At 34.9% G+C, this 57,992-nt stretch overlaps 4 protein-coding genes across 4 annotated transcripts; 1 reads left to right on the top strand and 3 right to left on the bottom strand.

The window, feature by feature from the left end:
- Positions 1 to 7,827: 7,827 nt before the first annotated feature.
- On the bottom strand, positions 7,828 to 14,476 carry LOC145563317 (putative potassium transporter 17). The gene is made up of 8 exons (XM_081623758.1): positions 14,135 to 14,476; positions 12,316 to 12,535; positions 11,435 to 11,671; positions 11,266 to 11,316; positions 10,831 to 11,091; positions 10,628 to 10,680; positions 10,072 to 10,441; positions 7,828 to 8,987 (listed from the first exon to the last, which is right to left on the bottom strand). The coding sequence occupies exons 1-8, from the start codon at positions 14,240 to 14,242 to the stop codon at positions 8,134 to 8,136; spliced, it is 2,154 nt and encodes a 717-aa protein (XP_081479884.1). The 5' UTR covers positions 14,243 to 14,476; the 3' UTR covers positions 7,828 to 8,133.
- A 3,852-nt stretch (positions 14,477 to 18,328) lies between these two features.
- On the top strand, positions 18,329 to 19,399 carry LOC145564658 (uncharacterized). The gene is made up of 2 exons (XM_081624909.1): positions 18,329 to 18,926; positions 19,212 to 19,399. Exons 1-2 carry the CDS (start codon positions 18,329 to 18,331, stop codon positions 19,397 to 19,399), a joined length of 786 nt encoding a protein of 261 aa, XP_081481035.1.
- Positions 19,400 to 22,636: 3,237 nt separating this feature from the next.
- LOC145563316 (putative potassium transporter 17) lies at positions 22,637 to 28,579 on the bottom strand. The gene is made up of 8 exons (XM_081623757.1): positions 28,392 to 28,579; positions 26,315 to 26,534; positions 25,724 to 25,963; positions 25,586 to 25,636; positions 25,128 to 25,388; positions 24,840 to 24,892; positions 24,313 to 24,682; positions 22,637 to 23,554 (listed from the first exon to the last, which is right to left on the bottom strand). Exons 1-8 carry the CDS (start codon positions 28,497 to 28,499, stop codon positions 22,677 to 22,679), a joined length of 2,181 nt encoding a protein of 726 aa, XP_081479883.1. The 5' UTR covers positions 28,500 to 28,579; the 3' UTR covers positions 22,637 to 22,676.
- A 5,879-nt stretch (positions 28,580 to 34,458) lies between these two features.
- On the bottom strand, positions 34,459 to 56,498 carry LOC145562074 (sodium/hydrogen exchanger 8-like). The gene is made up of 23 exons (XM_081622245.1): positions 56,092 to 56,498; positions 53,818 to 53,868; positions 53,629 to 53,720; positions 52,975 to 53,052; positions 52,630 to 52,787; positions 52,317 to 52,418; positions 52,112 to 52,229; positions 50,818 to 50,870; positions 50,659 to 50,724; positions 49,846 to 49,890; positions 49,006 to 49,061; positions 46,383 to 46,567; positions 45,538 to 45,585; positions 45,304 to 45,411; positions 43,733 to 43,970; positions 42,221 to 42,523; positions 41,344 to 41,441; positions 40,418 to 40,549; positions 40,122 to 40,340; positions 39,835 to 40,041; positions 37,808 to 38,072; positions 37,424 to 37,722; positions 34,459 to 35,091 (listed from the first exon to the last, which is right to left on the bottom strand). The coding sequence occupies exons 1-23, from the start codon at positions 56,342 to 56,344 to the stop codon at positions 34,780 to 34,782; spliced, it is 3,486 nt and encodes a 1,161-aa protein (XP_081478371.1). The 5' UTR covers positions 56,345 to 56,498; the 3' UTR covers positions 34,459 to 34,779.
- Between the last annotated feature and the right edge of the window lie 1,494 nt (positions 56,499 to 57,992).

The following is a 57,992-nucleotide window of genomic DNA, read 5'->3' as shown; positions in this document are numbered from 1 at the left end:
ACACTTTTATAAGGATAGTCCGCAGGTCCTAAAGATTGAAGGGTTCCATAATAATTGAGAAGTTCTTTTTTATGTTTCTTTAATCTTTAGGAACAAAAGATTGGGCCCAACAGCTTCAAAGTATCAAAGTAGATTCAATCTCTTAAATATGAAAATGGGGAAAATCCTCTCCGGCCGCACACACATTCAGAGGAATCAACTCACTCACTCACTGACGTGGCCTAGTTCGAGGAGTATGAACAATGACATTTAAATTTTTTATCATTTAGGTTAGTTGGTTAAATTTTTCAAAATAATAAACAAGCGATTAAAGACGGGATGATTTATAAAAGTATGGCTATTTGGAAACTTATTTACATTTTTGCGTCGCAATGAAATTTAATTACATTACTACTGTCCACGTAGGCTCTGATAAGTTTATTTTTGTTTTTTATTAGCGGTTTATGTACTAAAACCGCTACTTGCCCTTTATAAATTGCTACTCCATATCTTTACTTGAAGTATTAAAGACAAAGTAGCAGTTTTACACTAAAATCGCTAAAACCGCTACCTTAATTAAAAATTACTCCAAATGTAAACCCGAGCCTATATAAACTGTATTTTCGTAAATAAGTTTTATTCCAACGCAAAATCGTAATAAATTTTAAAATTCTATGTTTTTGTAAATCATCCTTAAAGACGTGAATTCAAAATTTACTTACATTATGTGCAATTTGATATGAGACTCTTTCACGTCAAGGTCCATGAAAATTCCAACAATATTTCCGAAAATGTGCTTTTCTTCTTAACGAGTATGACTGTATGAGTACTACTTGTCTACTCGTATTTTTCATTGGCTCTATTTCTATGTAATTCTTTTAATTAAGTGACTGACCATGGATTGTTAAATCACTTTTGCAGGTTGGTTAACTCTGTTCCGTGAGAACCATAAACAGGAGAATTTTTAAATGAATAATATTAATTTTATTTAATTAAAATAAAGCTGGAAAAGAGTAGCAATCGATCATATACAGTATTACAGTGGCGTCATATCCAAAAAAAAAAAAAAAAAAAAAATAATAATAATGACGCCACTCTTGCGGATTTACAGTCCAAGCACCCTTCATCTCCAGCTCCATCCTTGCCTGATATACCTATTGATCACCTTCATCTCGTAACGACTTCTGCTGTTGTTTTGGATCGGATTAAGAGCTTCCCTCGTGGCACATCATGTGGTAGGGATGGTTTGCGTGCTCAACATCTTATGGATTGCTTAAGTGGTGCAGCTGTGGCAGTCTCAGATGAGTTGGTTGACTCTATTACCGGGGTGGTTAATCTCTTTCTAGCTGGAAGATGTCCTATGGAATTAGGAGAGTACATTGCTAGTGCTCCTCTTACGCCACTTGTCAAGCCCGGTGGTGGTATCCGTCCTATTGCTGTGGGTACGGTTTGGAGGCGTCTCGTTTCGAAGGTGGGTGCTGTTATGGTTGGTCAGTCTTTAGGGAGTTACTTTGATGGCCTTCAATTTGGTGTTGGGGTTTCTTCAGGTGGTGAGGCAATTCTTCATGCGGTGAATCGGTTAATTGAGGATCGTGGTTCTGATGTGGGTCTATCTATGTTGTTGGTGGATTTTCAAAATGCCTTCAATCTGGTTGATCGTTCGGTCATGTTAAGTGAGGTACGTCGCCGTTGTCCAGGGATTTCGCGATGGGTTGAATTCTGCTATTCTAATCCAGCCAGGTTGTACTATGGGGACCAAACCTTATGGTCATCTCAAGGGGTGCAGCAGGGTGATCCCCTTGGTCCTTTGCTTTTTTCTTTGGTTTTACAACCTCTGGTGTGTAAAATTAGAGAGACTTTTGATGTATGTCTTCAGGCTTGGTATTTAGATGACGGCACGATTATTGGAGACACTTTGGTGGTGGGGCAAGTTCTGCAGTTGATTATGGAGGAAGGACCTCGTTCTGGGTTATGTCTTAACGTGGAAAAAACTGAAGTTTTCTGGCCTACGGAAGACCCTCGAAGCTGGCTGGTGGGTGTCTTTCCGCCTAATATTGCTCGACCTTTGCGTGGTGTTAGGTTGCTTGGAGGTCCCGCTAGTTCCAATTCTGGTTTCAGTGGTGAGCTTGTGATGCAGAGGGTGACCAAGACCATTGCCCTTATGGATAAAGTCGCTATGCTAGATGATCCTCAGTGTGAATTGTTGTTACTTAGGGCATGTACTGGAGTTTCAAAACTCTACTTTGCATTACGTACTTGTCCTCCTAGTACTTTTGAGGTAGCTCAGCGCACTTTTGATGGAGCTCTTCGATCTTCCTTGGAGCGTATTGTTACCGCTTCGGGGCCTGGGTTTGGTGATTGGCAGTGGCGGCTTGCCACCTTACCATTTGCGTTTGGAGGGCTTGGTGTTTATTCTGCAGGTGATGTTCGTCACTATGCTTTTCTTGCTTCTCGGTTGCAGTCTGCTGGGTTGCAGACACAACTTCTTCGGCATTCTGGCATTGTTGGTCTTGGACGAGCCTTTGAGGATGCGTTGTGTCTGTTTAATGGAACAGTGGAGTCTGACATTTTGAGTAATCCGAGTGAGGTCGCTTCCCCTAAACTCATGAAGAAATTGGCAGATATGTATTTCACAAAGATTACCGCTTCTGCAGAATCTGCTTATTCTTTAACTCCTCGACAATCAGCATTGTGGAAATCTCAGCAGGGTGATCACACCTCTGCTTGGCTTCGGGCGGTTCCTATTTCGGGGTTGGGTCAGACGATGAACGCCAAGACTTATCGATGTGTGTTGTCCTATCGGTTGGGTGTTCCATTGTTCTCTATCTCCACGTCGTGCTCTGCTTGTTCGAGGGTTTTTGCTGGAGATATTTTCGGTGATCACGCGGTGTCTTGTGCTGGTATTGTGGGTATTAAACATCGGCATAATGTTGTTCGGGATACCCTTGTTGATGTTTGTTATCGTTCTGGGATTTCAGCGAGAAAAGAGGTTGACATTGGGTTGGCTGGAGGGAACGACGAGGCCCTCAGACCTGCGGATGTGTTACTTTATTCATGGGATCGTGGTCGCGATGTCTGTGTTGATTTGACAGGGTCTTCTCCTTTGACACAGTCAGGGCTATCTGACTTTATTCCTGGGCGGGTTGTGGCTGATGCTGCTCATCGGAAGCGGGTTAAGTATGAAGCTCGATGTCAGGCTATTGGATATGGTTTCATACCCTTCTCCTTTTCTTCGCTTGGGGAATTAGAGAAGGAGGCTGTTGCGTTACTGAAGCGGATTCAGAGGTTCTCGACGACGCAAGACATTGGGGCTCGTGCTGCAGCTCATATCTTCACTAGGGTAGGTTTTGCTATAGCTAGAGGAGTGGGGGCCCAGATTGTATCTCGGCTTCCCACTAATTTATTGTAGGTTGTATGACTTTTGTTTTTGAGATATAATAATAATAATAATAATAATAATAATAATAATAATAAATAAAATAAAATCATGTTTAATACAAAATATATTATGACGCAAATTTAACAAGTTATCACATGGATATGTTTTTTCTTAAAAATAAAAAAAAAATAAAATAAAATTTACTTTCGTGTGGTTAAATCAATGACTTTCAGCTTTCTAAAAGTTTTAGAGATTATTATTATTATTATTATTATTATTATTACTATTATTATTATTATCTCAAAAACAAAAGCCATACAACCTACAATAAATTAGTGGGAAGCCGAGATACAATCTGGGCCCCCACTCCTCTAGCTATTGCAAATCCTACCCTAGTGAAGATATGAGCTGCAGCACGAGCCCCAATGTCTTGCGTCGTCGAGAACCTTTGAATCCGCTTCAGTAACGCAACAGCCTCTTTCTCTAATTCCCCAAGAGAAGAAAAGGAGAAGGGAATGAAACCATATCCAATCGCCTGACATCGAGCTTCATACTTAACCCGCTTCCGATGAGCTGCATCAGCCACAACCCGCCCAGGAATGAAGTCAGATAGCCCTGACTGTGTCAAAGGAGAAGACCCTGTCAAATCAACACAGACATCGCGACCACGATCCCATGAATAAAGTAACACATCCGCGGGTCTGAGGGCCTCGTCGTTCCCTCCGGCCAACCCAATGTCAACCTCTTTTCTCGCTGAAATCCCAGAACGAAAGCAAACATCAACAAGGGTATCCCGAACAACATTATGCCGATGTTTAATACCCACAATACCAGCACAAGACACTGCGTGATCACCGAAAATATCTCCAGCAAAAACCCTCGAACAAGCAGAGCACAACGTCGAGATAGAGAACAATGGTACACCCAACTGATAGGACAACACACAGCGATAAGTCTTGGCGTTCATCGTCTGACCCAACCCTGAAATAGGAACCGCTCGAAGCCAATCAGAGGCGTGATCACCTTGCTGTGATTTCCATAATGCTGATTGTCGAGGAGTTAAAGAATAAGCAGATTCTGCAGAAGCGGTAACCTTTGTGAAATATATATCTGCCAATTTCTTCATGAGTTTAGGGGCAGCGACCTCACTAGGATTACTCAAAATGTCAGACTCCACTGTTCCATTAAACAGACTCAACGCATCCTCAAAGGCTCGTCCAAGACCAACAATGCCAGCATGCCGAAGAAGTTGTATCTGCAACCCAGCAGACTGTAACCGAGAAGCAAGAAAAGCATAGTGATGAACATCACCTGCAGAATAAACACCAAGCCCTCCAAACGCAAATGGCTAGTCACACTATATGGTCAGCCACCATAGGATTACTCTGTTAGTGTTAGGCCCTGTTCATTTCACCTTAAAAAAAATAATATTAAGTAAATATTTTCAGTTCCGTAAAATTTATTTCAGTTCAGTAAAAATAATTTCAGTTCAGTAAAAATAATTTCAGTTCAGTAAAAATAAGTTCAGTTCAGTAAAATTCAGTTTTCTTAAAAGAGAATTATAATAGAAAATTAGTAAAAATAATTTTAGTTCAGTAAAATTAATTTAAATTCAGTAAAAATAATTTATGTTTAGCAAATATAATTTTGTTTTAGTAAAAATAATTTCAGTTCAACAAAAATAAGGTGAAGTGAACGGGACCTTATAGGGGTTACTTAGTAATTATTATCATTGTAGTTGATGACTTAGAGCAACTTCAATGATAAACTAATTGTCAAATTAGCTTGTCATGCCACATAAGCTTGTCATGCCACATAAGCTTTTAAGCAATTATTTTTCTAGCTAGCTTCAAACCCATTAACTAGCTCCAATGGTCAAGTTAATAGTTAGAAATTATTAAAAATTATAAGCAAGTCCTTATCGACAATCATTAGAGTTGTTCTCGTATGGTTATATATTGGCCAAAACATGGTAAGTTGAATTGAAATTAAAATTGTAAGGTGAGGTAGCAAATGAAAAAAATGAAAAAAAAAAAAAAAGGAAGTGAGGAAGTGGTATCCACACCAGACCTACAAAGATTTGGTGGGCACACGCCAATAGGCAAAGGGCATTCCCCTAGAAAGGTCAATAAAGGTTTCTTCATTCACTCACAAACTAATCATTGTCTCTATTAGACAAACCTTGTTTAATCACTGTCTCCCACAATTAATGGACCATATCATCTCTTCATTATTTTTTTACTTTTTTTTTTAAAAAAAAAATAAAATTTATTTATTTTATTATCTTTAACATTTGAAGGATAATGTAAATACAATTCCTAAATGGTATACATATGAGAATTTATGATGATAACATGCATCAAATTTGCATAATCAATGCTTAGTTATTTACAGACTTTTCCGATCCCTCTTAGCTTTTTTTTTTTTTTTTTTTTTTCTTTCTAGGTAGAGGGTTAGTGCATTTTAATCAAATGGAAAAAGTATAAGATCGAGCTACATATATAATTTTCCATATTCTAATTTAAGTTATAAAATTTTTATCGTATAAAGGTATATTCGTTTCGTCTTCTTTTAATGTGCCCAATTATGATAAACTATTGTCTTTATAAGAGTTGAGTGAGTGAAAAACAGAAGGTAAGAAAGTTGGATGAAATTGGCAAAAAAATATAGTTTAAGTGAGAGTGGTAAAAATTAAGGATTAAATATAAGTGGTAAGAGATGAAACAGTAAAATGAATTTATCAAAAAATAAACTGAATTAGATTTGAGCATATCAATAAAAACACCTTTAAAATAAAAAGTAGGACTTCATAAAACATTAAAGTATAATTAAATGGCCTAAATCTATTTGTAGTATTATTTTTTAATTTTATTATTATTATTATTATTTTTTTTTTTATGTTTGAGCGCATTGAAAAATACTAGTTTGATAAGCAAGGTGCACAACATATACTTGCTTTAATTTTTTGCTTTGTTTATAGATGTGAAAAAAAAGGACTAAGAAACAAAAGTTTGATAAGATCGATGTCTTTTTTTGCTCTTCAAAAACATCTAAAAGTAGTGATATTTAAATTATTAAGTAGACCAGCACATTATGCAATACTAAAAAGTAAATAAGTAATCCCTAGTTCTTATTTTGCAACTTGCATTTTGTGCAACTCTAATAATATCTTTAAGTATGTACTCCTTACTAATGTAAATTAGAACGTTTCTAACAAGATTTACGTTTACTTTTTGTTTTATATGCGAGTAGCAATAGAAGGTCAAAATTTTCATAGTTAATAAAATAATGGGTAGAGCAAAAAATAACAAAGGGTATATAACTACTATTTTATTCCCTATTAAGGGGAAACGAATTTTATTTTATTTTTTTTTTAAAAAAAAACCCGATAAAAGTAACCCTACTAGGTAATATATTGTAAGGAAAATAACATATACAACTTTTAGGAATTATATAACCATCTAATTATATTTACTAAATTAGATTCTGGTTTGTTCACCTTATTTTCACTTATTTCATGTGTAATAAGTTCAGATAAGTTCAATTTAGGAAAAATAAGTTCCGATAAGGTTACTCAAGTACAAATTACAACTAAATAAGTTTTTATAAGGTCTAATAAATTCAGATAAGTTCATGTAAGTTCAAATAAGATAAAATAAATTTAGATAAGAGAAAATCAAATGAATAGAACGCAATTCAATTGATAAAATTAGTGTTTAAGTTAATTCAAATCCACTTTTGACTCCTAGTGATACACAATCCTAAAAGAAACTAAAATCTACAATACTAAATGGACTCTTACCGGCCCATTGGGTAATTAGGCGTAAACAAAGATAACAAGAATAAAATTGTATGTAAAGTTGAAAGAAAATCAATGTTCATTTTCATGTACACTCCAAATGACCCCTAAATTGTCATTTTTTTTTTAAAAAAAAAAATACGTGTATAAATTTACATTGTCACTTAATTTTACCTTTCAAGTAGTGATGGAAAAGACTTGAAGAAATCACATGCTTAGGGATAAAATTATGTTCTTATGGAGATTATAAGTTATTTTCTATATTAAATTATACTTTATTCATTCCACTATCACAATTTATAACCGGTTACTAAATAGGCCATTAATAAATTGCATTTAAATACTATTATTAAGATATGTAAAGTCATATTTTATACGAAGTATGATACAAATTAAAATCTTTTCGAAGCAGTTTAGAAACGAGTCAACATCATGTCTGACAATTTCAAATTAGGTTAGGGTCGATCGATTAGATTAAATTTGGGTTTTAATTCTACTTCAAATCGTCATTTTGGGGTCAAAAATAGGTTGTATCAACCAAATTTGCCAGGCCTTATGGATTTCAATATGGATTATGTAACTAGAATAGATAGATCAATTACAATTCGCATATTTTGAAACAGACACTAAACAGAAACACAAGCTAAAATCAAGATAAAATAATCTGAATTCTGAACTAAGGCATGTCCGGGTATTTCATTTCCATACTGTTAATAATACAATACATGAATCATCAAGCAATGCACCATTATGCAAGCTTCCTTTTCTATATGTTGCATTTCGGTTTATAATCGGTTCAATCTAAAACCTAAGCTGATGGTGTGATTTCTATATCTCAGTAATCAATATATTCACATTCAGAATAGAGAAAGCAATAAAGAGCGCTGTAAGAACTCACCATATCTTTAAACTATATCCTGTCATTAGTTATGCAAATGCCCTCTAAAGTATCAATATTCTGTTGTCTTCCCCTGATTCAAGCCTCGTAAAGCATACCAACTTCCATGCGCTGGGGAAGTGGTACTCCTAATGTAGGCAGAGAGGACCGACAATTGCTGTGCATCACTTCATAAAATGCAAGCATAATTCTGTCAAACCAGCTACAATTCTTACCAACATGAAACCTTGTTTTCCCTCGAACATGCACAACACCAACACTCAAGGCTTCTGCCAAGTTGGAAAGCTCTTCTTGAATATCAGCTTGATCAGATGATAAAGGCCCCGAGCAATGTGTAATATATTGCTGTAAGCATGTTATAACTTGATTAACAAGGTTTCCACCTTCAAGATGTAGAGAATCTGCATAACCATACTGAATTACGCACCCATATATCCCTTGCAGGCCGAATTTACTGATAATAATCCTCTCTTGTGGTGCAACCTTTGGGACCAACAGATATCGAAGGGTCGTGAAGATTGTGACCTTGTGAAGAGATTTCATGTTTTTGATGTAATGTCCAAGGACAGGAGTTAAACCATCTTGAATGTTGGAGTAAAAGAAGCAAATTCCAGGCACCCTTTGGACAGCAGGATCAGACAACAGTACTCGGAGTCTATCAACATCTATCTTGTGCGTCAACTCATAGCCTATCTTTCTTTCCCGTCCATAGTACCAGCCAAACATAATGACTGCAAGGATGATAGAAATGGCAAAAGGGATCCACCCGCCTTCCGGAATTTTGGTCAATACAGCACTGACATATATGCCTTCCATTGTTATAAATGTAAAGCAGAAAAGGAACACTAATATTGGTGAGGTTCTCCAGATTACAATCATGACCAGAGTCAGAAGTATGGTAGTTATAAGCATGACCATGCTGACAACAACACCTGTCAACAATGATTAGTTATTAGTACAAGCAGCGGCGAATCAAACCACCGCAGTAATAAATTGTCAGTACAGCAAGAAAATTACTCCCACAGGTCTCATTGTTTTAAGACTCTTTTAACCCCACAAACATGGCAAGAAATAAGGGAATAACCCTTGATGAATGTTGTGTTGAATATTTTTCCTGCTAGCATTAGGAATTTGATTATATACCATTATCACAATTGGAAAGGAGACTGTGGACAATATATAATGTGTGACGATCAATTTTCCACGGAGGGAACACTTAGCAAACAGATCAACCACCCTAATATAGAGAAAGGTCATGCTATGTTCTATGTAGCTAATGAACAACAAAAGTGGTACACCTGATCAGTTTTTCTGGAGTATGTACATGCTAGTTTTCCCATTGAAGAATTGTAGTTGACCAAAATCATGGGTAAAAGCTTAGGCTAGCTTGGTTATTTTATTGAGATATATATGCTCCTATGCTTATAAAGTTCAATCATATTACTTCAAACTAAAAAGCCCCATTTCTTTTAGACAAATTATGCACAAAATTCTCAGACAGAATTCAGTCACTCCCTACTTTCTAACCTAGGAGAAATTAAGATAATATGAAATCCCAAAGTAGATGCAGGCATGCAGCCACCAAAGAAAATTTTTCTCTGGAATCAGAACCATCTGTATTCTGTATTTAGTATTCTACAATGCTTTGTGAACACAGAGTGGATTACACTCATTACAGTATATATTACACTCATGAATTGCAGCAGATTGTGATCACAATACTGCAGATGATACATGTGCAAAACTATCGATTTCAAAGACTAAAACATGCCTCAACAAGCCAATCAAGGGCTAAATATGCAGACTAGATAGTAAAATATAGTCATAATAATAAGCACACAAGGAAATTTACTTATGCAAGTATCAGAGCCGAATAAAGCTGAATTGCATTGTTTCTAAAGTCAAATTGAAAACATCCCTCTAAAAAGGATTCCTAGATTTTATATTATATTTTCCTTCAATAATTTCAGCTTCTAGAACAACATATAAAGCAAATCAATGTGTCAGTTATCTTACCAAAGGCATTTCCAATGTCTTTCCCGTCTCCAAAGACAAGTATGACAGCAACACAGAGAATCATGAGTATGTAATTGATTTCTGGGGAGTAAACCTCGCCTTCTTTGCTACAGGAAGTGTGCACCACTTTGACCCGAGGAAAATAATCCAGCACAACAGATTGCTTGACAAGTGAAAAGGTGGCTGAAATTAATGATTGACTAGCAACCACAGCTGCAAGCGTGGCAACAACAAACATAGGCCAATAGATTTGAGTTGGTATGAATTTATAGAATCCATCTTCATGATCATTGGGGTGTCTGATGAGATAAGCTGTCTGTCCTGCATATGTGAAAACAAGAGACGGGTATATCGTACACAGAAATGCAAGCTGGAAAGAAAAAATATGTCATTGATCTATGGAGGAAAGATTTTATAAAGGGGAAATTAAAGCCAACATCAATATAGAATGTTAAAAGAAAGAATAAAGGAACAGGCACATAAGATTATAAGAACTCAATAGGATAAATACTTTCTTTCTGTAAAAAGAAATAGATTGCTGGCAAGATTAACAAACCTGGATGGAACCTCTGCTAAAATGACCTAGATCAGCAAATAAGGCTTCAGAACCTGCACAAAATAATAATGTTTATGTAAATACACACGCATGTTGTTCTGTGTTATGTACAAAGTGTCGACCTTTGTCCATCTGAAAATGTGTTTCTGACAAAAAGATCAATCAATAGTAACATATGGGTGACTATAGGAATTGAGGTTCACCTGTAATGCAGAGAATTGTGCCTCCAAGAGACAGCCAACCTTCTTTCCCATTTTTCAAAAAGTACATGACTATGTAATGTGGTGATATAGCCTTGAATATGCCTGGATAGTGGCTTATGATGCTGTAAATCCCAACCAGAGGCGTAGTCAAGGTCCACAGACCCATTACAGGGGAGAATAGGAAGCTCACACGTGAAGTACCAAACTTTTGTAGCAGAAACAAAAGTATGATAATTGTAGCTGAAAGGGCTTCAACTGCAGCTGCATTAGTGATATAGAAAAGTTCAATACCACAGAAGATAATATCATCCTGAATCAGAACAATTTCAAAGACCCAAAGGAAATGAATCATGGTAATATACACCCGAAAATAGTTCCAGCTAAAGAATAAACAACAAAACAAGAATAAAGGCTTTTGTGAAAACCCAAACTTACATTTGCTTACTTTAGGAAAAGGAGCTCTGATGCCATCAATTGCAGACAACACTAAAAAGGAAACATAAAATCAATTTGAAACAATAAAAAAAAAAAATATGAAGAGGTAAATAATAAATAAAATAAGATAACAATACAAGAATATAAATAATATTGCTAGAAATGGAACCTGAGATTGCAGGAGTAAGTATGCCATCACCAATTAACATGCACATGCCCAGAATTGAGATAAAGAGTAATACCCTTCTAGCCACCACACTATTCTTAAAAATCTTGCCAAGCCTACTCTGCTTTTCCTGACCCTCATGAGTAGAATTTGTAACTCCAGAGAAATCCACATCTCTCACGGAAAGAAACCCAATTTTCATGTGCCTACTAAGTAACGAATACAGAGCAAATGTCCCACCTGCAGCAGGTCAAATATTACCAGAACAATCGTAGAAAGTAATATGTAAAATTGAAAGTTAGCAAATTGATTTTCAAACATAGTAAAAATTCAAACATCAGTTCCTTGAAAACATTTAACCAAGAAAGAAGCTTTATTCATACATTAATACAAAACATCCACCAGTCTGGATTGCACATTAGCACAGCACTAGTGCATTGATGTACAAGCTAGTTAGAATATTTATTCTCAGCAGATCAGTTTCAGAGATCTACTTTGTGACATACATGAAAAAACAGTACGACATTCTGCTCCAAACAAGCTGATATACATAGTACCAAATTTTCATATGAATCATATCCTAAGCTAACATCAAGGTCTTATCAACATGAAGCTGGACAAGGAAAGGTGCACTAAGAAAATCAACAAAACATTTTGGTTTCCCTTGTTCAAATAAGCTATATACCCCCATATCTTAAACTGGAAGCCAAGAACAATCTCTCCACATTTGAACTGGCCTAAGGCACAAGTGGCACTGAAGATACTACTCATAAGCAATAACTACAAAAGACCAAGAGCTAAACACATTAAAAGTATATGAGCTACAACAGCTTGAATTCATAGGAGATAAATTTTGCATCCAATAAACAAATGATGGCTATTACCTTCCCCTTGATCATCAGCTTTGAGTGCAATGCACGCATACTTGACAACCCCAATGAGGCTAAGAGTCCAAAACATAATACAATAAATTCCCAAGTAGTCTTCTTCAGTGGGAGACTTCAAGGGCATTGAAGGATACACATAAAGTGGGGATGTCACGAGTCCTCCAAAAACCACTCCTAGTGTCTTGTATGCAAGAAATATTGTACGCCATCGACTTGACTGATAATTCAATTAACATAAAATAGGGATGTCACTAGTACTCCAAAAAGTACGCATCAAAAGACAAATTTTACTTAAGCTAACATGTGTGTAACAATGGAAAAGTTATGCAAACATGATATTTCAAAATCATGGCTGCATATAAAATGTAAAGAAAACAAAGGGACATAATGGATGTTACTTATGTTATTTATTTTATGCTCAAAGATATTTTATACCCTCGATTAATATATTTCACAGCAACAAGATCCACTCCATGTTTTTAATTGATGGCTGGATAAGCAGGACAAGATGAGGAAAATAGAGGGTTATTTGGAATATTGTTCTTTTAACAAACTTTTTTTTTTTTTTGGACAAAGTTCTTTTAACAAACTTAGGTGTCATAAACTTATGATACGAAATGAAGGAAAAGAAATGGAGAGCATCCGTAACATACATATTGAACTGAACTGAAATGAAATGATTAGAGCATCCTTAACATACATCCTTAGGTGTCATAAATTGAACTGAACTGATTAAGCTGAAGTGAACATGCCTAATATAGGCTTGACCATATTTAAAAAGCTAATTAGGGAGTTTGGTAAACAACTTATAGTAAGAGCATTTTGGGCTAAAAAACTCTTTTAAAATAGCTCATTAAGCTTTTTAAAATTAGCTTATAGAGCATTGAGCTTTTTGGTTATTACATACACTTAAATAACCAACAATTAAACGCTATTCACCTAACACTTGTTATACAACCAACTATTTATGACTGGTTAGACAAACTAGTTAATACAACTAGTAATATCAATCAATTATAAGCTATTTACCAAACAGTGCAAAACCCCCACTTAGGGCCTGTTCTCTTCGGCTTAATTTCAGTTCAGTTCAGCTCTAATCAGTTCAATTCAGTTCCTAATTTCTTTCACTCAACGATTCAATTTAATTCATTTCAATTAAGTTCAGCTCATTTCAGTAAATCAGAACATGCCCTTACACGAGGTTTTAACAATTTCAACTCAACCGCATAAAACTTCGAGTAGGATCAAAGTGTTGCATTTAAAAAGGCAACGGCAGTATAAACATTCAATAGCTACCTTTGTCAACGGTTACTTTGACAGTTAACCTCTACCATCTACTAACCATAGCTACCTAGGAAGAGTTACACACGATAGCTAATATTGCCGATTAGGACCTTTGTCAAAATGCTAATTGCTACTTACAACAATACTACCAAACAGAACCATAAGCTCAACTTACGGTAAGTGAGTAACAAGCCAGGAAAAATAAAATTATAAAAACTGAGACCCACAAGACAAAATCTTGACTGGTTTTTTTTTCATATTTTCGAGGGATGACCAGAAGTTAATAAGCGGTGATGCAATCTTAACAAAAAGAATAATTTTTGAGGCGGTAAATTATAAATTAATTGAGTCTCTCATTCATCCAACTCATTATTTTCTCTCTATTTTTACAATTCAAATGATTGTGGGGAAGTAAATTGGAACAATGAGAATATGACATGAAGTATATAACACAAAAATAGAAATTATATTATAGTCGTTGTAACTTGTAAGCATAACTAAGCATAAAAATAAAAACAGAAGAAAATCATACCTTAACAATGAGGGTTGAGATAGGAAGATGACCGTTGGAATCAGAATCAACAACAACGGTGGTAGAAAGGGGTATTGATGAAGGAATTTGGGTATCAAAAATCGACATTGTTAATAAGAAGAAGCAAAATTAGAGAGAGAAAAACAGAGTAGAAGAGAGTGAAAATGCCCAGAAAATTAAATAGAAGTGGAACCTTAAATTGAGTAAGCGCCGCCTTAAAGTGTTAAGAAGAATTTGACAAATGATGTCACTACAACTGATAAAGTTACTCATTCATTCACATGAATTGACTTGTCTTCACGTTTTTTTTAGGAATATTTTTTGGGTGATTGCTGGTTGATGATTATAGATAAAAGGTCAGACTGGGTATTGGTTTGTAAATGCCAAATTCTCCCATATTATTTTGTTGTTTTTTGGTCTAATCTTTAACCCTGGAGAAAAATAAATGTGATTCAAGATATAAGTGTACTAGAAGTGATCAACATTGGCCCGGCTCGAAAATTGGGCGAGTTTGAACAAGGCTTAAAATGCATTTTTAGTTAAAAGCCTGAGCCTGGTCCAAAAAAAGCCTAAAAAGTTCACTACTTTTTTTTGCAGGTTTGAACACAAGATATGATGTTAAGGCACGGGCCGATCCGATTTTTGATCACGTCTAACTTGTACATGTTGGTTAGGACAACTAATTGGTTTCAGCTCTGCAGGTAGGATCCGCCGTAATAAAACAAGTGGATTCAATTGAACTCGAAAATTCAGTTTAATGAAGAAAATGAACTCATTTAATAATATTTGAACCCGCTTGAAAATATGTCTGATTTCATCACTTTCTGTACACGTGTTGCTTTTTCTTGAGTCGTATTTGTACTAGACGACTAATTACTAGGAAAGAAACAACACAATATGACAAATGATAAAGCAAAAATGAGGGCATCACATAGATGAATGCCACCACTAAGCCTTTGTCAAACCATGCTTAGCATCATAGTTCAATCCCTGCTAGGAGTACTTTGAGGAAGAAATTTCCCTTATCCTCCCCTTCTACTCTCAAAGTGTCTAGCCTGTAATTAGATCAGATTGACCTATGAGAACTTACTTTTTTTTTTTTTTTTTTTTTTTTTTTTTTTTGAGGGGATGAGAATTTCCAGTTTGATAGGATTGTTTAAAAAAAAAAAAAAAAAAAAAAAAAAACTATATGAACAAAAAGAAGAAGCAACATCAGTTTGATAAGCCATATTGATTAGAGGTCATATTCTAGATATTGGCTTAATTTCCATTGTTTTTCCTACAATTACATTGTTGCAAGTAAGCACGCATCTTGCTTTGGGTAAATTCATAAACCAACATAAGTACTAGGATTAAAATACTGTGGATGTCATATCAAAGGACTCGATAAACAAAAATTATAGATTTCGTCAATTGAAATAATTATTAAGATTGAGATGAAATTGTAACAATTATCACTGGATTCATATGCAATAAGGAGTTTTCTTTAAATTCAACATAATTACACTTGCAAAAGTGATTTCTTGTCCGAATAAAATGCAATGTGCATCAATGAATTACCTCAATTTGAAATATTTTTGTTGGGGAAAAACGTGGCTAGAAACCGAGCTAAACAACAAATTATGCCAAAAGACAACAAACCACAACACAAGCAAATAATGGGTAACTTTGTTGCCCTCTCAAAGACAATCTCACTATTGAATTTGAGTTACAAAACCACAATTACAAAGATTCCTAATGAGCTTCACAAGCTTTCTAGTGTTTGCACTCTCAAACTACAAGTACTCACTCTCTTTTTGTTTCTCTCAAATACTTATAGCATGAATATCAAAGAGGATATATGTCCTCTTGTATGGTACTTTTGCTGATTTGGAGTAATCCTCTTTGATTTTAGGTAGTGTAGAGGATCCTCAAGGGGAAGAGGATTCTCATTCATCCTCATCTGGTGAAGGATTATTCACCTCGTCCTTTGTGCCAAGAGGATGAAGCAAATCAGCCAAAACCCACCGTTTGAGCAATTTTGTTTCTCAAACGGCAACGTTTTGCTGAAAAAAAAAATGAAAAGTTACTGACATACGGCAAAAACATCAAAATAGCAAAAGCAAGTGTAAAAGCTAGAATTTTAAATTGCCCTCCTATTGCTTGACGTGTCAACCTTTTATTTGTTTTTTTTGTTACATAATTTTACTAGCTAAAAAATTTAAAACGGTAATTAATCAAAAACGGCAACTTATTTTAAAAAACTGATTTCACCAACGGCTTTATTTTTTTTTTCTCTATAAAATGAACCTAATTTTGGCCATTTTTTATGCACTTCAATTTTTTTTTACCTTTTTTCACTCTTTCCTCTTTTTCCTCTCTTTTTTATAATTTTCTTTTGTAATGGATGAAAATAATCATAATTATGGAAGAAATATTAATTTTTCAAATTCTTAATACAATTCAAACACTCCCCCTTTTGATCCAAATATATTCAATAATCCACAATTTCAAGCTGCTTTGCAATGGTTTGGTAGCCACTATAGACCTATAAACCCGAATTATACATCTCAAATTCCTCACCAATTTCACGGGGGTTCATCTTCACAAAATATCCCATTATTTCCCATGTCCCAACATTTTACCCAACCCATGGATCAATCTCCAGGAGTAAATGTTAGTAGCACTGCTTCTCCAACAAAAGATGTGCGGCAAGCGCAACATCTAGAAGATCTTGATGATGATGTTGTTGACATTACTGGAGAAGACCCCAATGATTAAAAAAGCTAGTGCATGGAGTATAGCTGAGGATAAGACGCTTGTTTCAGGCTACATCAATGCCGGTGGGAACGTTACCATAAATACAAAACAAACAAAAGCCGGTTTATGGGCTGAAATTGGGAAGTTATACGAAGAGGCACGGGTAGAGAACCTTGAAGAGATATAAGAACGGACCAATAAGTCCATGCAACAACGTTAGGATTTTATCAACAAATGGGTTTCAAAATGGGTTATGGCGTACATTTATATCCTACTACACCCGAAAAGTGGAAACTCAAGTGGAGACACTGTCCAACGTGCCCATGAGTATTATGCAAAACTCAATCATGGAAAACACTTTACTTTGATGCATTGTTTTGAAACAATGCAAAATTTTCCTAAATGGGACCCACATATAGTCCAACAGCTTCCTTTGGAGAGCGAGGGAAGCGGGAAACGATCCGAACCAGAATCACCAAGTGTGGGTGCCGGAAGAAAGCGGCCTCCGAGTATAATTAAAAAAATAAAAGAGTTTAGCTGCAGAAGGTAGTAATTCTTCTACATCGATAAACCTTGAAGCTTTCAACACAACTCTTGACGAAACTAGTGATAAGCGGTTTGATCAAGGAGAACGAATGATCGACTTGATAAGTAAAATGAGCGAAGATAGGAAAAAGCTAAAGGAGGAGGAGATGAAATTCAGCATGTTACGTTCATGGATGGCAAAACCCGTCCTCGATGAATTTGAAGCTGAAATGTACAAGAAGCTTAGAGAGGTGTTTAGTAATATGTTTTTTTAAAGATATTAGTTAAGTACTAGTTATTTTTATGTATTAATTATTTCATCTTTTAGTTTCTGTATCAAGAGTTTATCTTTCAGCTTATGTTTAAGATTTGTTGTAGTACTTAGGATGTAATCGTACGTAGTAGTAATTTTAATCGTTTGTATTTTTATTTGATATTAGATGTTGTAATCTTATGTGTTGGAGCAATAATATTATGTTTCTATTAAAAAAAAACATGTAATTTTCTATGAAGTAAAGCTTATATAAGTTTAGTCACATGAAAAAACTTTTATGCTAAATACTCTTATCTATAACAAAATCTTATCTTATCTACCAAAAATCTTATCCCTCTGCTAAAAATCTTATCCTCTGTTAAAAAAATCTCATTTTATTTGCAAAAAATCTTATCTTATCTGCCACAAAATCTGACCTTATCTACCAAAAATCTTATCCCTCTGCTAAAAATCTCATTTTATCTGCTAAAAATCTTATCCACTGTTAAAAAATCTTATCTTCAGCTAGAAAATCATATCTTTTGGTAAAAAAAATCTAATCTTACCAGATTGCAAATTATTGTTTGTAACTTTTATCTCAATTGCCTATAAATTGACCTATTTCACTTACAACACTTCTACTATCACAACTACAACTACATATTAATAATTTTAAAATGAGTAGTAATTCAAATTCTTCCACTTCTAGTGATAAAATCTATGACTACATGTTGCTGGATTTTAGTGAGGAAAATCGGCAACAACAAATCATAGAAGATGCATTGAGATATATGGTTAACACCACCATGCAACAACAAGAAGAAGATGTTCCACGTCAGAGAAAACGGAGGGAAGTTATACCACGTAATCGTGAAGCAGCACATGATCAGTTGGTTGCTGACTATTTCAGCGACCAACCATTGTATGGTGAATATAAGTTTCGGCGTAGGTTTCGCATGGGGAAACCTCTATTTATGAAGATAGTGAATCAACTAAGTCAAAGTGATCGATTTTTCCAGCAACATCTAGATGCTAGTATGCGTTTGGGTGTTTCTGCAATACAAAAGTGCACAACGACTATAAGGATGTTAGCATATGGCTGCGCAGCTGATCTAGTTGACGAGTACCTCAAGCTTGGGGCAACTACAACTAGGCATTGTATCACGCACTTCGTTGACGGAGTAATTCGTGAATTCTCAGCAGAGTACTTGAGGAAACCAACCCCTGAAGATATGAATCGCCTTCTAAGAGAAGGAGAGGAAAGAGGTTTTCCTGGTATGTTGGGAAGTATCGACTGCATGCACTGGGAGTGGAAAAATTGTCCAGCGGGGTGGAAAGGGATGTATCAAGGGCGATAAAAAACGGCTACGATTATCTTTGAAGATGTTGCATCTTGGGATTTGTGGATATGGCATGCCTTTTTTGGAACACCTGGATCGTGCAACGATATAAATGTCCTTCAACGTTCACCTATCTTTGACGACATTTTAAATGGTCGTGCTCCACAACTTCAGTTCACCGTGAATGGAAATACGTACAATTAGGGGTATTATCTCACAGATGGAATCTACCCAAAATGGGCAACATTTATAGATGCGATAACTGCACCGCAAACCCCTAAACAACAATTGTTTACTACTAAACAAGAAAGTATTAGAAAAGATGTAGAACGTGCATTTGGAGTGTTGCAAGCTCGATTTGCCATTATAAGACAACCTGCTTTGGCATGGAGTGTCGAAATGTTGTGAAAAATTGTTATGACGTGTATTATCATGCACAATATGATCGTGGAAGATGAGCACGATAGTTATCTTAACTATTGGGATCCTAATGAGTTTGCTACTGAACAATCCGAGTATTTAGCTGGAACTTCAAACCGAAGAGCAACGACTTTCACCGTAACCCCGCGCAACCAAAATCCTAATCTAACTACATTAGTGGCAACACCAGAAAATCTCCACGATAAACAAACTCATATGTCACTTAAACAAGATTTGGTAGAACATTTGTGGGCAAGATTTGGACATACTAGTAATCGATAAGGAAAAAGGAGGATAATTAGTTATTTGTCTTTAATTTCATGTATTTGTTGTACTTTAGTGTATCAATTAGTGTTTTTATTTCTAATTCCATGTGTTATTGTATTAAAATGTTGGTAAAGTATGGTAATTATTATTATGTATGCTAATTATCGAATACTAATTATTATTATTATTATAATTGTTAGACCTTATCATTAAAGAAATCAATAACTAATAATCTTTCACAAAGATTAAATTTGATGGTGGGGTCATATTTATAATATAAAATATATCAAGAGGATACCCTTTGATATGGAAAAAATAAATGGAAGAGGATGGAAGAGAGGAAAGAGATAGTGGGAATGAGATGGATGAAAGAGAGTATGATGTGTCAAAATAGGATAAGGAGAGAGAATGAATGAGAAGATAAAGCCATCCTCCTTGATATTCATGCTCTTACAGCAAGTGTTGCGTTTTCCTCTCAACTACAATGCTTGTGTGACCACTCTTCTTGTGATTAATGATATTACAACAAGACACATGCTATAGCTTATATAACACTCTACAAAACTTGGCTTATTCTACAAGCCAATTACAAAGTGTACAAAGAACACTATTACTTGCTTGTCTTATTCTACAAGCTATCCTATTAATGTTGATAGTAGACTGGGTTTTGAACACAACAAATCTCCCCCTCAAGACCATTATCCCTAACACCAAAACCACTCTTCTACAACACCACCTCAAGGTGGCAATTAACAGCCCCATTCCTGGAAATTTATGGGCCCTAATCATAATGTTAAAAAAGAACCCCTTACGTAACAATTTTTTTTTACACGCAATAGCTTTAAATATAAGACAATGAAAATAGCTTAGGGCCAGTTCTCTTCAGATTATTTTCAGTGCAGTTCAGTTCAGTTAAGTTCAGTTCAGTTCTTAATTTCCTTCTCTCATAAAATATTCAGTTCAGTTAAGTTCATTTCAGTTCAGCTCCAATAAGTTCATTTCAGTTCAGTTCAGCTTATTTCAGTCAATCAGGCCTTTATATTATTTGAATAGTAAGACTCCATACACAATACTGGAGTAATAACTTTGCATAATATTTCGGTAATTGAATAAATATGAAACGGTGTAATTGAAAAGATTAATATTTTGGAGCAAATACTCATAGAAACCGGAAGATTAGAAGAAGAAGTAAAGAGGTTATATTGCATTGTTATCTCCACCTAATTGACATCTAAGTAATTTAATGTTAATTGCTAACTAAATGCAGTAATTATCTTTTTAAAAATTTTTTGTTTTTTTTAACGAGTAAAAACTACAGAGTAAAATTCTACAGCTATGCAAACTGATTTGTTTTTTTAAAAATTTTTGAGTCCCTTTCTGGCGTGGGCCCTAAGCGGTCGCACTCGAGGTCTCCCCTCCGTGCCGGCCCTGGCAATTAACTGCAAACATACAAAAGACTCTCATGGGTTTGTACTCTCATATAGCTAACACCAACACAAGGCTTAGCTACTAGCACCTAACCACTATTGAGCATCCACAATGTGTCAATGAATCACGCCGCCAAACCCTCAAGTATGGAGGACTTTCGACCCAAGACCACGCCTTGATCTGAACTGTCGCCAACAACTACCACATCAACACCTCAATGAGGTCTTTCACCTCGCTTCTTTGGATGTGTTTGTTCAACACTAACAAAGCACATCCTTCCTCAAATACTCATGAAGTTACTCACATAAGCTCCATGAACCTTCATCCTCAACCTTCAATTTCTTTTTGGAAGCACCACAACATCTTCACAAGCTTCAACCTCTTTGAGCTTCACCTTCTCATCATGACATTCATGGCACTACTTGTTGTGATTAATACTTCCCCGCTACTTCCAATGGAAAGATGTGATCATCATCTTCCCCCTCGATTTAGACATAAGATGCCTCCCCCTCCTTGGTCTTCTTCATCTTCAAGACCCTTCTTCGTAGACCTCCGCTACAAGCCGCTCATACCTCTACTCCCTCTGGTGTGTTTGTGCTCTCATCCTCCAACACCATCTCATGGTGGAGCAACTAGCACAACATCACCATAATCTACCAACCACTGCTACTACTACTACTACTACTGTCGCGCCATGGAACACGCCAAATGACCATCACAATATCAAATTGACTTTCGATACAAGATCACATCTTGTACCGCCGCTTGCACAAGCTGCACCACCCTCAATTACTTGGCGCCATACAAAGAATAACTTGTACGGACACCCTCACAACTCACTTTGAGGTCTACATTTTTCCTTCCTCACTCTAGCACACTTCTACTTCTTTGTGCTCTTCTAGTGAAACTACTTTTGGTGGTCTTTCACTTAGCACACTAACCTTGAACTTTCCCGCACCTCTTCAACCTCAACTTAGTTAATCTTTGGCCTTCAAATCGCCCCGTAACGACCTCCGCTCTAATACAAATTTTTTTTGCCGGTGAGTCACGTGCACCACTGTGCACATGACGAGTATAATTTTTGGATTGAAACAATTGATCAATTATTGATGGTGACTCACCAGTTTGAAATCCTGAATCCTCCACTGACTCTACCAAACTTGGCTTATTCTACAAGCCAACTACAAAGTGTACAAAGCACACTACCACTTGTTTGTCTTATTCTACAAGCTATTCTACTAGCTAGTGTAAGTAGTGGGACTTGAACACAACAATTTTAAGCTTAATTTACTTATGGGCCGGGTAAATTTTAACCTTTTATGGGTTAAATTTGAATCTATAATTAAATAGATCATAATAATTTATATGAAGAACATATAGTTACCTTCATACACTTTATATATTTGATTTTTACTCCCTTAATGATATTAAGTATATCAATAAAAGCATAGATAACTTTTATTTATACAGAGATAACATTTTACGGAAAATCATTAGCATAACTTCATAATCGATTTACAATAAATATTGTACACCTGATTCAGTTATAGATTGTCGCGTCTTAAATGTATCAAAACCCTATGGTCCCCTGATTTAAAGTCTCGTAAAGCATAACAATTTCCATACGCTGGGGAAGTGGCAATTCTAACGTAGGCAGAGAAGACCGACAGTTACTATGCATGAATTCATAAAATGCAAGCATAATTCTGTCAAACCAGCTACAATTCTGGCCTATATGAAACCTTGTTTTCCCTAGAACGTGAACAACATCAACATTCAAGGCTTCCTCCAAGGTAGAAAGCTCGTCTTGGATACTCGCTTGATCAGCTGACAAAGGCCCTGAGCAATGTGTTATATAATGCTGTAAACATGTTGTAACCTGATTTACAAGGTTTTCACCTTCAAGATGCAGAGAATCTGCATAACCATACTGAATTACGCACCCATATATCCCTTTTAGGCCGAATTTGCTGATAATAATCCTCTCATGTGGTGCAACTTTTGGGATTAACAAGTATTTCAGTGTTGTGAAAATTGTCACCTTGTGAAGAGATTTTACGTTTTTGATGTAATGTCCAAGGACAGGAGTTAAACCGTCCTGAATGTTGGAGTAAAAGAAGCAAATTCCAGGTACCCTGTGGACACTAGGATCAGACAACAGTTCCTGAAATCTATCTACGTCTATCTTGTGTGTTAACTCATAGCCTATCTTTCTTTCTCGGCCAAAATACCAGCCAAACATGATCAATGCAAGGATGATGGAAATGGCAAAAGGGATCCATCCGCCTTCAGGAACTTTGATCAGTACAGCACTGACATAAACGCTTTCCATTGGAATAAATGTCAAGCAGAAAAGGAATACTAATATTGGTGAGGTTCTCCAGATTACAATCATGACCAGAGTCAGAAGTATGGTGGTTATAAGCATGACCATACTGACAACAACACCTGTTAACAAGGATCAGTACATGCAGCAACAAATAAATCAAACCGCCATGGTAACAGACTAAGAGTCAGAATAGCAAGGGAATTACTCCGACTGTTTAGAGTTAGTTGTCACATTGTCCCAAGAATCCCAACCCCACAAAATTAACAAACAGATCGATCAACCACCTAAACACAGAGAAAGGACATGGCATGCTCTTTAGCTAATGAAAATAACCAGAGGTACATTTGATCAGATTTTCTAGAGTATGTACATGCTTGTTTTCCCATCTCTTGGGTAAAAGCTTAGGCTCGTTTTTTTTTCAATTTTTTTTAATAGGATATACATAGGCACTTATGTTTTTAAAGTTCATTCATATTACTTTGAACTAAACCCCATTTCTTTTAGACAAATGATGCACAACAGCACAAATAAAATTCTCAGACAGAATCGAGTCAGTCCCTACTTTCTAAACTAGGGGCAGATCTACATAAAATGAAACTCCAAAGTAGACTGAGATCAAAACATTGCATATAATACATGTGCAACACTGTATCGATTTCAAAGTTCAATACATGCTTCAACAAGCTAATCAAGGGATGAATATGCAGACAAGATAGTGAAATTTAGTCATAAAAATATGCACAAAAGGAATTATCAGTTATGCAAGTATCTGAGTTGACTTGCATAGTTTTAAGGTCAAATTATCAAAACACAAACAAAAAACAAAAAAACAAAAACACCTCTAAATATATAAGCATGTGTCTGTTATTTATCTTACCAAAGGCGTTTCCCATATCTTGTCCATCACCAAAGATAAGTATGACAGCAACACAGAGTACCATGAGTATGTAGTTGATTTCAGGGGAGTAAACCTCGCCTTCTTTGTTACAGGAGGTGTGCACCACTTTGACCCGTGGAAAATAATCCAGCACCACAGATTGTTTGATAACTGAAAAGGTGGCTGATATCAATGATTGACTAGCAACCACAGCTGCAAGCGTAGAAACAACAAACATAGGCCAATAGACTTGAGTTGGTATGAATTTGTAGAACCCATCTTCATGATCTTGGGGATGTCTAATGAGATAAGCTGTCTGCCCCGCGTATGTGAAAACAAGAGACGGGTATATTGTGAACAGAAATGCAAGCTGGAAAGAAAGAACATGTCATTGATCTTTGGAGAAAAGAATTTATAAAGGGGAAAGCCAACATCAATATAGATTTGTTAGAAAGAATATGAACTCAACAATACTATATACATTCCTTCAGTAAAAAGAAAACTGATCGTTGGCTAGATTATCAAACCTGGATGGAACGTCTACTAAAGTGGCCTAGATCAGCAAATAAGGCTTCAGCACCTGCACAAAATAGTAATGTTTGTTTATGTAAACGCGCACAAAGGTGTTGCTCTTTGTTCAAAGTGCCAAAAATTATACTGTATTATATCAAAAAGGTTGATCAATAGTGACTATGATATTAAGTTATCAATTAAATGTATAACCAAGTTCATTATAAATGTAGATCTACAAACTAAAATACTAAAAACCAGTAAAAATCACTCTCAAATGGGTGATTGTAGTGATTAAGGTTCACCTGTAATACAGAGGATTGTGCCTCCAAGAGACAGCCAACCTTCCCTCCCATTTTTCAAGAAGAACACGACTATGTAATGTGGTGATATAGCCTTAAATATGCCTGGGTAGTGGCTTATGATGCTGTAAATCCCAACCAGCGGCGTAGTCAAGGTCCACAGACCCATTACAGGTGAGAAAAGGAAGCTCACACGCGAAGTACCAAACTTTTGTAGTAGGAACAAAAGTATGATAATTGCAGCCGAAAGGGCTTCAACTGCAGCTGCAAGAGTAGTGATATAGAAAAGTTCAACAACACAGAAGATACTATCATCCTGAATAAGAACAATTCCAATTTCCCAACTGGATATGAAACACAGGAACATAATCTTTCTCAAAAATTAAATTACCCGAAAACAGTTCCAGCTGAAGAATAGGATACAAAATGAGAACAAAGCCTTGGTTAAAACCCAAACTTACTTTTGGTTACTTTAGGAAAAGGAGCTCTTATGCCTTGAATTGCAGACAACACTAAAAAGGAAACATAAAAATCAATTCGAAGCAATCCAAAACAAGATAGCAATAGAAGAAAATAAATAATATTGGTAGACATGAAACCTGAGATTGCAGGAGTAAGTATGCCATCACCAATCAACATACACATGCCCAGAATAGAGATAAACAGTAATACCCTTCTAGCCACCACACTTTCCTTAAAAATCTTGCCAAGTTTACTCTGCTTTTCCTGACCCTCATAAAGACAAGAATCTGTAACTCCAGAAGGATCCCCATCTTTCGCGGAAAGAAACCCAATGCTCATGTGCCTACTAAGTAACGAATATAAAGCAAATGTGCCGCCTGCAATGAAACAAATATTACCAGAACAAACATGGGGATATAATACTAATATGTAAAATTGAAATTCAGCAAACTGATTATCAAACTTGTTATAAATGCAGACAACAGGTTAACAACAACCCAAGAATCTAATACACTAGTTCCTTGCTAAAAAATTAACCAAGAGAGAACTGAAGCTTTATTCATACAATTATACAGAACGTCCAACAGTCTAGATTGCTCATTAGTGCAGCACAAGTGCAATTATGAACGCGTTAAGTTAGTATAATACTTATTCTCCGTAGATCAATTTCAGAGTTCTACTTTGTGACATACAAGTGCAATCATGAACGCATTAAATTAGTATAGTACCTTCTCCTTGATCATCAGCTTTGAGTGCGATGCAAGCATACTTGATAACCCCAATAAGGCTAAGAGACCAAAACATAATACAATAAATTCCCAAGTAGTCTTCTTCAGTGGGAGACTTCAAAGACATTGAAGGATACACATAAAGTGGGGATGTCACAAGGCCTCCAAAAACCACTCCCAGTGTCTTGTATGCAAGAAATAATGTATTCCATCGACTTGACTGATAATTAAATTCAACATAAACTGGGAATGTCACTACTCCTTCACAAAGTATATATGCATCAAATTACAATTTATTTAAATTTTCATGTGTGTAAGGCCATGATCCCTTCACCTTAAAAAAATAATATTCAGTAAAAATAATTACTATTACAATTTATTTAAATTTTCATGTGTGTAAGGCCATGATCCCTTCACCTTAAAAAAATAATATTCAGTAAAAATAATTACACTTCAGTAAATTTAATTTTAATTGAGTAAAAATAATTTTAGTTCAGTAAAAATAATTTCAGTTTGTACTACTTCATGTACCACTAAATTAGTGACACTAATTATAATTGATGCACCTCCTTAAATAAAGCTATTTACTTGATTTAAATTTATGAAGCATAATAATAGTAAAATACACAATTTATCTCTCTTGTTTTTAGTACATTTAAATCAAGTTTAATTTATTAAGCGCTATATCTGTCTCCTCCTTTGTTAATGACATTTGATGATTTATTATGCCGTAATTTGTTGATCATATTAATCAATTGCATTCTCCATACCTCAAATGAAAAATTGTCAAAACTTCTCCATAGCTTATTTCTCTCATTTTCCAGATTCTTATTACTCCCAATCGATCCCTAATTATTGTTTTGAGAAGAAAAATAAAATTCAACCTCGTAATTGATATTTGTACCATTTACAACCTCCACAGTACAATTTCACAAGAACCCTAATTATGCCCTTTAATTTTAACCAACCTAGTCTATGTATAATCCACAGCACCCATAGATGAGCGAGTTTGACAGTTTTTCATCTGATGGTGAACTTAGGCTAGGTTTAGTTCACCCTAATTATGCATGCCCGCAAATTTATAAAGACATCCCTGTTTGTCATTAGCGTTTGAAGTACGTAGTCGTTAGCGTTTTAAATAGATCTAAACAATACTAGAGAAAAATAAGAGCGTTTAGCAAGGTAGTGGTTCTGGTTGCGGTTATGCCCTGTTTTGTTCACCTTATTTTAAATAAGACTTAAGTTCAGATAAGATAAGTTCAGGAAAAAGGAAAATCCCCTGTTTCTCATGGTGAGAAACAAAATTTGTTTCTCATGATGGCATTTTCGTGAATAAATCAACAACTTTTTCAATATTGTGGGCTCCACAGTTGAATAAAGTTGAAAAAGTTGTTGATTTATTCACAAAAATGCCCCCATGAGAAACGAATTCGTTTCTCACGGTGAGAAACTGGGGCTTCCTCCAGGAAAAACAAGTTCACATAAGTTGTGATTAGGGTTAATCAGGTTTACCCAAATTCAATTTATAACTAAAATAAGTTTTAATGAGGGTTAATCAGGTTTACCCAAGTTCAATTTATAACTAAAATAAGTTTTAATGAGGGTTAATAAATTCCGACAAATTCAAATAAGTAAAAATCAAGTGAATAAAACACATCCTTAGCGGATAACCTTTGGGTAGCTTTTTACATATGCTAAAAATAGTTGGGTGAAGGAAGTAGGTAGTGTTTGTCAAAAATTTATGTATTTTTGTATTCAACCGTCAAGTACACATACTATCATCGGTTACTTTTTATAGCTAACCTTCTATCAATTGTTGTCTTAATAGATTTGTAATTATATGTACTTTTAAATATGTAATTTTTATAATCATGGAATTAAAGACATCGAGCTATGAAAAATTGCCCATGATAAATTAGATTTAAACTTATTTTTTCTGATGTGTCCGATCTTATCTGTTATTTTTATCTAATATAAAATCAGTAAAATAAGGTGAATTAAATATAGCCTTAATTAATTAACTAAATAAGGTAACACACTAGCTTAGCTAACACATACAAGTAAAAGAAAAACATACCTTTACAATGAGGTTAGGCATAGGAAGGTGACAATTGGAATCAGAATCAACAACAATGGTGGTAGAGAGAGACATTGGTGATGGAATTTGTCCATCAACAGTTGACATTGTTTCTAAGACCAACGAAAGTTAGAGAGAGGAAAAAAAAAAAGAGAATAGAAGAGAGAGAATGAGAGTGAAATGTCTAGTGGTATGTTTTTGTGTTTAGTCTGAGTTGAGACTAATTATGCAAAATCTGCATATATATATAGAGGAGAATTAGCTTTACCCACATTTATCACCTTGATAAATTATCATATGACATATTTGTACTTATAATATTTTTGTAATTAAACTATGAAAATCGCAAACACTACTAGTAGCGATTATAATTTGCCCTAAATCGTTATCACAAAACTGCTATTGATGTTAGCAATTTTAGAGTAAAGTAATTAATGGTGTTAGGCTCTGTTTGATTTAGACGTAAAACATTTTCTATGAAAAATATTTTGTTTTGTTTTGTTTTTTTTTTTTTATTATGGGAAACCACGATTATAAATTAGCTTTTCGATCATTTGTTTGTCTGTTCACAAGAAAAATAAAAGAGAAATTAAATTAATAATTAGAATGGGAAGGAGAGGATGAATGAGAGGGATGTCGAAAGGAGGTAAGGAAGAAGGAAGATTAAATGGCTTCTCTTCTTCTATAAAAGGAAAATATTTTTCAACATTGAGATTGGAAAAATGTTTTCCACTTCTTCACAAACCAAACAAAAAATGAATAAAAATGGAAAGTTTACTTTTCAAAAGCATTATACATCAAATCAAACGTTTTAGTAGTATAGGTTTACCCTTGGACAGTGCAAAATTAAGTCATTTCATTACGATTTGTTGTTTGTTTATTGTTTATATATGAAGAAGATAAACTTGTATTTTCTCGAGGAGAAATAAAGAATAATACTTTTTTAATTGATTAGGGTTAGGAGACAATCAACTTAGAAGTGGGAGGAAGATAGTGAGATACACTTGACAAAAAGCTAGTGGCAACATATGCTTCTTTGTTGCATCAAAATATGTGTATAAATTTATTTATGTACAAATATATAATTCATTGAATATGCTTCTTTTAATAGGATTGAAATAAAGTGGACTTGTGATTTATGCCATTTTTTTGGAGAAATTATATAATTATAGTTTCATAACAGTATATGACCCCTTCCGTTACTTGAAGGATCAAATTTTTGTTAGTTTTATTTTTAATTAATTTAATTTAACTCATATTTGAGTTGTTAAAAGAGTATTCTTTGTTAGAGGTGGTGTTTTGGGTCAACTGAATTGGATCAATCATTTTATTCATTTATTTATGATAGACCAATTGATAGGATTTATAGGAAAACAACACACATGTGGATTAGTACCACTTATCTCACATAAAATGATAGAGATAAATGGCTAACGGATTAACGGTTTATGTAACCAAATTTTAAGATAAAATTTTGCTACTCATAATTTTAAATGTTACAATATAATATTCTCATCCAGTGTTGGTATGTATACGAACCAATATTACTATCAGCTCGTATCATTATTTCAAATGTGGTATGCAATGCAAAATATAAGATTAAATATCCTATATCACCACCATTTATACCAAACATTTTATTTGTATGTGTATTTCTTGGATCGATTTGGATAAAAGAAATGATTACTCACTTAAATTAATGTGGTCTTAACCAAATCGAGTAAGAAGGCTTTTGCAATCGAAAAGTCAATATCCATGCACCAACTTTTTCCGTCAAGCCAATCCGAGAACAAAGCTCTCCACCAAATTAGAATACACAACAAATAAGCACATATTGGGTTCATTAGTATAGTATAAATTGTTTATCAAAAAAAAAAAAAAAAAAAAAAAGTATATTTTATGTATTGTCTATAAATATAAATGGGGACCAATTTTGAAAAATAATTTTTTTCCTCCATATTTGTCAATATCATTAGTGACTAGTGAGTCACCGAGTATATGGCGAGGGCAATTGGCCTGGGATTTGGGGCAAATTGTACTCAATCTTCATGACATGATTTCTTAAATAACACATGTGTGTATAAAATTATAAAAATTATATTTTATTTGATCGATCTACACCTGGAAGCAGGAAGCAAACTCTAATCATTTAAGTTATCCCTGATTTTCTTCTTGTTTGGTTTTTTTTTTTTTTTTTTTTTTTTTTTTTTTAATGGTCATTACCTTACTTTAACTAATCATTGACGCAAATGTACTTCATTGTGATTTTACTGGTTAATATAATATATTAACAATTAAGTGCATGATAATATCACTTGACTATTAAGTGCATGATAATATCACATATTGACTTTGTTATACCTATACCTAATATTTTGATCTTCTCCTTAGCCATGCATGGAGCTTATTTGATCACCACTAATTAAATTATTCAATTCCCAATGCCCACTATAATAAATAATTTGATAAAGAATACCACTTTAATTAAAGTATTTCACTTTGATATGAAGGAAAACAGCATATTTGATCAATCTTTCCTCATTTGATGGGGCAAATTTGATCAAATTTGATCATTGATCAAGAAAAAAGGAGTATTTACAATAATTATTATACTCCGTATTATGGATCTACGTAAATGTTTATAGAAAAGTATGGAAGTATAAATTATTCACGTAACGTATGTAAAAGGACCTGGTTTCATGAAAGGCAAATTTGGTCATAATTATTTATATTATTAGCTTTATAAGAAGTGGATTGGAATAGGAAATATGATTTAATTATTTTTTTTTATATTCAATAAATGAAGGAAATTTTGTGAAAAACTACCTATTATAGTCCAAAATTTGCGAGAAACTACATGTTAAAAAAAATGTTGTAATTGACTACTTAATTTTTGAAAAATGTTGTAATTTACTACCTTAGGCCGGAATATGAAGTTTGACCAAAATTATCCGGCGTTGACTTGGTCACGTTGATTTGGGAAAGAAAGGGGTCATTAAGTGTCATGTGATGGTCACATGACCAAGTCAACACCGGAGAATTTTGGTATTATTTCTAAAGAGTTAAGATCTGACCTGATTAGATTATTTCTAAAATACTAAGTCAATATCAATTTAAATAGGTTGAATTGAACATAGTCTAATATTACAATGATGATGACTACAATTACTACCTTTCCTTCACATTACTCGCAATAAAGGGGTATTATTTGTGAGACATAAAATATTCCTTTATTGTCAGTAATGCGGAGGTAGTATATAAAAATACACTACCAAAAGATGAAAAGTTATTAAGTTCTTACACTACCAAAAGATGAGCCTAGAAGGTTTCCTTAAAGCCGTACAAACCAAAGTATTACCCCAAAATACAGTAACATAGCACAAGCTCAACAAAAAGATGCACAAAAGGTCTTGTAACAAAATAGAAAGATTTTGCAGGTCGACCAATTCCTTCATCTAGGCAACTAATCGCTGAGATGGTTCCTCTGCATATCTTCCTCCATGACATCCTTGGCACAGGTAGGCATTTCAACGACCCAACGCCATTGATAAGGCGGCATAGCTAGCAAATTGATGAACTACCTTATTCTTCTCCCTAGGGATATAAACGAGCGTGATATATCATGATTTAAATTATAGCTATTATAAAGTCTTCCTTATATCAATAGTTCAAAATAATATGTACTCGTAGTTTCTTAAGCAATTGTATATAATCTATATATGTATGATATTGTTTGATTTTAGGGTTGGAATTGTACCAAATACGTATGTATAAATTTCATCTACATTAGTGGAAATACATAAATTATTGAAGAACATAAATTACGACCTTATTGATCCAAGGCCAAATAAATTACAGATTGAACAATGAAACATATTTTTACCATAATTTTAATATATACTAGGAAATACTAATATCTTAATGATAGTAAAAAAATAATGATGAGTCATATCTTACGAGGCATCAATTAATAAGTGTCGTATAAGATCGTGAAGGTTTTTTTTTTTTTTTTTTTTTATTATTTTTTTATTTTTTTTATTTTTTTTTTATTATTGTGATTTCTAGCTATCACCCATGATTCAGATTGAAGTCGGTTTAGATTGATGCATGCTCACTGTCAATCGATTTAATTTAGTTGTTCAAATAATAATTTTTCGCATAACTAAGTATGTCATATAAAAAAATGTACTAGTATAAGATTGATCCAATCATACATGACAACTTAAATACGAAGTGTTAATAAAGATATACATATTTACTACATACCCAGAAGCTAAAAACAACATGCACTCAAGTCACCCTGCGCATAGATTAGATTAACTCAAATTGCGAGCTAAGTAGCAAATTAGTTTGTCGGGCCACATAAATTTCAAGTCAATTTATAGCTAGTTTATTTGTGTCCTAATGGTTAACTACTAGCTTGTGATTAAAATGAGATTTGCTTTCTTACTTAATTTTTAATTTCTTTTTTTTTTAATTATATCAATCCTTTTTTTTTTTTTTTTTTGCAATTTTATTTCTCAATTTAGTTGCATATTTTAGCCCTAATGCTTAATTTAGTAGGTAGAGTCGTCTTTTGAAAAATACAAACAAATCCCTAGCTACAACCATTTGATCAGTTACTATATGTTACGAGTAATAGTCCTCCACAAATATGAATCATGAAAGGACCACATAAACTAATTAATGTAGTAGGATTCTCGTAAGTAACTTCAATTTGATCAATCTTATCAAATCATGTTCACTCTTCGATTAGTCACAAGTCATAAACCTAACCTATAAACTTATTAGTCCCATATTAAACATCTAGCTAATCAATAAGTATTTTTTTTAGGGGAATCTAACCAATAAGCTTAAAACAAACGGAATATATAATCACAATCAGCTTACTTTTTAAAATAATAATGCTAATGAAACGTATATCCCCCTTGATTACACAATATAGCATAATATCGTTGGTGATAACAAAGAATTATGCTCCACTATTTTTTATAGTGATAATATACTGTTTATACGATTAATTAAAATGCATGATAATGGAGAATAAGTTGGATCAGACTAGGTTAAGGGCGATCGAGGCGGCTGCATCAAAGGGTGAAGAAATACTAGTAGTAGAATATGCTACGCGCGAATATCGTGCATAATTAAAGATACTTCTATTTGAGGTTAAATATAATAGTTTGATTGATATACTTACTAACATACAACTTTGAGTCTCTGACCAATAATATAGATTGAAATTTATCTATAACATTTAATATATTAACATTTATTTTTATACTATGCTATTAAAAAAAAAAAATTAATTGGTTTGTAAAGGCATATGCACAATGAGCACCGTGCATACCCTTCAAAATGACATAACAACATTATACCTAAAACACCTAAATGAAAAATGTGCATTCCACTCAGTGAACATCATGAAGATGACCAAAGAACGCGTTTAAAGATGGAAAATATAATATATCGAACTGATATGACCTTTCTGTGAAATCGCTTGAAGTAATCGCATTATATATCCAATAAAAGTATAGATTAATCATGATATCATTATTTACATTAAAAAAAAAAAAATCATGGAAGTACGGAATTGTTTGAAATTGTTTGTACTACCTTGGTGACAGTTTCATGAGGAAGTACCAAGAATATTAGCCGATCCATGAAATATTTGGAGTTCCACCACATGAAACCGCATAGAATGCTCAGTTCCATTCAAAACTGAGAAAAAAGATGGTTCCACATATTTTTTGTGTTATTGTACGTAGTTACTCCGAATTATTATTGGTTGTTTAGCAGTTGCATAAAACAAGTGAAAAGGAAATATTATAAAAGCACGTCTTCTCCGGTGGCAAAGTTCAGTAAGGACTAAGGACTTCGATTGCTTTATCAGCTGCACAAAACTAAACTTGCATTATTTGAACATCAATTTTGCTTGCATTTTTGCATGGAAACTTGGAAGAATTATTCAACATGAAGCTTTCTCAAGGGTATCAAGGAGAATAGGAGAATAAGCTGATCAAAAGCATTTACGGCCTCAAGCAGGCATCAAGACAGTGGAACATTGAGTTAACAAAGCTCCCGCTTATATATATGACATTATTGGTATTATTTATTGTTATTATTATTGTAAATAACAATTTTGATACATACAACCTTACAATCCAAAAATGGTAACTTTCTCGAAATTTCTCTTGGATACAGTGGCAGACATTCGTCGGACTACAATTATACAAATTTCCAACAGTTTGTAACTGAGTGAAAACTACCACTCTCTTCTCCATATACATAGGAAACGCAAATTACAGAATTAAATTTACAGGATAAATAAGAAGGTAATGAGTGTGATACAGAGGTGGGAATGATGTGGAGGAATATGCCAAAAGAGATCTCAAGGAGCTTGGCGGAAAGAGAGCTTGCTTGGTGAATCGATTCTCACGATAACTTCATCTTCACCACCAGATTCAGAGCTGGAATCATCTACTGCACGACTTGGGTGCCTACTATGTGTTGGAGGAAGGAGCTCTTCTCTCATAACATCCTCTCCAAGTCTCTTCCTAACAGTATTAGATCCTTCTGATTTTACTGAAGTGAGAGGACGTTGTTTCTGTCCGATAGGAACTTGAGGATATGAACGGACATGTGAAGGATTACCCAATGTATACCCTTGAAAACTATGTCCTCGCACAGGGACATCTTTTGCCTATAAAATTGTTAAGGATCAAGAAACCGAGGCATCAGTACAATCCTCTTTCATAAGGGAAAGATCAAAGTAATTGCTTGATAGTTTGTCTCAAAGAACATAAAATATGCAACATCAGAGAGCTATGTTAAAAAAAAATAAAATAAAAAATCAACAACCACGTACAATCAATCAATCAACCACGTACATGAAAAAAAAAAAAAAAAAAAAAAAAAAATTGATATTTAGAAGCATATTAAAACAGTACCAAAGCTAGCAAGAGTCTCTCTCCTACAGTCTTCAAGGCAATCCATTCTTTTAGGGCAGATGGAAAAAACAAGAGGGAGGTTTTACAATACCAATACTACTACACAAGAGGAAGTTAACAAAGGCATAATAGCTACTAAAGAAAATTTCTAGGAAACCCCTGTTAAATATGCTTCAAAAATAAGTATGCTTTGGTCAAATTAATTACTAATATCTAATTTATTTGCTATATTCAAGCTTTAGTAAGTAAGCCAACATTGTTAGTGGCATTAACAACTACTAGCATGATTTAGTTAGTGGGATATATGGTCCTATGTTTAAAGCACTAAGTACTCCACAATTATCAGTAGCCACTTTCTTCTAATTTCATTTGAGATGAATGCAGTGATATTTCCTCAGTAAATTTCAATAGTTTGCTATCTTATTTCCAACAACCCTGAGGTCTAGTAAAATACTCAAATTAACTGTTTTTGCAGACACATGATGTAACATGAGGTTATGTTTTCTCACAAATGACCTTATTGATGAATTGATGATGGAAGCGTCATTCTTGCTTTTCCTCTCCTCTTCTTCTTGTCGTGTTATTAATTTGATAGTAAAAGATACCTCAATTTCCTAACCAACTCAAGCAAACATATGGAAAACAAACAACAAACCCGAAAATCCCCTACCCCCACTCCCTCCACGTAAATGACTCACCCTCCTCTCCCTCATTTTTGGAATATATAACTTCACTATACCCATAGGCAACATACAAAGTTCTACACTCAAAATCATGCAAATTAAACATATAAATCTGAACACTTCTCTTTTTGCAAGCACTCTAAATACCATCTTATGCCTTGTTCACTTCACCTTAAAAAAATAATATTAAGTAAAAATAATTTTTGTTCAGTAAAAATAAGTTCAGATCAGTAAAATTAATTTCAGTTCAGTAAAAATAATTTCAGTCAGTCAAAATAAATTTAGTTCAGTAAAATTCAGTTTTCTTAAAAAAGAATTATAATAAAAAATCAGTAAAAATAATTTCAGTTCAGTAAAATTAATTTAACTTCAGTAATAATAATTTAAGTTCAGCAAATATAATTTTGTTTCAATAGTTTAGCAAAAATAAGGTAAAGTGAACGTGGCCTTAATCTAAACATGCATGTAAACTCACCAGTCACGAGTCACCACTAGAAAAACAAAACCAAGTGACCAAACGAATTTGATAAGAAAAGGAAAACAATTTGACAAGACAGAAATTCACTACTTAAGAAGTTAAGAGAACAAATTATGTAGATTAATAATCCAAAAGAATGTAAAAGGCATAATGAACATGGAGACAAGTAGAAAGAAAGCACTTTCTTTGAGTGATGGATTAAGAAAAGTAGATGACGATGATTTTGAGGACGTGAGCATCCTCCTCTACTTAGCAATGCAGACTGACAGATATCTGGGTTAAAACCCACACTTGATCCTCTTACAAATGAGGAATTTAGAAAGTGATATTTCGTCCCCACAAAATTTAGTGGCAGCAGTGGGGAAAGGGGGAATTTTGGTGAAACCGACCACAAACTTATCAGCATTTACAAAGCAAGTTTAAATGCTTAAAACACCTCAACAAACAAGGCTAGAAAGGAAATTCTTCGATAGGGATCCAACAGGCCAAAAGGAAAAAATAAAAGAAAATTCTCATTTAGAAAAAAAATTTATTGTTAACATTGACATAGGAAAAAAAATAAAAAAGAAAGAAAATATGGCATCACTGTTGTACAGAAAAATAATAGAGAGAGAGAGAAGGGAAGAAAATGAGCGCGCCTTCCCCTCCATCATTATCACTATGGTCAAATTTGGAAAGACATTGTAACCTAACGGTTACCATGTATTCGGCAAAGGCAAGGTACAGGGTCAATTTGAGTATTTTGCTTGACCTCAGGGACTATTCAGAGAGTTGAAGTAGATCACTTGAATTCAGTAGATAAATGATATGAAGTAAAAAGCTCAAACAAGAGGCCAGGAATAAGAAGCTCAAATTTCTTTTTTGAGTAAAGGCAGCTTAAGAAAATAGTTGGGCTGGAATCTAACAGAACAGATAGAAAATTACCGTGCTGCCGTAGATGCTCAACCGCATAGCTTTGGCTGATAAGTTTTGACTATCACCTATTTCTTGGCCGTCTGGTAGACGCTGATGTGACTTGTATTGATTCTCAGGCCAACTCAGAAGACCAGCATGATCCCTAGAATTCAGAGATCTTGAAGACTGATCATGGAGCAATAAGGAGGACTTCCGCCTCAGGAGAGTATTATCAGCTTGTATTGGAACCATGTCAATCAAAAGGACTCTAGCTCTAGTCTCAACATAGTATGAAGCTCCCTGATGTAAAAAGCTGGTTGATTTGTATCCTAAACAAAGGCAAAAGTTAGGCATTGTGCAATTAAAATGAGGAGAAAAGATAAAATTGGAAAAAAAAAAAAAAAAAAGGCTGACCAGAACCCTCTTGACTGAGGAAGCTCGAATTTCCTTGTGCAGGCCATAAAGCTGCTGGTGATGTAATCAGTTCCTCAACAAGAGAATGGCTTTTTATAAAGCCTTCTAGTAAAAACCCTATAGAATGTGATGGGACTTCAATAGTTTCACCCCTCAGGTAGGTGTTCAATGTTGACCTCTCAGCTGTGAGCTTCCTCATATCTTGCATTGACATATTTTCAAAAACTCGAGGAAGGAGGACTTTGGCAAGCACAATAACACTTTCCTGAAAATGAGTAACCAGAATGTCATCATAAGAGTAGTACAAAGAATATCCTGATCTACCACATTGGCTAAAGCATACAGCAAGACAAGAGATCCTTAACTTTAATCAGTTAATCCATTTAAAAGTAGATTGCTACAAGAGATCGATGATCCTCTGGAATTTTCCTATAAGCGAGAAACTTGACTTTGTTGAAGGAAAACATTCAATTAGAAACTACTTATTGTGATCCCTATACTTCAGTTGCCATACTTGAGAAATTTTCAGAAGATAAATCTTCAAGATAGCTTTTTGGTGCTCTACACATATTATTTGTTCTTTCCAGCCGATCTATTGATCAAGATAATGTAGCTTACAATCTATGTTACTCGAGCTCGGGTAAACATGTCCAACTTCGCTATATTGTGAAAAAATTTCATAATTTTTGCACAAATTGAAGTGTTGTGTCCTACTCATGTTGCGCAATTAAGGCAAAGTAGAGTCTGAGTAACATAGTTTACAACTAAATTCCCTAACAGAATTCTTCATATGCAGGATCCACACAAGGCAATGGGTTGAACTGCAGGGTCAGTGAGTTTGTAATGAAAGTTTCTTAGCTATTAATTAAAAGATCTACAAGAGAATATACAGTCAATGTTAAATAAATTACTTACGGAGTATATCCATGAAGCTTTCTCAAGTCTTGAATAGCAATCAAATAGGAAAGGTTGATAAGCAAATATATATAACATTGCATCATACTTAAATAGACTTTTTAAAACTATATTAAGATAAGACTAACAAAGAAGCTTCTTATAGAATCAGGATATTTGAGCAATCAAATATTGTGACATTTGACCCACTTAACCACTATTATACTCAGACTGGATTGAAGATGAATACATGTTCCTTCAAAGTGAAAGCTACCCACTCCGTCCCCTTTTGTTTTCCCCTCCGTCCCTTAATCTTTAGTTGGGAGAAATTGATGAGAGAGAAAAGTGTTGAGACTAAATCATCAAATATAGTTTTTGTGAGAGTAAAGCCGTAGGCCCCTACAACCAAAAGTAGTATGGAGCAAACTTAGAGGGACGGACTTAAGAGGAAATAGGGACAAACATTAAGGTACAGAGGGAGATCAAAAAGCCACTTAACACTAGCATTAGTATGCACATAAACTACCAGGGGCAGATAAAATGGCTCCAATCAGAAAAAATCAAGGGGGCATAAAGCGGCAGATATATCATCCCAACTTCTCTCATCCACCAAAAGAACTCCAAACTTTTCATTGGAATGAGCAACAACCAGTCAACATATTTCTTCGGTTATGATCGATACAGTGACCCATGCCAGCAAGCAGAATAGCAGATTAATTAAGAGAGAATAAAACTCACAGCATACTTTTATTTCATTTTGTTTTTTGGTCTCAAATTATTGATAAAAGTGTAGCCTAATACGAAGCAATATTTTGCAGACAAGAAGACATATTTATTCCGCTCGTTTTGTATACAGAAAATTGAGCTTCTGCACTTTATCACTCTAAAGGGGCAGCCACATGATTTGTTTTACATCAGTTATCTGTTCGTATTAGATTGATTTGAAAGAGCCGAAGCAAAACACTTTTAGGTTTCAGATGTAATTATCTAATGTCTCATCCAGATAATCTCAATCTTTGTCTTACTTTACAGAGTTATACCAAAATGTATTAAAGTCACACAGATGTAGAAATAACCACTTAGAAAACACACACACACACACACACACACACACTAATGTCCTATTAAGATACCTTCCAGAAGAAATGCTCCACTGCAGGATCTGATCCCAGAGCTGCAAGAATCTTCTCAGTTTCAATATAGAAGCAAACTGCAACAGAATCTGTAATCATATCGCAAAGATAAGGCTTTCCGATCAGCACTTCATACAGCCCCAAAGTACTTCCATGGGTAAAAGTTTGATGCAAGGCATGCTTATTCTTCCTAACCTTGCTGGCCCACTACAAGACAAAAGCTCTGTCAATTTTAGATTCTTAAAAAAAATGTGCAAAACTTATCTAAAAGATACTTTTTCAATTACCTTCACCACACCATTTGATATAAGCCAGATCCCATGAGGCTTTCCTCCCTCCTTGTACAGCATCATACCACGAACTTTAACTTCTTCTTTAGTAGAACCAACCAGCAGATCACGAACACCTGAAGGAAGGGCTCCTAAGAAAGGATGCATGCTGATTAATTCCCCAATCTTTGGAATCTTAACAGTAGGAGGATTACGTACAAGTCTTTTCAAGTCAGTCTGTAAGAAAGAAGTTCTTGTCACTGGCAAAGAAGCTGCAATCTTTTTATAAATGACACAATGAGGTATAAACATACCTGAACAGCATCATGAAGATGATGCATCTCTTTCTCTTCCAGTATTCCTGCCTTCTCTAGACTCTCAATATATTCAATTAAATGTTGCAATACAGCATATGTTACTTGCCTCGTCTTTACAACTCGTAAAACCTGAAATTTACAGACCCAATTGTCAATGCCTTATCCGAGCTAGAGAGTAAAAGAGTTCACAAATAGTTTGGTAGGAAATAATAAAAAGGTGATGATGGTAATGCATTTAAGAGTTATCAATCTTGCAAACAAAATGTCTCATGTTTATCTCCATGGTAACATTGGTCCACCCCTAAAGCTCTGTTTGTTTTGACAGAATTTTTTTCCATGAAAATGGTGTTCTCTTTTTCCATTGTATGGTTATTAAAGGCTTAAAAACAATTTCTCCCAAGGTAGAAATGGTTTTCCCATGAGTGGAAAGCATCTCTAAGGAACACCATATATTCCTCCCTACTCCTGACATTCCTTTCTTCCCTTCCCATCCATCCTCTCCCTTCCACTCCCATTTTTCTCTTCCTCTAGGTTATTTCATGTAATGTAACAAACAAAGGAAAACTATTTTTACAATTGTGTTTTCCCTTGTTTGCCATCAGAACATATAGATCCTAAATATCTCTTTTACTTCTTAGAATTTATTACCACTTCTAACGTAGTAATGGTTAGTGATGCATTTTATGAAGAAAAACATAAGTTTAGGGATGGAGTTGCAGTATGACAGACAGTGAACAGAATTTTCAGGCAAAATTTAATGTAAAATAATTATCATGATGATTGGTACTCTCTACCATACCAGCTGTGAGGTTGTAAAATAATTTAGTCAATTAAATGAATGAGGTAGACATTGATTAAAAAAAAAAAAAAGGATGAAGCCAGTAATAAATATATGAATAACAAAAAAAAGGGCACAACATAACCTCAGGAAAGGTAGTGCGGACATCTTCCAAAAATTTTCTTGCTTCCTCTCCTTCTGTCTCGCTTTCACTGATGACAGCAGAAGATATCTCACTGTCACCTGTATCAGAATTGGTCCATTAGACAACAGAGTAGCCATGAAGGCTGTCAATACATGAATGACAAATTTGTACGTGCACTCTTTCTAGATTTGTGACTTCAAGAATGATTTCAGCAAGTGCTTTCACCAAAAGAACATAAATTGTTTAGAGCCCACATAGGTCAAAATCGTTAGGGAATCACATAAAAAGCTGCATGTCACCCATATTCATCTACAGAAATGGCTAAATAACTAGTTGATTTATTCTTTATATACTAATTATGTAATATCACCACAACTGGTTTGCTAGTCTTCATATCCTTCCTTAATTTTATTCCATAGATCAATATCACACTGGGAGAACAGGAAAAAGTTAATAGAGAAGAAAACTAGCAACATTATTTATAGGGATATATATCTGCCCTTTTCTACTTATTAGGTTGGTCTAGTTGTTTTCCTCTAAGAAATTCAACTTCCCTGAAGGTAACATTATAATGACCTGTCATAAAGACTTCACCATAAGATCCCTGATACTACCTTGTTTTGCATGACAAGTTCAGAGAGAGATGGGAAGAGGAGGGGAGTGGGGGCATAGAAAACGTATGGTTTTCTTTGGGGATGACAGAAAATAAAACAAATAAAAATAATTACAAAGATCATATGCAGCCAAGAGCCATAAACTTCAGCTACCCATCACGGCAAGAGGAAAGGTATCTATACAGCTCTTGCAAAATATAATACAAGAGAAAACTATGAATGGCTTAGAAGATGAAAGATCTACTTTTATTAGGTACACTCACCAATGAAATCATGCAGCTGGCCACGAGCAGTTCTATGAGCCCGTAAAAATGCAGCGCATATGTAACATGCAGATTCTAATCTTTCAACTGTGAAAAAAGTAACCAGCTTTTTTGGATAGATGCCTCCTTGAAGGAGCCGGTAGTATTTAGGAAAGTGAACACTATTTTTTAACCCTTTCCAATCACATAATGGCTCATGATCCACCGCATCAAGTGCTTCATCAACTGATTGCATTAATACATTTGCAGTACTTTGTGTTATCCTCCCTTCATCAAGCATCACCCAGTAAGCAGATTGAACACCTGGTTTTGCAAAATGTCATAGTCTAGTCACAAATGGTGATATCCAAACAGGAAGCAAGTAGCAAAGTCAGATATAACAGATATCATGATGTATTTATACATCACACGTCTGGTGATTCTACACGATGTGTGTTAGTCTGTATTAGCAACATGCAGGTGACTAAAAAGACACTCAATATTCAAGAAACAAACCATCATCCAAAGAGCACCCTCTCAAATTTGATAATAAATTCACTGCATTAGTTCCTCCATCTGCCAGAGAAAATTCTTCCAACTTCGCTACATGACTAACATCAGTAAGTAGAAATATAACTTAGTTATGTACAAGATTGCCAATTTACCATTACAGAAGATTAAAGAAAGTTCATGCAGCACATCATGACATAAACATAGCCAACCTGCAGATTTACTTAGGCTAAGTGGCTAACAGCAAAGAAATAACGGAAAGGGCACATTGGAGCAATATTTTAAAGCAACATGAAGAAAACAGCATAATAACACAGATCCTGGAGAATTTTAAGTAGCCATGCTTTGTCAGTCAAGAGCTAACCACCTTAATGGCCAAGCTTCATTCAGGAAATTAACCAAGTCTTGATTATATCCTCACATCATCTCCAGAGAAGTGAACCTCTTAAAAATAACAGTGACAAATTCTCATTCCAAATTAGATACCAGATTAGATAAGGGAAACATCAATAGATGCACCAGTACAGGTTCAGTTCAATAAAATGTGTCAGAATTAAATTTTTTCATCCCCCTTAGTTGGTCCGCATGTAACAGTAACACCCCCAAACTTCAAACCATATTTTTGGGTTTGAATGTAATCTTAAAATTACAACCACTTAGATAATAGTTTGAACATTTGTTGGTTTCAATTTATTAGTTTGATTTGTTTTTAGTTTCATAAGAGAATATATGTAGCACTTGTAGCAGTAACAATCCCAAGTTATGAATGTTGATTTTCAAAACTAAATGTGGCCTTTATTATTTAAAAAATGGTAAAGGAAATTATAATATATACTTTTAGTAGAGTAGCTGCAATCAATTTCAAATACTAATAATCCACAATAACAATTTCTTTTCTTTTCCAGGATAAAATTTCTAACTAGTAAGAGTTACTTTGAGATGAAGGCCAGCGTAATTGCTAAAATAATACAAGTTGGTAGAAATTATGTCATAAAAGATAAAGAGTTTAGAAACATTAAGTACCATTTAAGAGCCGTACACGCATATCTTTCAAGTTCATTGGATCCAAAAATCCATTGTCAGAAGTATCAGAAGCATCATGAGGGTGGATGCGATCCCCACTAATGCTGTTTAAGCTCTTAATATATCGTTTGACAGTGGGCCAATCAGCAGGTCCCAGTTCTTCATCTTCACCTAGATCCCCAAATGCCTCTAATGCTTTCTTTTCCATTTCGTATTTTGTAAATTCCAATATGCGTCTCTTGAAAAAGAATAATACTAGTACATTATAATTTATGGAATTAACACCAACATTAAAGTGAATAGTACACCATAATAGCACTAACAGTAATACTAGGATGAAAAAAATAAAATAGATATATAAATATGGAAACAAGAAGCCACAAATAGTAGCATAATAAAGTTACATTTGGTATCTGAACATCTTCTACAGACATAAAGGTTCGAGAAGATAAAAATGTCCAATACTAAGGGATCATGAATCATTTTATTCACCCACTTAAATCAAAACGCCCAAAAATATATCAAAACAGTACGGTAAACTCTATAGCAAAGAGATTATCAAAAAGGCTAGAATCCCATGATGGACATGACATTATGTTAAAGATAAATTCAACTGCTTTATAAGTGGTTTTTAAAGTAATGAGGAAAAAAAAAATACACTAAAGGATTCAGAAAAGGTAAGTGGAAGAATCAAAGAACTGACAAGAGAGAGGAATAAGGGATCCAATTATTCCATTTTCATATTATGTTCACAGCAGCTAGCACATAGTTCAATATTCTGAGAGGCTTAATTGTCTTCTTTCTTAGCTGGAGGACATGATTCGATTAGGACGAATTATTCTTCCATCAGATAGGATACACATTTGATTGATTCAAATCAACTTATATACTCTAAATCACAGGAAATCGTCAGGAAAAGTGCAAAACTAAACTATCTAGAGGCAGTTGCAGTTGGCATCTGATAAACAGGCCTGGGCCACACCGTCACAAGTGTCCACTTTATACAACCAAAGAGATTCCACTTCAAAAACATATGGCAATGAGGGGAGTAGCCCCTTAGCCTTATAAATTGGACACAACTTTCTTGTTTCTTCAATGTGGGATACACTTCCCAACACTCTTACACTCTTTCGATGTGGGACAACACTTTCACTTACATGTGGGTTTGCTCATGGGCTCAACAGCATCAATGTGCTTCCATATTTTTGGAATCAGTCAATGCTATATTCTTCTACAAATTGTCAAACTTTTTATATCTTATGAGACAGACACATTTAAATTTCATAGCTAGGCGCAAAAAGCAGTATGTTAAATTGGAAACAATCACCAGAAACTAAATTGCATGCTTCTGAAAGGACCACTCCCTAAAAAAATTAAAAACCAGTCATGACTTATGGATGCATAAATTGTAACATTTATAAGGCTTTAGTAAAGGACTTTTTGGACCAATAAGAATGTGACCGAATCACACTACCACACCGCAGAGTTTCTCACAGTTATCTGACACTCTGAATTACCAGACATGGAAGCCATTTAATAATTGATGCACCGAATCATCCAAATAAGATTACCTTCGCTTTTGATAACTTGTCCATCCCTAAAAACCGCAAGACAAATTGTGTGGTTGATCCATTTATGATTAGCGTCAAGAATACAATTCCGCCAGTGAAAAAAACAAACTGCATCCACAAATCAAAACAAAAGCAGTAAGAAGACTAAGTACACATATAAATCTTAGTTCCATAGAATACACAGGATCCTCTATTGCATTATATGTATATCATCTTGGTTTATCAGGTTCATACCAGTGTTCCAGTCTGCGTACTGAGATAAGCTGGGTCACCACTAGAACGCTGAAACATCAAATAAATAAATATATAATTCGCAGTCAGTAAAGGAGATCAAAATTCATGCACAGGCACACAAATAACACACACAGACAGTCACAAAAAGGGTAGAGGAGGACAGATAAAATAAAGAAGAGGGAAGAATGGGAATTTTACATCAATAATACATTAATATGCAGTGCACTCTAATCAAATACCTCAGTGCACTCTAAACAAATACCTCACATTATCATCATCCAGAATAACACTGACGGTAATGAAATTGATAAAGTCCACCACTATGGTTAACCTTTTTACAATCAGTGCTAGTACAGGGAACATAAAGCACCCAAAAAAAAAATCTCAATAAAGGTAATCAATCCACATATTTACTTTTACATTATTTAAGTAATTTCTTTTAATAAAGGTAATTAATCAAATATATAAAGTAATACAATTATGATCAAAACAATAAAAAAATAAAATAAAATAAAATTCAGAAGCATCATGATGACAGAATATAAAGATGTAACAAGACTTTCTAAGCGATCCAAAACACCCAAGGTTCCGCAATATAAAGTAAAGTAGTTTCCGGTGGGCACTGTATTCTTTTAATTCCGCACAAAATGCACCACATTTTTTGACTATTCTATGCCAAATATTAGCTACTTAAAACAAACATCAAGCAGAATTACCATCAAACATTTGACTTAAAAAACACAGATCTAAAAGCCTGCTTCTACAAACAAAAAGAACTGAAAAAAGCAGAGAGCATACATCAAGCATAACAAACTGAACAGAAACGTAAAAGCTGCTTAACTTACCTTTACAGATAGAGAAAGAGACAATGCTACAGCTCCCCGCAACCCTGCCCATACTAAAATCATAGCTTCTTTCCATTCCATACCATAGCCAAAATAGCATAGAAATGGGTACAAAACTCCAACAACCACTCCCCGAGCAACTAGGACGTATACATAAAGAAGGATCAGATAGCCCCATGCAGTACCTGAAGAGAAACAAACCGTTAGAAATGGGTATAGGGTAGACTAAAGAAATATGTTGCAAGGTAAAACCATACATGTCTCATAATTTTAGGGTCACTTGGTCTATATAATTACTTTCTATTGCAATGTCAACCTGAATTCGGTGTATGACATTCTCCTATTAGGATTAAAGGTACATAATATCACCTTTATAGAGGAATCTTTAGAATTATAGACAGATATCAATGAATAACCCACAAAAAGAAATTCCCCTGCACTGTGTAATGGAAACTTTAATCAGAGCCAAACAGAATCCAAATCCCATTCTGTCCCAAATATACAACCAGACAGGAAACTGGCTTCAAGCACAAAACATTGCAAAAGACACCCAATTTATTGGTATGCCAATAAGAGTAACTCATCAAGACCTTTTTGGATCATTTGCATACAGAAGAAAATGAACTGTCACTTTTAAAGAACAGTCCTTTACAAGGAAATGATTCAGTTCCAGAGCCAAAGATCGTAGTTCTCGAACGGGCAGTCGAAAAGATTCTGGAGCATCTTCAGGGTTAGGTATTGTTCCCCCAATGATCGGAGTACCAAGTACTTCCTGGCGAGCTTTAATATGATCCGATTTATAAGTAAGCATCTCTTGTAAAATATGAGCAACACCAAATCCTTCTAGAGCCCAAACCTCCATTTCTCCTACCCGCTGTCCTCCTTGCTTGGCTCTTCCTCGAAGGGATTGTTGTGTAACAAGCGCATAATGTCCACTCGAACGTCCATGGATTTTATCATCAACTTGATGAATTAATTTCAATATATAAGGATTTCCTATTATAACAGGTTGTTCAAAAGGATCGCCCGTTCTTCCATTAAATATTTGACTCTTTCCCGGATACTCAGGTTCAAATACCCACAGATTCGCTGTTTGCTTACTGCCTTCATATAATTCAGAAAACACTAGTTTTCTCGAAGCCTCCTGCTCATATCTTTCATCAAAAGGTGCTATTCGACAATGTCGATCTAGCAGACTCCCCGCTAACCCAAGCGAACATTCAAATATCTGTCCTACATTCATTCGTGAAGGTACTCCTAATGGGTTAAAAATCATATCAACAGGTCTTCCGTCTTGCAAACAAATGAGCAAATGCCCATGAATATAACCCACAATGTATCAGGGAAGAGTAATACAATCTAAGACAAGAAAAAAAAAAAAAACCAAATCCCCTGTTTGTCCCAAAGATACAACCATTGTTCTCTGCACTCAAGTTTTACTGTATTAATCAATCAATCAAAACCAGCAAAACTATTGGAGATGCTCCACAACATCGTGAATAAATCCACTTGTCCACTTTGCATCAGTAGGATTGTTCAAAGATATAAGCACCAACATAACCGCAGATGAAGTGAACACACCACCCCCCGCCCCCTCCCTTCTTCTATATGACAAACGTGATATAGCTCTACTAAATTTATAGGTATATCTATCATTGATGTTGCTTTTTTACAACAGAATGTATTGCAAATTGGAGTTGCTGACAAAAGAGTCACAAGAAAAACTTCATATAGATTCCTCTTCTAAATTCTTTTAAATGGTAGAAATAATTTTTCATATATACTGCAAAATTATAGCCTCACCCACTTCCCTACTCATTAAATTTACTCCTATGATTGAAGATACCAAGAAGTTTTGTGGCCCTCAATCAAAAATTACATTTGGGACATAAAATGAATGACGTGTCAACCAGAATGTTGACAGAAACAGAATTGTCTCAACCCACAAATCAGGCTGAAACAAAGCTTATCCCGTCTACGAGCTGTACAAGTCATGAGAGGCATAGATGGGGCAGTTTAGTAAGCCCCCGTCTCTGATCTGCAAGGCTGTGGGATTGAGTCCTTATGAGTTAAGGATGAGCCGGTGAGGTAAAATTAAATACAGTGGCCTTTGGGGGATATATAGATGGAATAAAGGGGGCCAATATTCAACCCCACTCCCCCACTCCCCCCCCCCCCCCCTCCCCGCCCCACACACACGCACACACACACACAGAAAAAAAATACAGATATTTACCATAAGTTATAGATTGAAGGAACAAGTTGTCTAGGAAATGAATTCTTAGAGGGAAAGCAATGTGTGTGTATTGTCCTACATGCATTTCACCCATGTCGTTATGATTAAAATTCTTATGACCTGCTTCCATAAGGATATAGCTCCTAAAACATACCATCAAAGTCAAGTTCAAACAAGACCGCACCAACAGACAGATCAGATAGGTGACCTAATGTGTGATGCTGAATCCACTTCTCAATTCCCCCACCAGCACACCCACAGAAAAATCTTTGTAACCATTTGCAATCTACTAGCCTCTCATATACAGTTTAGGGACCAAGAAGAACAGTACGTTCACATCTTTCATTGGCAAATAAATTGATACAAGTTTAGATACTGAAGCATTACCATGGTTTTCAAAAATGTTATCACTGCTGAGAACACCTTGTGCTATGACAGCTCCGCTGCAAATCCATAAGAAATCGAAATAGATGACAAGCATGCCATGTAAAAAATAAACAAAAAATAAAAACTAATAAATAGTACAAATCATCAGAGACAGAAGTTACATATTAACCCAATTTCTTTGAATCTCCCCAATCGAGTAACTCTATAAAACTACAGCCACCATATCTATAATGAAACATGAATTTATTCCATAGCAATAAAGAAGTCATAAAAAACTTCAGGAAATACCCATGAATTCCACTCCAGTAAAGTATTACACAGCACTACTCGAACACTTTCAAAATAGGCCCCCCCGCCCCTGAAAAGGCTCAAATAATTAATTTACCCATTTAACTGACTTTCAGACTGATAGAAGCCAATGGCAATAAACCTATTTATAGGACTCCATACTACCTAAACCAAGATCAATTAGGATTAAAAAAATCACAACCTTCCTTGATCCAAATGCAAAATATCCAAATAAAGCTAGAAAACTCTTTTCCCACTTTCCTAAATGCAATCAACTGGTAAATAGGTGAACTATGAAACACTAAAAAGAAAAGGTAATGAAACATCCACCCAATTTACACATTCTCCAGTAAATAAAACCATGTCACAGATTCTTGTATCACACACAAAGACCACCCCATGACCCATGCTCTTAATAATCTAACCTCGATTCCTGTACTCCGTACTTCTCTGAATATTATATTGGAGTTTGGCTTGTAATCCCAACATTCCTTATCCTCTTTACTATTAAGCATACCAAACATAAGATTTTCACAAGATGCAAATAATTACCTCAAGATAAAGATCAGTGTATTGGCTATGTATGCCACCATCTCCCTGCATTGACAAGCATTACACTTATATGTTAGGAAAAATGCGGAAGGCAGGATAAGCGCATAGTTCAATCAAGCAGAAAGCAAAGCCTCTGGCAATGACTATAGGCAATCTCTTCAACCAGGCATGTCGACGCACAGATTCCATATGTATACGAATGGCTAACTTGGTAACTAATAATTGTTACTCGTTTTAATCTACCAGCATGTCTTCTCCAAAACAAAAACCAAAAATCTCCTTATAAGAATTAGTAAATATGAGAGCTTGATTTATGTATTTGCATATTAAACTCTTTCACATATGGCGCATGAAGTTTGATTTGAGAAACTTTGACAACCTTGTCCACCATCAACAAAAGTGAAAAAAGATCCAACTGTAGAAGCATTCAAACTGCAAATCTACCCCCTCCCCCAACCCAATTCTCGCCTAAAAATGGAGAGAAAGAAAATCAGAAGATCTACTTTCGAAACTTCCTCAATTTGTTCTTTTATTATCCTAATTTCTTAATCCCTATTTTGTTGAGGATTGGGGACTGCAATGTTACCCAAGGGCAATCAATTATTTCATATATGTCAATTATAAGAAAATGCTTAGTTTAGCACCAAAACAGTATAAATATGAAATAACTTATCAGAATTCTTTCCTATGACTCCAACACAGAAAAGGAGTACATCAGAGACGATTCCTCTCTAAAACATCAAATACAATAATCATTGCAAGGATTTGCACATGCCAAAAACTCCTATCAAAATAAGATGGTAAAATACATACCAAAAATGATGCAAACTCTGTTGACTTTCACCTTTAAATGCTGTCCTAGCAGCTGCTGCATAAAACCTGCCAATCAATTGGATATAATATAGATATTTTCTTTACTACAAATAAATAAGTAAGTAAATAAATAAACAGTTCGATCAAGATTACACTTACATTCCTAAAGTCATCACGGTCAAGACACCAGACACGTCAGCTCCCTCTTGAGCCTATCACATAACAAAACATATACGGATATGTCAGATGGTTAAATGATGGGAAGTATGCTAGCCTGAGACAGAACAAAATCTATATGGAAATTACAGGATTTGTTATTATATTTAATTGGTGACTTGAAAAAAATTATTGGCCGCGGGGGGGGGGGGGTCAATTTTTTCCATAGCAGCCATAGCACTGTTTTTCACCCTTTTTGAGAGCCCCTACTAGTAGAATTTCAAACACTAGGAAATTTTATAAGTACCTTTTGAGGGCAACTACCTTATACTCTACAATACATATTATGTTTTTGGTTGTAGAATGGTACCAAATCTCAGATTTGACAAGTTGACCAATATTCTAGCGCTGACCATTATGCTACTTATTTTTCGATCTTCTTCATTATCCCTCATTATCAATCTCCTCTTAATTCTTATTTGCTTCCCCTCTGACCCAGCTCCACCTCCTCTGGCATTCCTCTTCCTAGTTGACCACATCAGTCAAATACCACATTACCATCCAACACTCAACATCTATGCAGGGCAAGTCCAGCCAATTTAACTTTTGGCTAAGTATCATCATTTCTTAAATAGAGTAGCATGTTTAAATATCTAAAAAATGTCAAATACAAATCTACTATTTGGAAACAATAAGGAATCAAACTGGAGGATGAGGAGACATATGGCTTGACATCTATGGTGTCCATTTTCAAGAGAAAAAAGGTTAAGGAGGGTAGTGAGGAGGATCAGATAACTTGTATTCTTTCAATTGCATAGTAGACACGATGGCTTCATGGTGAGAAAGGGTACTAAGTAGAGATGATCAAAGTGGAAGGGGATAAGAGAGTAAAAAAAAAAAAAAAGAAGAAAAAAAAAAAAAACAGCACATGACTGGTCAATGCCAGAGTTCAGGTCTACTTACAGGAAACAAAGATTCGGTACCCTCTTACATTAGAAGGCAGTTTCCGTACAAAATCAAAAGTTAGATTCTTATTTTACTCTTGATTATTTAAATAAATTTTTAAAAAAAAATATTCGCCTTTGTAGGGTGTGTTATGATAAATTTTTCCTTCTAAATATATACTGATAAAACTTATTGGGTCCAACTAACCATATCACCTAGAAAAATCAGCAAATTAAACTAAACACTGTGCACCAATAATTTCCAAAATATTGAAAAAATAACAGCAACTTACAGAAGGGTACTTAACAAATAGCATAAAAGATTTAATGTCCATTCAGAAATAGCAACTTACAGTAAAATAGGCAACATAGCTCACAGCAAGGGTCAAAGTAATCTCTATTATAGTGTCATTGAAAATAAATCCGAGCCACAACACTGATGCTATTCCAAATGCAATTCCAAATCCCACACTGTGACGGAGAAAGTAAATAATGATAGTAAGAAATGATCTTTCATCATAAGCTATGCAAAAGATGTAAATAAAAAATGCAACTTACGCTCCAAATGTAACTTGAACCAAATATTTAAGAATTGATGCCCAATTGAAGGTTCGACCAAGGATCATTTTTAAGAACAGTTGATAAACCACAATTGCAGTCCTGAAAATGGATACCAAGAAGTTCTTTAACTTAACAGATATCTGTAATCACTGTAAGCATTCAACCACTAATTTAAAAAAAAAATTTAAAAATTTGAAAAAAAAAAAAAAGATAGTTGACTTTAAACTGATCTCACACAATGGTTCTAACAAAGCATATATATTCTGCCAATAGAAACATAGAATACAAATTCAAGGAAGTGAGATCACACCCATCATTCATCAAGGATTCCCCCTCAATTATAGTACTCAATTTTTTGCTTGCCCCAAGTTCTTTCAAGAGAGCTACAACAGCTACAGGATCAGTTGCACTTAGAAGTCCACCGAGCAACAATGATGTCTTCCAGCTCCAGTCATAAGGAAATGAAAGCTGCAACAAACCACATGCAGCTCAAAGGTCATTCAAGTACAAAAGTTTGCATACAGTACAATGTGCAGCATTGAATTGTGGATGACACACAACTTTGTCAACTATAACCTACTTATACACACACAACTTAAGGTCAAAATTAGCAAGAGTAACAAAAATCATAATCTGCCCAGTATCAGTTTCTTACCTTTAGTGCTGCTCCAAGACAAAAGGTTGATATCAGAACACCTGGTCCAGCAAGCAGAATCATTTGAGCTGCACATCTCTGCACAGAAAGTGTAGGAGTATGGAGAATGCAAACTTCAAGAATTTCCATAAACAAATGACTAAATACAACAACTTCACCAATTTATGAGAGAAATAAAAGCAAACTTTATTGAACCCTTATAAAAACACGTATTGATTAGTAAACGAGAACTAGCCTATATCAGCAACAATTATGAAATAAAAAGTAAACAAAAAAAAAAAAAAAAAAAAGATGGTTGCAACCTGCTACAGGCACACTATTTTCCGTTTCTTGATTCATATGGTACAAGAAAAGAATAAAAATCGATTATGAAAATATATGTACAAAGATGCTTGTCTCTCTCAGAAAAATTTATGGCACCTCCCCACTAAAGCAATTCAGACAATCAATAATTCATCAAAATTAGAGACTGTCATCAAACATTCAAGGGTCTTCAGCTGGGTATACAATTTAAAGTAACCATGTAAGACTAATCCCCTTCTAAGTTCTAACATAAACAAGATTTCACCAACAGAAAGAAAACTAATGCAAAGTTCTACATATATAGAAATCTCTAATTAAATATGTAGTATATCGGAAAGTGGGTAAACGAACCTTTATTTGGTGAATTTCCATTGAAAAGGAACTTTCAAACAGAAGGGCAGGGAGAAATACAGCCAAAAGGAGCTCTGGATCAATATTTTCCCCTGTGACATAATAACATCAGCATCAAATTTCAATAGTTTGATACATATTCAAGATCCAACAGAGAAAATGATAAAATGAACAACAGGAGGGACTTACAAATGCGGATACCATCCCCAAACCTTCCCAAACCATGCTTTGTACCATATTCTGCACAACAACCAACATTTGATATGAAAATATGTGTTCTGTTACATAATTAAAGCAGGCAAAGGACTAAAATAACTGCTTGAAGCACCAACACTTGTGATCACTTCATCACTATCTACAAAAAGCATAAGGCCACTGCACTAAAGATTCACAGTTTCACACGCATACATATGAATGCATCATGAAGAGAATACAAAGAGGGCAGTGCAGCATATTGAAGCAAAAGAAAGGGTCTAAAAGACTTACAACAGTACAACAATAAGTATAGAGCTGCACATCTAAGTGAAACACACAAAAGTGGACGCACACTATGCACAGAGAGAGAGAGAGAGAGAGAGAGACAGAGACACAGAGAGAGAGAGTCAGTAGAGCACACACTCAAGCACAAGTAAAGTGACTTAGAGAGACACTAAAAATATGAACATGCCAAAAACATGCACATGCAGACACAATTGTGGTGTCAACACATATAGACGCATAGTATGAGACAAAACGTGGGGGGCAAAATAAAGTTAATATACACAAATGTCAACTTGTTACAAATGTAATTAGAGGATTGGAATTTGTGAATGCCATTCGATACCCCAAGACAAAAAAGCATTTACCCTACATGCATATGTGCAAGAGTGACTCAAAGGAAAGAAAACGTAAAGAACATTAAATAACATAGGGAGACCAAACATTACCAATCAACAGATTGATGGTCCCAATAAGCTCTTGTTTCCCTAAATCATTGATATACCAGCATACGAAATCTCAAATACCCCAAATTCCTGAACTTGTGATTTACTATCACTACTTTTGATTTTCTCTAATGTTGACCAATACTACAAATTCGCTTCCCATAACCAACAAAATTCATATTAACATGATTAGATTCGCCATCCACTATTCAACTACCAACAATTCCAAAATATTTTGACCATCCACACAAACCATTTTTGTCAGAACCAGTCTCTAACAAATACAGTCCCATTTTATCATGTCTTCAAATGTAGACACAATCATGGTAGCTCTTTAATTTCACCTGTTCCGTTTGAGTAACTTCTTAGAAATGCCAAAAGGGGCTGAAATATATTTGGCCAACAATAACAAGAACGACACGGCTGGAAAGCATTTTTGGGCTGGAATTAACATCCTCACTTTACTTCACCTTCACCTTACCCATTTTCTCTCTGTCTCTCCAGTGGCAGCACATCAACAGCTGGACAACACACCACCCTTATAGCAGCACAATCCTTGGCCATAGTCTACTTGGTGGTGCAAGGGGCTGTGGTCATGGGGATGCATTTACGAGAAAAACTCAACTAACAGTATTTGTTACGACTTATGAGATGAAAATGCAATAAATTCATCATGGTTTCGGAAATACAAAGTTATTTGCTTGATTGGATTGATTCGCTGATAGATTGGGAGTTCATATTGATCTGGTGGTACTATATGTATATCAACTGTCCGGACTCCAAATACGGAGGGAGTATTATTATATTTTGTTGAAACCCATTGTAACCCACTTGTGAGTTTCCCACATTGGAGAAAGAGGAGAGGTGGTTCCACTTTATAAGGTAGAGGAGTAACTCCTTCTATTGCCATTTAGTTTTAGTATGGAAGCTCCAAATCCTTGTTTGTGGACCAAACTCTCCTCCTCCTACTTACAAGTGAGGGGGAGTGTTGAAACCCATTGTAGCCCACTTGTGAGTGTCCTACATTGGAGAAAGAGGAGAGGTGGTAGTAACTCCTTCTATTGCCAATTAGTTTTAGTATGGAAGCTCCAAAGCCTTATTTGTGGACCAAACTCTCCTCCTCATCGTCAAGCAGCAATTCTCATCCGATTTAAAATTTTTAACATTAAACTTAGCACGATCAAACATAAACATCCAAATTAAAAATTCAACAATAAATCAGAGAATTTAGCATCTACCAGCTGCTGAAAAGGACTTAGAAGATTCAAATTTCTCCAAAAAATTAATAAAATAAAGATACTTTTTATGCAAATCACAATTTACAACTTTTTCAACTCAAATCAATATGATCAGATTATAATCATAATCATACAGTAAAATTCATTTCCACTTATAGAAATCAATCAATTAATCAAAACAGCAAAATTTGAAAAACGAAAAGTAATAATTCAACAATAAAAACTCGAAAAAAATCACATCCAAAACAATCGGAAAAAACACGGCAAAAATCAACAATCAATTGAAATTAAGAAAGACGTACCTAAAGAACCAAGGCCAATACCAATGATGAGCAAAGCGACAGTATAAGGAACGCGAGTACCTCGAAGAAAGTGACGACAAGCAATCCCTAGAATTAAACTGACGCCGAAGAAGATAACGGCGTCAGTTGGAGTAGACTCAGATTCTTCCGCCATCGCAGAACCAGAAATGGTGGAATTCGTTGGGGTGGTAGTTTCGGCTCCGACTTCCGCTAACATTAACGGAAACGGAACCGCAATTCGGTATGCAGCCATAGCCGAGGTGCTGCAATGGCGGAATGATATTGTTCAGAACAGTTGAAATGGAAATTGAATTGGAGAATGGAGATTGAGTGAGGAGAGAGAAAATGAAAGTCAACAAGATTTTGAGTGATTACAGTAGTGATTATTATTTGTTAAGTACCAGGTATTATGTTTTTTGTGAATTTTGTCAATAAATTATTGTAGGTTGTTTTCTAGTGTTGGTCATTTTTTGAGAAAAGACAAAGTAGATGAAATGATGTGGTACATAGTGTTACGGAGTACTAGTAATTTATTACGAGTACATAGTTTATTAATTAAGTACTGTACTAGTAATTTATTAGAGGTGATAGAAAAAGAGTATTTCCTAGAGTCCTACTTACTTTTGTACTAGTCCCATCTCCTTGAGGTCAGGACTTATTCTGTATTTATACATGTAAAGGACGGAATATCCATCAGAAAATACCGTTTCGTCCATTCATCTATAACCCTTATAAAATATGCAAAAGAAACTACTATTCTTATGAATAGTTCCATGTGGTGCTATTACAAAGACACCCTTGCATTTATTGAATTGCCGAAATTGCCCTTCCTTAGCTATATGTGCATTTGCTTGCCATGTGTAGCAGAGGAGACAGCTGGTCTTCGTATACTTCTTTGGTTGCCAGCTAAGGTGTCCTTGTTTCTTGTAGGAATTGCTTTCCAAGGATCGTTTGGTTGTATGCTGTGGTGTTAGCTTTGGGTCTTCTCTTTTGCTGGTTGGGTTTTCGTGTTGTTGGTCTGAATGATGAGGTTTGGAGGGGAAATGTTTGGTTTGGCATGCTGTTCAAGAGTGACTGGTATGGTTTTTTTCTCTTTTTCTTGTTGAAATTGTTGGCTCTCAGCTTTGCTTCGGTTGCATGTTAGCTTAGGAGGCTTTGTTTCGGTTGCATGTTAGCTTAGGAAGCTTTGCTTCGGTTGTATGTTAGCTTAGGACTAGAATTGGTGTTTGGTTTTTCTAGGAATGGACTGCCTTACTTGGGCACTACTTCAGTGTCCTGTTATAGGAATTAAAAAAAGACTTGGGGATGACTTTGTTGTACTTGGTTTCTGGGGTTTATCAATGGCGGTGGACTGTTTCCCCATGGTCTATATATAGTTTAGCTGGATTCTCATTTTTTTGGATGTGGGTGACCTTAGTTTCCTGTGCTGAAGTCTTTCTTTCGGAGGTTGTTCTTTGTTGGCTTGACATTATATTACCTGCTGTGCATTTTATATAGGTGTATGTGGATTGTATTTCGGATCTACTGACAAATTGAACTTTATAGATTCTCGTTATCTGTATATGATTGTACTTCGGATTTGCTGCTAAATTGAACCTTAGATTCAGAATAGCTAATTACATAGAGTTGCAATGTGTTTTCCAGTGTCATTGGTGCTTTCATCCTTATAGCACCGGATTGGCATGTGGTGTTGATTTAAAAATTGTTGTGTTATTTGGAGTGGTAACAAATGAAGTGTGAATTTGGGATTCAAAAATGGGTGGCATATCAACTGCTTGTTGGATAATAACTTTAAAAATTCTTATTTTTGCTTTTTGTTGGGTTACAGGATTGCTGATAGAATTTTTTGTGCTTCTGTTGCTGGGCCTTGGTCTATTTTGGTGTGTTTGGAAAACTTTTCA

The sequence above is a fragment of the Chenopodium album genome, chromosome 10 (assembly GCF_948465745.1).
Source record: "Chenopodium album chromosome 10, dcCheAlbu1.1, whole genome shotgun sequence".
In the NCBI taxonomy this organism is placed as follows: domain Eukaryota; kingdom Viridiplantae; phylum Streptophyta; class Magnoliopsida; order Caryophyllales; family Amaranthaceae; genus Chenopodium; species Chenopodium album.
The sequence above is the reverse complement of the archived record's forward strand: the minus strand, read 5'-3'. Positions and strand labels throughout refer to the sequence as shown.

Excerpts from the sequence above, each read along its gene's own strand:
- LOC145563317 (XM_081623758.1), bottom strand. The coding sequence starts at position 14,242 with ATGTCGATTTTTGATACCCAAATTCCTTCATCAATACCCCTTTCTACC. Across the intron at positions 12,536-14,134 it reads TCTCAACCCTCATTGTTAAG|TCAAGTCGATGGCGTACAAT; the intron begins GTATGATTTTCT and ends TTGAATTATCAG. Across the intron at positions 11,672-12,315 it reads AGCTGATGATCAAGGGGAAG|GTGGGACATTTGCTCTGTAT; the intron begins GTAATAGCCATC and ends GACCTGCTGCAG.
- LOC145562074 (XM_081622245.1), bottom strand. The coding sequence starts at position 56,344 with ATGGCTGCATACCGAATTGCGGTTCCGTTTCCGTTAATGTTAGCGGAA. Across the intron at positions 53,869-56,091 it reads TATTGGCCTTGGTTCTTTAG|AATATGGTACAAAGCATGGT; the intron begins GTACGTCTTTCT and ends GTTGTTGTGCAG. Across the intron at positions 52,419-52,629 it reads GAATCCTTGATGAATGATGG|GACTGCAATTGTGGTTTATC; the intron begins GTGTGATCTCAC and ends ATCCATTTTCAG.
- LOC145563316 (XM_081623757.1), bottom strand. The coding sequence starts at position 28,499 with ATGTCAACTGTTGATGGACAAATTCCATCACCAATGTCTCTCTCTACC. Across the intron at positions 26,535-28,391 it reads TGCCTAACCTCATTGTAAAG|TCAAGTCGATGGAATACATT; the intron begins GTATGTTTTTCT and ends TTTAATTATCAG. Across the intron at positions 25,637-25,723 it reads ACTTACTCCTGCAATCTCAG|TGTTGTCTGCAATTCAAGGC; the intron begins GTTTCATGTCTA and ends TTTCCTTTTTAG.
- LOC145564658 (XM_081624909.1), top strand. The coding sequence starts at position 18,329 with ATGAGTAGTAATTCAAATTCTTCCACTTCTAGTGATAAAATCTATGAC. Across the intron at positions 18,927-19,211 it reads AGAGGAAAGAGGTTTTCCTG|ATGGAATCTACCCAAAATGG; the intron begins GTATGTTGGGAA and ends ATTATCTCACAG.